The sequence below is a fragment of the Coregonus clupeaformis genome, unplaced genomic scaffold, assembly GCF_020615455.1.
Source record: "Coregonus clupeaformis isolate EN_2021a unplaced genomic scaffold, ASM2061545v1 scaf0069, whole genome shotgun sequence".
Classification (NCBI taxonomy): Eukaryota; Metazoa; Chordata; class Actinopteri; order Salmoniformes; family Salmonidae; genus Coregonus; species Coregonus clupeaformis.
In genome coordinates, this window is record NW_025533524.1 from 259683 (window position 1) to 331771 (window position 72089).

Genomic DNA, 72089 nt, shown 5'->3' on the forward strand with positions numbered 1-72089 from the left:
TGTGATAATGAATACTCAGCACCGCAGCAAACACAAACAGGCAGAGATCTGGCCACGGTGGCGTCCCAAATACAACCTATTCCCTATTTAGTGCATTTATTTTGACCAGGGCTCATAGGTATCAGAATCAGAAGTAGTGCACTATATAGGGAATATGGTGCCATTTGGGATTAACCCTAAGTGTTGAGCCCAACAGAAGCCACGATGACACATCACCACATGGTCCATCAGCACTTTGTCAATCTCATCTCATACAGACCAACACAGACCAACACAGATCAACACAGACCAACACAGATCAACACAGACCAACACAGATCAACACAGACCCACACAGATCAACACAGACCAACACAGACCAACACAGATCAACACCAACTAACACAGATCAACACAGATCAACACCAACTAACACAGATCAACACAGATCAACACCAACCAACACAGATAAAACACAGATCAACACCAACTAACACAGATCAACACCAACCAACACAGATCAACACAGATCAACACCAACCAACACAGATCAACACCAACCAACACAGATCAACACCAACCAACACAGATCAACACAGATCAACACCAATCAACACAGACCAACACAGATTTCAACAACACAGTTTCTTCTTTATAACCTTATCATAGTGGTTCACTGGGTAAATGGTCCCTGCGATTTGAAGGACTTGAAAATAAAGCTCCGCTGTGTTCCCCCGGCCTAGTAAATCAATAATCAATGATCCGTCTGGCTGTCTGATTACTACATAACCAGTCTGATCCGTCTGGCTGTCTGATTACTACATAACCAGTCTGATCCGTCTGGCTGTCTGATTACTACATAACCAGTCTGATCCGTCTGGCTGTCTGATTACTACACAACCAGTCTGATCCGTCTGGCTGTCCGATTACTACATAACCAGTCTGATCCGTCTGGCTGTCTGATTACTACATAACCAGTCTGATCCGTCTGGCTGTCTGATTACTACATAACCAGTCTGATCCGTCTGGCTGTCTGATTACTACATAACCAGTCTGATCCGTCTGGCTGTCTGATTACTACATAACCAGTCTGATCCGTCTGGCTGTCTGATTACTACATAACCAGTCTGATCCGTCTGGCTGTCTGATTACTACATAACCAGTCTGATCCGTCTGGCTGTCTGATTACTACATAACCAGTCTGATCCGTCTGGCTGTCTGATTACTACATAACCAGTCTGATCCGTCTGGCTGTCTGATTACTACATAACCAGTCTGATCCGTCTGGCTGTCTGATTACTACATAACCAGTCTGTTACTGACTTGTTGTAGCCTGAGTGCCAGTCTGTTTGTGCTATCATGCCCACTCCTTGTTTGGCTCGACAATGACAGCAATGGAGTTGGCAAGAGCACAAACAGATCTGGGACCAGGCTATAGAAGGAGACAACAGATCTGGGACCAGGCTATAGAAGAAGACAACAGATCTGGGACCAGGCTATAGAAGGAGACAACAGATCTGGGACCAGGCTATAGAAGGAGACAACAGATCTGGGACCAGGCTATAGAAGGAGACAACAAATCTGGGACCAGGCTATAGAAGGAGATAACAGACCTGGGACCAGGCTTAGAAGGAGACAACAGATCTGGGACCAGGCTATAGAAGGAGACAACAGATCTTGGACCAGGCTTAGAAGGAGACAACAGATCTGGGACCAGGCTATAGAAGGAGATAACAGACCTGGGACCAGGCTTAGAAGGAGACAACAGATCTGGGACCAGGCTATAGAAGGAGACAACAGATCTTGGACCAGGCTTAGAAGGAGACAACAGATCTGGGACCAGGCTATAGAAGGAGACAACGGGCGGCAGGTAGCTTAGTGGGTAAGAGCGTTGTGCCAGTAACCGTTGTGCCAGTAACCGAAAGGTCGCTGGTTCTAATCCCTGAGCCGACTAGGTGAAAAATCTGTCGATGTGCCCTTAAGCAAGGCACTTAACCCTAATTGCTCATGTAAGTCGCTCTGGATAAGAGCGTCTGCTAAATGACTAAAATGTAAAATGTAAACAGATCTGGGACCAGGCTATAGAAGGAGACAACAGATCTGGGACCAGGCTTTTAGAGGTTATAAATCGGCTTTTGGGGTGACCTGCCAAAGTTTGCAGGTTTTGGGAACACTGCATGGGTAGACTGTGTATTTATTTTATTCAGGCCACAATTGACTCACTGCTAGATTGCCAATGCCAAGCCCAGTCGTACTTGGATATGGTGCCATACATAGGGCCTGGTGGATAGTCATCCTAACTCATAGCCAGACATGGTGCACGCATCGGTGTGTTGCATTGTGGGTAGTCCTCCTAACTCATAGCCAGACATGGCGCACGCATCAGTGTGTTGCATTGTGGGTAGTCCTCCTAACTCATAGCCAGACATGCATCAGTGTGTTGCATTGTGGGTAGTCCTCCTAACTCATAGCCAGACATGCATCGGTGTGTTGCATTGTGGGTAGTCCTCCTAACTCATAGCCAGACATGCATCGGTGTGTTGCATTGTGGGTAGTCCTCCTCACCAGGTGTAGACTGTCTGCCTTCTGGGTCTGTCTCATCCTGCTCTTCTGGGCAGCGATACGGTTCTTCTCCCTTCTCATCACTTTCTTTATGTTGTCTGAGGAGCCCTGGGGAGAGACACGGGGAAGAGTCATCTTCCTGACAGGACGGTAACTGTTGCCCACCCCAACTAACTTACACTAACGGGTGGAGTATTAGGGTTCATTCCAATATACAGTAGATATTATAGATTGAAAATGTATAATCATGCATAACAATATTGACAGTTCTAGGATGAGACATCTCTCTGGTGCATGACTTGACTGACGCATCATTTCTACAAAGCTGAGTTATTCTGATACCATGAGAACTGAAGTATTCAGGACATGAAACAAGGCGTGATCTGAGACCCACCCCAAACCAACCCTTCCCTGCAGGTGCAATATTGCAATGTTAAGTCTATCAGCTCATCCCTTCATCAAACGGCCTTGATTCCCAGACCACACCTACAGTGGGGAAAAAAAGTATTTAGTCAGCCACCAATTGTGCAAGTTCTCCCACTTAAAAAGATGAGAGAGGCCTGTAATTTTCATCATAGGTACACGTCAACTATGACAGACAAAATGAGGAAAAAAAATCCAGAAAATCACATTGTAGGATTTTAAATGAATTTATTTGCAAATTATGGTGGGAAATAAGTATTTGGTCAATAACAAAAGTTTCTCAATACGTTGTTATATACCCTTTGTTGGCAATGACACAGGTCAAACGTTTTCTGTAAGTCTTCACAAGGTTTTCACACACTGTTGCTGGTATTTTGGCCCATTCCTCCATGCAGATCTCCTCTAGAGCAGTGATGTTTTGGGGCTGTCGCTGGGCAACACGGACTTTCAACTCCCTCCAAAGATTTTCTATGAGGTTGAGATCTGGAGACTGGCTAGGCCACTCCAGGACCTTGAAATGCTTCTTACGAAGCCACTCCTTCGTTGCCCGGGCGGTGTGTTTGGGATCATTGTCATGCTGAAAGACCCAGCCACGTTTCATCTTCAATGCCCTTGCTGATGGAAGGAGGTTTTCACTCAAAATCTCACGATACATGGCCCCATTCATTCTTTCCTTTACACGGATCAGTCGTCCTGGTCCCTTTGCAGAAAAACAGCCCCAAAGCATGATGTTTCCACCCCCATGCTTCACAGTAGGTATGATGTTCTTTGGATGCAACTCAGCATTCTTTGTCCTCCAAACATGACGAGTTGAGTTTTTACCAAAAAGTTCTATTTTGGTTTCATCTGACCATATGACATTCTCCCAATCCTCTTCTGGATCATCCAAATGCACTCTAGCAGACTTCAGACGGGCCTGGACATGTACTGGCTTAAGCAGGGGGACACGTCTGCAGGATTTGAGTCCCTGGTGGCGTAGTGTGTTACTGATGGTAGGCTTTGTTACTTTGGTCCCAGCTCTCTGCAGGTCATTCACTAGGTCCCCCCGTGTGGTTCTGGGATTTTTGCTCACCGTTCTTGTGATCATTTTGACCCCACGGGGTGAGATCTTGCGTGGAGCCCCAGATCGAGGGAGATTATCAGTGGTCTTGTATGTCTTCCATTTCCTAATAATTGCTCCCACAGTTGATTTCTTCAAACCAAGCTGCTTACCTATTGCAGATTCAGTCTTCCCAGCCTGGTGCAGGTCTACAATTTTGTTTCTGGAGTCCTTTGACAGCTCTTTGGTCTTGGCCATAGTGGAGTTTGGAGTGTGACTGTTTGAGGTTGTGGACAGGTGTCTTTTATACTGATAACAAGTTCAAACAGGTGCCATTAATACAGGTAACGAGTGGAGGACAGAGGAGCCTCTTAAAGAATAAGTTACAGGTCTGTGAGAGCCAGAAATCTTGCTTGTTTGTAGGTGACCAAATACTTATTTTCCACCATAATTTGCAAATAAATTCATTAAAAATCCTACAATGTGATTTTCTGGATTTTTTTTTCTCAATTTGTCTGTCATAGTTGACGTGTACCTATGATGAAAATTACAGGCCTCTCTCATCTTTTTAAGTGGGAAAACTTGCACAATTGGTGGCTGACTAAATACTTTTTTTCCCCACTGTACATTTACAAATAACTGTTGTCAAGGAAACTCCTCATTGTTGTTCTACATGATTCTACATTTCTGCACGATTCAAAATTTTTACATGATTCTACATTTCTGCATGATACTACATTTCAATCTAAAGCAAAATACTATGGAAGAAGACACGTCCTAGATGCCCAATCGTAAAAACCAACCAGACCCGCCAAAACATGTCATTTAACAAGCCAATGTGTGCATGAGAGAGAGAGAGAGAGACAGAGAGAGCGAGAGAGAGTTGAAAATGACCACAGTAAAGACAAAAATGAGTGTCAACCCCAATACAGAGCACATGATAAGAGTATGATTGTGATGATTACTCCTCGACAATATGTTATTGAAAACACGTGACTGTAAATGCCCCATCTGTCTGTAAATTGAAATGATGTACCAAGCAATAAATCTACCATGTCTAAACATCCCAATGATAACACGTCATAACTGAATAAATGCTATAAAGAGAGAAGGTAATAAATAGTGAAAGGTTGTCCATACCCTCCTGCTGCCCGCCGGCGAAGGGGATTTAGTGTAACTGGAATCATTGCTGTCAGAGCTGTGAGCCATAGCCAACCACGTTGCCCCAAACCCTGTTCCTCTCACCACTTCTGCTTTTTATTTGTGTCTGTATCGCTGTGTGTGTGTGCAGCAGAGAGAGTGTGCTACGCTGAACTTGGTTGGTCGCTTAATGAGTAAGAACTAGTTCTCTCCTCTTTCTCTTTCTCTCTCTCACTCCTCTATTCACTCACTCTCTCTCTATACCTATCTCTCTCCTGCCCTCCCTCTCTCTCTCTCTCTCTCTCTCTCTCTCTCTCTCTCTCTCTCTCTCTCTCTCTCTCTCTCTCTCTCTCTCTCACACACACACACACATTATGTCTGCCTAATTAGCAGCCAGCGTCTGATGTGGTTTCTGGTAAAAAAAAAAGAAGAAAAACAGGGTTAGTGACACCAGACTGGAAGTCACATGACCCTTGGAAATTTTGCATAGCGGTATGAACCTATAGGGGGCATGTCTACTATCAAGTAAACCCCACAGGAACCCCGTTCTTCTATCTACAGCGGGGAATATATCATATTCTCAGTACACGGACTGATCATGCAATTAGCCTGACTGGAATATTAGGAGGTAGAATGGTAGAATGAGACACTGTTACCAGAGGAGGCTGCTGAGGGGAGGACGGCTCATAATAATGGCTGGAACGGAGCAAATGGAACGGCATCAGACCATGTGTTTGATGTATTTGATACCATTCCGCTGATTCCACTCCAGCCATTACCACGAGCCCCGTCCTCCCCAATTAAGGTGGCACTAACCTCCTGTGACTTTTATACACAGTTTCATAGAGAGAGAGAGACGGTGATTATCAAATTAGATATATTTTCATATGAATACAGCAATAAAATGGGCCAGGAATGAAGAAATCTAATTGTTCCATATTAGATACAAATATTTATCCTGGTCCCAGATCTGTTTTGTGCTCTTGCCAACTCCTTTGCTGTCATTGTCAAGTCAAACAAGCACAGATCTGACAGCAGCCTAACACATACTGGCTACAAAAAGAAGGATGGGCATTCCTTCACCTGCTAACAGAGCATCTACCGTACTGAAGTTTAGATAGACACTCCCCCCATGGATGACTGGGTCAGAGTATCTACCGTACTGAAGTTTAGATAGACACTCCCCCCATGGATGACTGGGTCAGAGTATCTACCGTACTGAAGTTTAGATAGACACTCCCCCCATGGATGACTGGGTCAGAGTATCTACCGTACTGAAGTTTAGATAGACACTCCCCCCATGGATGACTGGGTCAGAGTATCTACCGTACTGAAGTTTAGATACTCCCCATGGATGACTGGGTCAGAGTATCTACCATACTGAAGTTTAGATAGACACTCCCCCCATGGATGACTGGGTCAGAGTATCTACCGTACTGAAGTTTAGATAGACACTCCCCCCATGGATGACTGGGTCAGAGTATCTACCATACTGAAGTTTAGATAGACACTCCCCCCATGGATGACTGGGTCAGAGTATCTACCGTACTGAAGTTTAGATAGACACTCCCCCCATGGATGACTGGGTCAGAGCATCTACCGTACTGAAGTTTAGATAGACTCCCCCATGGATGACTGGGTCAGAGTATCTACCGTACTGAAGTTTAGATAGACACTCCCCCATGGATGACTGGGTCAGAGTATCTACCGTACTGAAGTTTAGATAGACACTCCCCCCATGGATGACTGGGTCAGAGTATCTACCGTACTGAAGTTTAGATAGACACTCCCCCATGGATGACTGGGTCAGAGTATCTACCGTACTGAAGTTTAGATAGACACTCCCCCATGGATGACTGGGTCAGAGTATCTACCGTACTGAAGTTTAGATAGACTCCCCCCATGGATGACTGGGTCAGAGTATCTACCGTACTGAAGTTTAGATAGACTCCCCATGGATGACTGGGTCAGAGTATCTACCGTACTGAAGTTTAGATAGACACTCCCCCATGGATGACTGGGTCAGAGTATCTACCATACTGAAGTTTAGATAGACACTCCCCCCATGGATGACTGGGTCAGAGTATCTACCATACTGAAGTTTAGATACTCCCCATGGATGACTGGGTCAGAGTATCTACCGTACTGAAGTTTAGATACTCCCCATGGATGACTGGGTCTCTCACACATTTGCACATAGCTTTGGGGTTTCCACCAGCCTACTCTACTCCCATCTCAGCGGCACCTCACCAGCTGCAGGGGGATAGTCACAGGGGGGGTGAGACCTAGCATGCATACCAAATGGCACCCTATGGACCCTGGTCAAAAGTAGTGCACTATAAAGGGAAAAGGGTGCCATTTGAGGTGAGACCCAGTCAACCATCCAGGTATGTATGGGGAGAACTAGTGGGGCTCCCCTCCTCCCTGCCCTGTGAAACTCCTCTCTGCTTTTACTGTAATGGACTGTTTACAAGGTGACTGGAACCCATCGATAAGAAACTCCTCTCTGCTTTTACTGTAAAGGGCTAAGTGTAATATAACTGGAAGTTATATCGATATGAAAGTCAGGATTATTTTTTGGCACATTTGGGATCTTAAAAAATAAAATAAAAAAAATTAAAAAGTATCACTTTTACTATCAGAGTACGGACTACATTGGTAAATACTGGAATAGCCTGTGTGTGTGTCTGTGTGTGTGTGTGTGTGTCTGTGTGTGTGTGTCTGTGTGTGTGTCTGTCTGTCTGTCTGTCTGTCTGTCTGTCTGTGTGTGTGTGTGTGTGTGTGTGTGTGTGTGTGTGTGTGTGTGTGTGTGTGTGTGTGTGTGTGTGTGTGTGTGTCTGTGTGTCTCATCATCTTCTTGCTGTTCCTGTGTATTTCATCAGAAACCTACAACATGAAATACTGTATTTTATATGTCCTCTAGTCTACTACATAGGCAACATGTAACCTTACATGGAAGGTTTCACTTCATAATGTTTCCACCATTTTGAAGTTATTGTTGTTGTTGTTGTTTTGGGTTGTTGTTGTTGTTGTTGTTTCACACGGTAGCATGAAAAGAAAACCCTCAGACCCAAACAGCGTCTGCTAGAAGAATCCACCACAGAGAAACATGTTCTGCCTTCGCAGGAATTCAGAAGAGCTTAACGGACAAGACCAGAATCCAAACCAATATGTACCCTATTCTCTTTTTAATGCACTACTTTAGACCAGGGCCCATGGTGAAAGTAGTTGCTGCACTATATGGAATAGGGTCAGGCCCTGGTCGGTGTTGATCTGTATCGGATCTGAAACCCCCCACTTTTAGAGAAAAGTCCCTGTGCTGTGGTCACTCCATTCCTGGGAAAATCACCGTAGGAGGCGTACGGACGTTTCAACTAACCACAACCAGAAGAATCACTGTGGAGAATTTAACCTTTGATCAGTAGATCTTTATTCAGATAGCTGTGGTTTTAACATAGCAAAGCATCTGAGAACATCGTTGAATTAATGTAGGCCTAATAATTGACCCTTCACTAAGCCCCACCCCAGAATGTTGGGTAACCAATCAAAGCATTCCAATGGATGGCAACTGCCGTGAAGTCCAATACCTCTGACATGGTCACGTTTAAAGGGGGAACGGAAACACCGTCAGTGCTATCTGGGATCCTTGGGACGTCCACACCCTAAACCCTAACCCCTACCCTTACCCTAACCATAACCTAACCCAAAACTTAACCCTTACCTTAACCATTTTCTAATTAAACTTCAATGGGATAGGGACGTCCCAAGGATACCGGATAGCATGGACCATGGAAACACTAGGCTTTAGAACACCAGCTAACTGTAAAAAGCCATATTGGCATTGTTGCATCTCTGGCAGGATTTCCCCAAAAACTGGCTGAAAGACTATGAACTCTGCATGCATTAATGAGCTACATTTGCTGGTGTCAAACCATATATGAAAACCTGATGTATATTTTGAAAGCTGAGAAACAGCCCTTTCAAATGATATGACATACAATAGCACCACAACAATCTAATGGTAATCAGTCAAGAAGAAAAAAACACCTGTGAAAATGTGTATATTATATGAAAATCTACGCTTTTTTCCCCAAACAACTGACTGGGTCAGAGTATCTACCGTACTGAAGTTTAGATAGACACTCCCCCCATGGATGACTGGGTCAGAGTATCTACCGTACTGAAGTTTAGATAGACACTCCCCCCATGGATGACTGGGTCAGAGCATCTACCATACTGAAGTTTAGATAGACACTCCCCCCATGGATGACTGGGTCAGAGTATCTACCATACTGAAGTTTAGATAGACACTCCCCCCATGGATGACTGGGTCAGAGTATCTACCATACTGAAGTTTAGATAGACACTCCCCCATGGATGACTGGGTCAGAGTATCTACCATACTGAAGTTTAGATAGACACTCCCCCCATGGATGACTGGGTCAGAGTATCTACCATACTGAAGTTTAGATAGACACTCCCCCCATGGATGACTGGGTCAGAGTATCTACCGTACTGAAGTTTAGATACTCCCCATGGATGACTGGGTCAGAGTATCTACCATACTGAAGTTTAGATACTCCCCATGGATGACTGGGTCAGAGTATCTACCATACTGAAGTTTAGATACTCCCCATGGATGACTGGGTCTCACACACATTTGCACATAGCTTTGGGGTTTCCACCAGCCTACTCTACTCCCATCTCAGCTCCACCTCACCAGCTGCAGGGGGATAGTCACAGGGGGGGTGAGACCTAGCATGCATACCAAATGGCACCCTATGGACCCTGGTCAAAAGTAGTGCACTATAAAGGGAAAAGGGTGCCATTTGAGGTGAGACCCAGTCAACCATCCAGGTATGTATGAGGAGAACTAGTGGGGCTCCCCTCCTCCCTGCCCTATGAAACTCCTCTCTGCTTTTACTGTAATGGACTGTTTACAAGGTGACTGGAACCCATCGATAAGAAACTCCTCTCTGCTTTTACTGTAAAGGGCTAAGTGTAATATAACTGGAAGTTATATCGATATGAAAGTCAGGATTATTTTTTGGCACATTTGGGATCTTAAAAAAAAAAAAAAAGAAAAGAAAAAAGTATCACTTTTACTATCAGAGTACGGACTACATTGGTAAATACTGGAATAGCCTGTGTGTGTGTCTGTGTGTGTGTGTGTGTCTGTCTGTCTGTCTGTCTGTCTGTCTGTCTGTCTGTCTGTCTGTCTGTGTCTGTCTGTCTGTCTGTCTGTCTGTCTGTGTGTGTGTGTCTGTGTGTGTGTGTGTGTGTGTGTGTGTGTGTCTGTGTGTCTCATCATCTTCTTGCTGTTCCTGTGTATTTCATCAGAAACCTACACCATGAAATACTGTATTTTATATGTCCTCTAGTCTACTACATAGGCAACATGTAACCTTACGTGGAAGGTTTCACTTCATAATGTTTCCACCATTTTGAAGTTATTGTTGTTGTTGTTGTTTTGGGTTGTTGTTGTTGTTGTTGTTTCACACGGTAGCATGAAAAGAAAACCCTCAGACCCAAACAGCGTCTGCTAGAAGAATCCACCACAGAGAAACATGTTCTGCCTTCACAGGCATTCAGAAGAGCTTAACGGACAAGACCAGAATCCAACCCAATATGTACCCTATTCTCTTTTTAATGCACTACTTTAGACCAGGGCCCATGGTGAAAGTAGTTGCTGCACTATATGGAATAGGGTCAGGCCCTGGTCGGTGTTGATCTGTATCGGATCTGAAACCCCCCACTTTTAGAGAAAAGTCCCTGTGCTGTGGTCACTCCATTCCTGGGAAAATCACCGTAGGAGGCGTACGGACGTTTCAACTAACCACAACCAGATGAATCACTGTGGAGAATTTAACCTTTGATCAGTAGATCTTTATTCAGATAGCTGTGGTTTTAACATAGCAAAGCATCTGAGAACATCGTTGAATTAATGTAGGCCTAATAATTGACCCTTCACTAAGCCCCACCCCAGAATGTTGGGTAACCAATCAAAGCATTCCAATGGATGGCAACTGCCGTGAAGTCCAATACCTCTGACATGGTCACGTTTAAAGGGGGAACGGAAACACTGTCAGTGCTATCTGGGATCCTTGGGATGTCCATACCCTAAACCCTAACCCCTACCCTTACCCTAACCATAACCTAACCCAAAACTTAACCCTTACCTTAACCATTTTCTATTTAAACTTCAATGGGATAGGGACGTCCCAAGGATACCGGATAGCATGGACCATGGAAACACTAGGCTTTAGAACACCAGCTAACTGTAAAAAGCCATATTGGCATTGTTGCATCTCTGGCAGGATTTCCCCAAAAACTGGCTGAAAGACTATGAACTCTGCATGCATTAATGAGCTACATTTGCTGGTGTCAAACCATATATGAAAACCTGATGTATATTTTGAAAGCTGAGAAACAGCCCTTTCAAATGATATGACATACAATAGCACCACAACAATCTAATGGTAATCAGTCAAGAAGAAAAAAACACCTGTGAAAATGTGTATATTATATGAAAATCTACGCTTTTTTCCCAAACAACTGACTGGGTCAGAGTATCTACCGTACTGAAGTTTAGATAGACACTCCCCCCATGGATGACTGGGTCAGAGTATCTACCGTACTGTAGTTTAGATAGACACTCCCCCCATGGATGACTGGGTCAGAGCATCTACCATACTGAAGTTTAGATAGACACTCCCCCCATGGATGACTGGGTCAGAGCATCTACCATACTGAAGTTTAGATAGACACGCCCCCCATGGATGACTGGGTCAGAGTATCTACCATACTGAAGTTTAGATAGACACTCCCCCCATGGATGACTGGGTCAGAGTATCTACCATACTGAAGTTTAGATAGACACGCCCCCCATGGATGACTGGGTCAGAGTATCTACCATACTGAAGTTTAGATACTCCCCATGGATGACTGGGTCAGAGTATCTACCATACTGAAGTTTAGATAGACACTCCCCCCATGGATGACTGGGTCAGAGTATCTACCATACTGAAGTTTAGATAGATACTCCCCATGGATGACTGGGTCTCACACACATTTGCACATAGCTTTGGGGTTTCCACCAGCCTACTCTACTCCCATCTCAGCTCCACCTCACCAGCTGCAGGGGGATAGTCACAGGGGGGGGTGAGACCTAGCATGCATACCAAATGGCACCCTATGGACCCTGGTCAAAAGTAGTGCACTATAAAGGGAAAAGGGTGCCATTTGAGGTGAGACCCAGTCAACCATCCAGGTATGTATGAGGAGAACTAGTGGGGCTCCCCTCCTCCCTGCCCTTAGAAACTGTAATGGACTGTTTACAAGGTGACTGGAACCCATCGATAAGAAACTCCTCTCAGCTTTACTGCCATTTAAACAACTTCCTAATGAAGATAGTTTTACTCTATGTTTTATTTTGTAAAGATTTAAAATCTGAAATCAGAATAGTAATACTTTTTTACTGTGAATGAGTTACAGCCATTTTAGTGAACGGTGGTATTTTTCTAGAATTCTATGGAATGTTCCGTTATCAGACACTTCCTTGTCTGGATTGTATATTAAACACATTCACACTGAGTGTCCAAAACATTAGGCGCACCTTCCTAATGGGGAGTGGCTCCCCCCTTTTGCCCTCAGAACAGCCTCAATTCGTCGGGGCGTGGACTCTACAAGGTGTTCCAAAGCGTTCCACCCGGATTCCGGCCCACGTTGACGTCAATGTTTCCCCATTTGTGTCAAGCTGACTGGATGTCCTTTGGGTGGTGGACCATTCTTGATACACACAGGAAACTGTTGAGCGTGAAAAACCCAGCTGCGTTGCAGTTCTTGACACACTCAAACCGGTGCGCCTGGCACCTACTACCGTACCCCGTTCAAAGGCACTTAAATATTTTGTCTTGCCCGTTCACCCTGTGAAAAGCACACATAGACAATCCATGTCTCAGTTGTCTTAAGGCCTAAAAATCCTTCTTTAACCTGTCTCCTCCCCTTCATCTACACTGATTTGAAGTGGATTAAACAGGTGACATCAATAAGGGATCTTATCTTTCAACTGGATTCACCTGGTCAGTCGTGTGTCATGGAACGATCCGGTGTTCCTAATGTTTTGTACACTCAGTGTATCTGTATCAAAACATTACAAATGGCATTTGGCAACATCTGATAAGGAAATACATACACAAATAATATAATGTTAATAAATCAAGAACTTTGAGGGGAATACGTCGTCTCATTCAACATTGGAATTACTAAATGGAATAAGAATAAGACCTGTAATAACAATAATTGTTTTTTACAACTTAAATGTCTTTCATTCAATAGGCCTGTAGGCTAATACAGGAATAGTCAGAATGGGAACAAATTAAAAGCATGCGGGGGGAAGGGCTAAATGACCAATGACAATCTGAGATACTGGGTGAAGACCAGGAGTCCCTTCACTGTGACCAGTGACAATCTGAGATACTGGGTGAAGACCAGGAGTCCCTTCACTGTGACCAGTGACAATCTGAGCAACTGGGTGAAGACCAGGAGTCCCTTCACTATGACCAGTGACAATCTGAGATACTGGGTGAAGACCAGGAGTCCCTTCACTATGACCAGTGACAATCTGAGATACTGGGTGAAGACCAGGAGTCCCTTCACTATGACCAGTGACAATCTGAGATACTGGGTAAAGACTAGGAGTCCCTTCACTATGACCAGTGACAATCTGAGATACTGGGTAAAGACCAGGAGTCCCTTCACTATGACCAGTGACAATCTGAGATACTGGGTGAAGACCAGGAGTCCCTTCACTATGACCAGTGACAATCTGAGATACTGGGTGAAGACTAGGAGTCCCTTCACTGTGACCAGTGACAATCTGAGCAACTGGGTGAAGACCAGGAGTCCCTTCACTATGACCAGTGACAATCTGAGATACTGGGTGAAGACCAGGAGTCCCTTCACTATGACCAGTGACAATCTGAGATACTGGGTGAAGACCAGGAGTCCCTTCACTATGACCAGTGACAATCTGAGATACTGGGTGAAGACCAGGAGTCCCTTCACTATGACCAGTGACAATCTGAGATACTGGGTGAAGACCAGGAGTCCCTTCACTATGACCAGTGACAATCTGAGATACTGGGTGAAGACTAGGAGTCCCTTCACTATGACCAGTGACAATCTGAGATACTGGGTGAAGACCAGGAGTCCCTTCACTATGACCAGTGACAATCTGAGATACTGGGTGAAGACTAGGAGTCCCTTCACTATGACCAGTGACAATCTGAGCAACTGGGTGAAGACCAGGAGTCCCTTCACTGTGACCAGTGACAATCTGAGCAACTGGGTGAAGACCAGGAGTCCCTTTACTAATGCCTGTGTCTGCAATGAGTCACACTAACACAACTTCAGTCCCCTACGATGCATAACTGCTTTCCCTTGCATTCTGGTGCAACACAAACAAACCACATTGACTCTGTACCGGTACCCCACTGTATATAGCCTCCCTACTGTTATTTAATTTTACTGCTGCTCTTTAGTTATTTGCTTTAATTTTTGTTTATTTAACACTTTTTTTCTTTTACTTTTTTCTTTTAAAAAACTGCATTGTTGGTTAAGGGCTTGTAAGTAAGCATTTCACTGTAATGTCTACACCTGTTGTATTCGGCGCATGTGGCAAATAACAATTTGATTTGATTTGATTTGAGAGCTTTTGTGCCGAACTCACTAAGGTGTTTCAGATCCCGACCTTATGGTCATGTTGCAGCAGTATGTAGGAGGGAGATTCCAAGACGTGAGAAGTGTGCAGGAGGGACTGGGACAAAGGAATGTGTTGTATCAGTGGAAAAAAACTGTGTGTGTCAATTGTGGGGGTGCCCATATTGCTGAGGATCAGAAGTGCCCGGTGCGAGAGAGACAGGTTGAGGTTGCCAGGGTCAGAGCAGAACGGAAGGTGTCGTATGCTGAGGCAGTGAAGAGAGTAGAGGATGATGGGTCAAGGGTGAGTAGTAGGTCGAGGCTAATACAGAGTGATAGGAATTAGTGCTTCAGTAAGGTTGGCTTCTTAGTGTTCATAGCAGTGGTTATCAACTGTACATCAGAGATGGAACGTAGATCACAGGAAATAGATGCTGTGGTGGGCCGCTGCAGAGAAGTACTAGGGGTGTACGAGGTTTTACTGCAGAAGAGTTACAAGGTGTGTTGATCCAAAGAGTCCCGTCCTCCCAGGCTGTCGGCCTGGTGTAGGATCAGTTAGGGTCAAAGTAGTGGAATGGGGTGGTGATTTGTATTTTTATGAAATATTATGAATACTTATTTTTTTAAAAATTATTTTAGTATCACAAAATGTAACGTGATTGACCACACACTCCCGCACAGTAGGTGGCGCCATGCACAAACAAAATGTGTGAACGCCCTGATACCAAAAAAGAAGTCTGGTAGCAGCAGTTGTGATGTGTGAAAAGGTGCAGAGAATCAGAGCATCGATTCACGTTTAGAGGGAGTATTTGGCTGTTTTAGCTTCCAGAACCAATTCGCCTTTAAACAGAACATGTAAGGTCCTTGGACTATAAGGAGTAACGTTAGACTCCTTTAGTCCAATATTGGGCTACATTTCAGGTATCACAGTAACAAGTACTCCTGGTGCACTGTTACATTTTTTGCCATTTAAACATATATTTTTTGAAGAATACTCTCAAATATTGCCATAACACTCATTGGCTTTCGTGCGATTTAAACGTGAGCTTGTCCCGGGTGTCGAACTCGATGACAGTTGCAATCCAATGGAGCGCTGCGATTGGTTGCCCAAAATTCTGGGGTGGGGCTTAGCGAAGGCTCCATTGTTGACCATATACAGAGGGCTAGCTCTGGTCCATGGGGAGAGGCTATACGGACAAATTATGTAAACTCAGCAAAAAAAGAAACGTCCCTTTTTCAAGACCGTGTCTTTCAAAGATAATTCGTAAAAATCCAAATAACTTCACAGATCTTCATTGTAAAGGGTTTACACACTGTTTCCCATGCTTGTTCAATGAACCTTAAACAATTAATGAACATGCACCTGTGGAACGGTCATTAAGACACTAACAGCTTACATAATAATAATAATAATATAATATGCCATTTAGCAGACGCTTTTATCCAAAGCGACTTACAGTCATGCGTGCATACATTTTTGTGTATGGGTGGTCCCGGGGATCGAACCCACTACCTTGGCGTTACAAGCGCCGTGCTCTACCAGCTGAGCTACAGAGGACCACAGCTTACAGACGGTAGGCAATTAAGGTCACAGTTATGAACACTTAGGACATTAAAGAGGCCTTTCTACAGACTCTGAAAAACACCAAAAGAAAGATGCCCAGGGTCCCTGCTCATCTGCGTGAACATGCCTTAGGCATGCAGGTTTTGTCTCACCAGGGTTGATGGTCGGATTCGTGTTTATCGTCGAAGGAATGAGCGTTACGCCGAGGCCTGTACTCTGGAGCGGGATCGATCATCGGACTGAGCTTGTTGTCATTGCAGGCAATCTCAATGCTGTGCGTTACAGAGAAGACATCCTCCTCCCTGATGTGGTACCCTTCCTGCGTGTTCATCCTGACATGACAATGCCACCAGCCATACTGCTCGTTCTGTGTGTGATTTCCTGCAAGACAGGAATGTCAGTGTTCTGCCGTGGCCAGCGAAGAGCCCGGATCTCAATCCCATTGAGCACGTCTGGGACCTGTTGGATCGGAGGGTGAGGGCTAGGGCAATTCCCCTCAGAAATGTCTGGGAACTTGCAGGTGCCTTGGTGGAAGAGTGGGGTAACATCTCACAGCCAGAACTGGCAAATCTGGTGCAGTCCATGAGGAGGAGATGCACTGCAGTACTTAATGCAGCTGGTGGCCACACCAGATACTGACTGTTACTTTTGATTCAACAACAACAACAACAACAAAACATTTTTGTTTGTTTTTAGCACTTTGGGAAGAATTTATATCTTCAACATGATGATGTTGAATGTATTTGTATCTAGTACACAAATGTGGAAAGATTAATCAAAGAGATAATAAACGTTTAAAACTATGTGGATTAATCGTGGGACATACTCTTTAAAAATGGAGGGAGGAACTTCTTGTTTTATAAACCTTTATTTACTTGGCATTTTGGTAGAAATATTTCATAACAGGCTAAACAAAGCCGACGCGTTCCGGTTTGGTCCTGGCTTTCATCCGGGCATCGGAATGTCCACATGGGGGAGGGGCTATAAATCACCTTTGGGTGGTTCAAGAACCAATCAAAAAACATGTTGTGATATTCAACTCCCTACGAGGTTTGGAGCCTGATGGTTCTCTTCTACCTGATACTTAATTGCACCCACCTGGTGTCCCAGGTCTAAATCAGTCCCTGATTAGAGGGGTAAATGAGAAAAAAATCTGCGAAACTGACTTCGAGGTCCAGAGTTGAGTTTGAGGGTGATAGACCATCATCCACCAAACCCACAACTAGAAGTCTTTCCCAGTCAACGGTCAAATAGCGGACTCTTTAGGACATTTTAAGTAATTCTAAGTAATACTGATTATTACACATTTATTCCAGTACGAGGCGCTATAGATACTGTAGAAAAAGTCAGTGTGAGCGCTGTCTTTCCATAAAGAAACATTTATTTTAGTAGTTTAAAAACATTTATTTCAGTAGTTTAATGAGCTGAAACAAACAGAAAACAATGACAGTTATATTAGTATACTAGAGACATTGGTAAGTAACACCACCAACGTTTCACACACGTTTTATGGACAGTTCCATTTCCTTTACACACGTTCAAGCTAGAATAAAACAATTATCGAACGTTACAAAACGGATATAAATATTTTACCCCTCCAAAATAACAGCTCAAAAAGACTGGGTCCCGATGTATTGCTCAGGCTGCACAACAGCGTCTATTCACAGGCGCGATCCCACTACTGAGCGGCACGGGGGCTTTGGCCTGCTCCGTTTCCGACCTGGGCCGGTGCACCCCTCCTTAGACGACCTGGTGGTCCCGGGCTCCCCCAGGAGCACCATATCGATACCGAACTTAGTGCGGACACCCGATCGGCATAGTCCACTGCAGCTCAGAACTCCTGAACTCAAACGATCCGCCAGCCTAAGCCTCCCAGCAACTTGGATTACAGGCGCACGCCACTGCACCCGGCTAGAAACGAGAGGGTTTTTAAGGTATTTGAAGTTAAATTCGTGACGTCACACAACGCATCACACGCCTTCTAGTGTGGTCTGCAGCGCCGTCCTGTGATTATAAAATAGATTGCAATAATTTCGAATACAGCACATATGCCTTATTTCATGGTTATTTGAATTGTATTCCTTCTTGAAAAGTCAATAAATATGTCCTGGTTATTTAATGAACTGTAAATTAATAAAGAAATATGCTACAGAGATCTATAACCCAGACAGACAGCCTTTTAATAGCTACCATGTTGGATTTCTGACCAAATCTGGTTGTTATAGACTTACTCTCATGCCCACAGGCTCACACTAAATCCATCCGTTTAGATTACTTTTCAGTATAAATGTTTTTATTTATAAATTTAACTGACCTGTAGTGTCCTTGCTCAGCTCATGTTATGTTTGCACTTCAGGCAATATTCAGAGAAGTCGGAAAAAATTACCCAGCAGAGAATCATCCATCTGGGATCAAGCTCACAAGGACAGGACATAATAATAATAATAATAATAATAATAATAATAATAATAATATGACATTTAGCAGACGCTAAAGCGCCGTGCTCTACCAGCTGAGCTACAGAGGACATACACTCAACTGAGCCAAGTTTGTACATATTATCTTACTACAGAATGCTACTAGCTGAGAATCTAATTGCAGAACGTTCAATTTTTTAAAAAATTCCTTTTCCTGTAAGCATTACGTAACGTTCCACATACGGGTTGCAAAATTACGTTAACTTCGCCAAAATTCCCAGGTTTCAAGAAATCCTGGTTTGGAAGCGTCTATAAAGGGATGAAGTGGCACTAGGAACTCCACAATCATATGAAACAAAGCCATTCTTCAGTAAAAAAAAGGCCCTCTAACATCTGCCTGAACAGCCCCAGATGTACCAAGTCAACCAACTTGAAGGACTTTATCATTCTGTTTTAAGACATCATAATATTGTAGCACCATTGTACATTTTGACATGACAAAGTGGACAGTCTGTATTTAAGTAGAGCTTTTCATTATGTCTCAAAATGCTTTACATCCTACAGGGTGACTCACCCCTTCAGCACCGTAGAGGGAGAGACCGTAGAAGTGTCCCGAATGCCACCCTATTCCCTATATATGGGTCATTCTACAGATTCGGTGCCTTTTGTGATTGAGGAGGATGAAACAATGAACATTAAAATCTTAAGCTTTTTTTTATTTGATGTGACAAAGTAATGTGTGTACTTGATAGAAAATACCTTTTCCCATCTCAATGTAGAGTATTAAGTTATTATTCTGTATTATTTTCTCAAACAAGTCCCAATTTAATTCAACCCCCGTCACAGTCATTTTGTTATTCAACTATTCATTTTTCCAATAAGCTTGAGATCAGCTTCTGGCATAATATCACAGTTTAGATGTCCCTTGTAAATAATGGCATATTGTAATTAAAGAGAAAATCAAGAAAAAACTGACCAGCACCATCCTTTCCAGTTTACGATGAAGACATTTCTAATCTAACTCCACATTTTCGCAAGAAATGTGCAAGAATGCTGCGTAATTCCTGACAAAATTGAAATAGCCTTATTTACCCTGATTTAATACACACAATAAAAACACTATTGATGTTACATTTTGTGTAATACAAAAATGTAAAAAAATAATCTCGTAACAGGGATGAATGCACCGCAACAGGGTTGAAAATCATGTAACAGGGTTGAGTGAAAAGCATCACGTGTCATATGTTTTATCTTTGAGATCACTAACATGTTGCCATTTTTAACATTTTAAACATTTTAAACCTACTGTCAACATAGCTTTTAAAATCTAAAGAATCTAGATGAAAGCTAGACAGAGTAAAACACATTAATGAACTAATAACAGTAACAACATTTAATTGATTTCATAAAAATATCCATCTGATAATGGCAGGAGTCTGTTTGAACATTGAGCAAACATCTTAACATTGATAACCCTATATAGGTCACATGTTGCCATTTTTTTACATTTTAAACTACTGTCAACATAGCTTTTAAAGTTTAAACAATCAAGATGAAATCTAGACAGATTAAAACACATTAATAAACTAACAACAGTTGCAAACATTTCATTGATTTCATAGAAATATCCAGAGTAATGGCAGGAATGTCTGTGTTGTTTGAATGTTTGAACATTAAACAAACATCTTAACATTAATAACCTATAGGTAAGCCTACAGTTTGTTCACCATTTTTACTGAGAGAGCCTAGCCCACACTTCCTTCTGTATTTCCATGTGCCTAGAAGTCACCGGTTTAGGGGGATCAATGTGTTCCAAGATGTCCTCAAATGGATACCACAGGATATCATCAAGAAGTGGCCAGAAGTACCTATTTGGTCCAGCACAGCACATGCATTTGACCTGCACATGGGATTCATCTGTGGCTAGAATTATTCCGGGATAGAAATCGTCATCATATTTGGCCACGCACCATTTCCCGCATATGTCTGGATTTGCCCAATCAACCTCCCTCTGTGACACGACTGATGTAACTTTAGGGGTAAATGTGAAATGTTGTGTATTGAAACACTGGCATTCCAGTTTCTTGTTGTGGACTGTGCACATACAGCTTACATCACGGTAGGCAATTTGCCTTGCAGCCACACAAACAAGTTGGTGGATCCGCATTGTGGATGGAACTACTGGCAAATTGGCTGGCATACCTTGGACGGCTTTCTCGATGGCCTCGTCTTCAATGAAGTAAAGCTTGATGGCAGTGTTGTTCTCCTCTAAGACCCTGTACAGAGTATGAGCATTTGGGATGTCACATCCTTGACTTATCAGCCTGTCTGCGGTTCTTTTTAGGGTTGCACCAACACCATCTGGTGCTCCCTTCCCATGCCCTGCTTCAAAGAAATTCCAAGACCCTGCCCCTCAAGCCCCCTCTTGGCCAGTTCTGTGCTGAACAGAAAGAAATTGCCTTTTGCCTGTACTGGGTACAAGGGCCATCGCTGAAGAAGTGTACTGTTGATATGTTGGGGTGGGTATGTTGCAGGTCATCAAGCACAGGACTGAGGTGTGCCCAGATAGCAGGAGGAGCCTTATTCCTTGATGGAGAAATGGTGGTGAAGCAAGTTGGTTGCTGATTCTGTCCAACGTAGAGGACACCTGTGTGGAGGACGGCCTGTTCATGAGATGAACCAAAGTGAACAGACTGTATCTCTGTCCCATATCTGCAGGTGAAGTTTTCTGAAAAATCAATATGGATAAGGCACTCATCTGCAGACATGTTTTTCTTGAGTTCGCGACAGTAAGCATACTGCTGTTTAATGTTGAAAAGATGTTTCCGAAACCTGAAGAGGAGCGTATGAAACAACTGTACTAGTTGTTCCTGCGTCATGTTTACCTCATCCTTCACAGTGACTTTTACTGTTTGACCTTCCTCATTTTTCTTTGCTTTTCTTTGACCGCCAAGGCAGTATACTGTATGTCTTTTTAGACTAGTCTTCATTTACATTCTCTAGTCTTTTTATGCATTACCAAATTATGCTTTAAAGCAACAAAACTTTATTTTCTGTTGATTGTGTGTCCATGACCACCACCACCTCGTGTCTTAAAGATCTTACATTTCCAGGAGAATTACCTGACCACCGGCGCGCGGATGTCCCTCACCTTCCTCTCTATGTGTGTTTCCTTTCTGCTGCTGTTTTTTTCCATTGTTGAATCTGAAATTGTAGGTCAAGGTCAAGTCAATGACCTGCTTACTCTTCAAGACTAAATATTGTATCCTTTTAATCACTATGTAGTAAAATGAACGTGAACTTGCAGATAATACTCCTAAATATGTCAATGTATATAGGAGAGAGAACAAATTAATTGTCACTTTTTTTTAAGTTATTATTTTCAAAAATTCCTCGTACTTTTAGTTGATACTGTAAAACCGTAAACAACAAACATTCAACAAGAAAATATGATTGGTATTAAGCAATATACATTAAATATTGCTAAGATTTAACAACTATTCAACCCTGAGCAGCCATTCAACCCGTAACATTGAAAAATGTGATGGGGTTGAATGTGACAGGGTTGAAGATTTTGTGCTAATCTGTTGCTAATTCGGGATGCTAGCAGCTAGCAGTGTGCCACATGGCCTTATTCAACAAAAGACATTGTTATACTTCATAGCTATAAAAACAATTCTTGGTAAAATGTTAACTATGAATTCCCCCTCCCAACAGAGTTGAATACCTGAGATTGACAAAGCCCATATGTGCTTAAAAAACATGAAATATTTATAAAAAGTGAGAGAGCAGCTTACCACTTGTCACACCAGGCTTCTCTGAAGACTTGTATGATGTCACTTCCTCATAAATGATGTCCACAGGATCAAACCATTATTTAATTGTGAGTGGGGGTATTGTTGCGTTACGGGGTTGAAAGAAATACAAGGACAGGGGTAAAAGCCTGAATTTCTCAGAAAATAAAATGTCTTATGCTGAGAAAATGGATTATGCATAATAAGGGGGCGTATAAAATTAATTTAACAAAAAAAAACATTATTATTTAACACTGTGTACTCAAAATGAGTCACGCCATTTGCATGATGGTCAATAGGGACAGGCGAAATTCTTAATACTCCTAAGAAAAGCAAACATATAAGTATTGAAATTCATCTCTGTTTAAAATCATATTCTCTACTCCATATTAAAAAACATGTAAAACTTTGGAAATGTTGTAATTTAAGTGTAGTTTGATAAATGTTCTGACAAGTTATAACACTAGTACATCTTGGGACACTGACAATACTGAAATGTCACCGAATCTGTAGAATGACCCATATAGTGCACTACTTTTGACCAGTGCCCTATGGGTCCCGCTGTATTGCTCAGGCTGCACTAAAGCGTCTATTCACAGGCGCGATCCCACTACTGAGCGGCACGGGCGCTTTGGCCTGCTCCGTTTTCCGACCTGGGCCGGTGCACCCCAGGTCAGACACCACCAAGTGAATAGGGTACCGGTTGGGACACAACCCTGGGACACAACCCTGCGCCACTTACGATTATAACTATGTAATGTTATCTCACATGGGAAACTTTAGGCTTTAGCTCAGCCACATCAGTCACTGGCTTCATCAATAAGTGCATCGATGATGTCGTCCCCACAGTGACCGTACGTACATACCCCAACCAGAAGCCATGGATTACAGGAAACATCCGCACTGAGCTAAAGGGTAGAGCTGCCGCTTTCAAGGAACGGGACTCTAACCCGGACGCTTATAAGAAATCCCGCTATGACCTCCGACGAACCATCAAACAGGCAAAGAGTCAATACAGGTCTAAGATTGAATCATACTACACTGGCTCTGACGCTCGTCGGATGTGGCAGGGCTTGAAAAACTATTACAGACTACAAAGGGAAGCACAGCCGCGAGCTGCCCAGTGACACAAGCCTACCAGACGAGCTAAACCACTTCTATGCTCGCTTCGAGGCAAGCAACACTGAAGCATGCATGAGAGCACCAGCTGTTCGGACGACTATGTGATCACGCTCTCCGTAGCCGATGTGAGTAAGACTTTTAAGCAGGTCAACATTCACAAGGCCGCAGGGCCAGACGGATTACCAGGACGTGTACTCCGAGCATGTGCTGACCAACTGGCAAGTGTCTTCACTGACATTTTCAACATGTCCCTGACTGAGTCTGTAATACCAACATGTTTCAAGCAGACCACCATAGTCCCCGTGCCCAAGAACTCTAAGATAACCTGCCTAAATGACTACCGACCCGTGGCACTGACGTCTGTAGCCATGAAGTGCTTTGAAAGACTGGTCATGGCTCACATCAACAGCATAATCCCAGAAACCCTAGACCCACTCCAATTTGCATACCGCCCCAACAGATCCACAGATGATGCAATCTCTATCGCACTCCACACTGCCCTTTCCCACCTGGACAAGAGGAACACCTACGTGAGAATGCTATTCATTGACTACAGCTCAGCATTCAACACCATAGTGCCCTCAAAGCTCATCACTAAGCTAAGGATCCTGGGACTAAACACCTCCCCCTGCAACTGGATCCTGGACTTCCTGACGGGCCGCCCCCAGGTGGTAAGGGTAGGTAACAACACATCTGCCACACTGATCCTCAACACGGGGGCCCCTCAGGGGTGCGTGCTCAGTCCCCTCCTGTACTCTCTGTTCACCCATGACTGCATGGCCAGGCACGACTCCAACACCATCATTAAGTTTGCCGACGACACAACAGTGGTAGGCCTGATCACCGACAACGATGAGACAGCCTATAGGGAGGGAGGTCAGAGATCTGGCCGTGTGGTGCCAGGACAACAACCTCTCCCTCAACGTGACCAAGACAAAGGAGATGATTGTGGACTACAGGAAAAAAAAAGAGGACCGAGCACGCCCCCATTCTCATCGACGGGGCTGTAGTGGAACAGGTTGAGAGCTTCAAGTTCCTTGGTGTCCACATCACCAACGAACTATCATGGTCCAAACACACCAAGACAGTCGTGAAGAGGGCACGACAAAGCCTATTCCCCCTCAGGAGACTAAAAAGATTTGGCATGGGTCCTCAGATCCTCAAAAATTCTACAGCTGCACCATCGAGAGCATCCTGACTGGTTGCATCACCGCCTGGTATGGCAACTGCTTGGCCTCTGACCGCAAGGCACTACAGAGGGTAGTGCGTGACGGCCCAGTACATCACAGGGGCAAAGCTCCCTGCCATCCAGGACCTCTATACCAGGCGGTGTCAGAGGAAGGCCCTCAAAATTGTCAAAGACTCCAGTCACCCTAGTCATAGACTGTTCTCTCTGCTACCGCACGGCAAGCGGTACCGGAGTGCCAAGTCTAGGTCCAAAAGACTTCTCAACAGCTTCTACCCCCAAGCCATAAGACTCCTGAACAGCTAATCATGGCTACCCGGACTATTTGCACTGCCCCCCACCCCATACTTTTTACGCTGCTGCTACTCTGTTAAGTATTTATGCATAGTCACTTTAACTCTACCCACATGTACATATTACCTCAACTACCTCAACTAGCCGGTGCCCCCGCACATTGACTATGCAACGGTACCCCCCTGTATATATAGCCTCCCTACTGTCACTTTATTCTATTGTATATATAGCCTCCCTACTGTCACTTTATTTTTACTTCTGCTCTTTTTTTCTCAACACTTTTTTGTTGTTGTTTTATTCTTACTTTTTTTGTTTAAAATAAATGCACTGTTGGTTAAGGGCTGTAAGTAAGCATTTCACTGTAATGTCTGCACCTGTTGTATTCGGCGCATGTGACCAATAAAATTTGATTTGATTGGAGGTGGTTGCTCTGGGAGGCAGGCTGAGTGCCAGTGAGGCCCAGGAGGAAGAGCTGAGAGCCAGGCTGATGACTAAGGCAGAGAGCCAGGTGGACAAACGTTACACAGGTAATGGGCCAAGTTCTGGATGTATGTATGAGGTCACGTGCTGAAACCATACAGGTTGTCAGTGTGTGTTTCTTGTCATTGTCATAACTGTAAGTGGCTCTGGATAAGAGCGTCTGCTAAATGACTAAAATGTTAAATGTAAAATGTGGGGCTCTTAAATTAACGACAGACTCATAGGGCCAGTTTCCCGGACACAGATTATGCCTAGACCCGGACTAAAAAGCCTTCTCAATGGAGAATCTCCATTGAAATAGTTTCTTAGTCCAGGATTAGACTTAATCTATGTCCGGGAAACTGGCCCATAGACATTCACGGATGCTAGTTGGTGCATTGCATAATGTAATGAAATTAAATATTGATACACAGATCATTATCTATCGACATCACTCTCATCAGTCTTCCAGCAGACTGACACACAACTGCTGTCATTGGTCAGTGGTGCTTCCAGCAGACTGACACAACTGTCATTGGTCAGTGGTGCTTCCAGCAGACTGACACACAACTGTCATTGGTCAGTGGTGCTTCCAGCAGACTGACACACAACTGTCATTGGTCAGTGGTGCTTCCAGCAGACTGACACACATACTGTTCCGATGAAGACTGCGTGGTGTGGTGTTGTGTCCATCAGACTGACCAAAGGTGGCCTTCTCAGCGTCACTAGGACTCGATTACACACACACATTACACACACACACACATTACACACACACACACAGGACACACACACACACAGGACACACACACACACACAGGACACACACACACACATTACACACACACACACAGGACACACACACACACACAGGGGACACACACACACATTACACACACACACACATTACACACACACACACACAGGGGACACACACACACATTACACACACACACACAGGACACTTCAAGACCGAAATCACCCTGGTCTACAGTAAAGTTTTCACCAACATCGGTAGCGCCTACAACCCAACTAAAGGTCCTGCCTTATACTGTAAACAAATTAGAAAATCATTTCAAGTTAGTCAGCAAGATGACATCATTATGAATATTATACATTAATCAACATCAATAGTAACCAAATCGGCCAAAGAGCCTTATGTAGATGTGTTTCAAGGGAGGGCGCAAACTGGGGTGAGCCAAAATACCAATAATGGTAGCAATAGTATCCCAATAGTATCCCAATAGTATGCCAATAGTATGCCAATAATGGTAGTATTGGTAGATTTGGTTACTGTTGATATTATCGTTGATATTGATATTGCCGTTATATATATGTCGTTATTCATGTTGATGTCATTGTAAATAATTGTCTGTTGCTCTTCTCTAATGATGCATGTTTTTTTTTTTTATCCTGTTTCATTATCACTTAACCATCTACTACCAGGAGTCTATCACTTAACCCTCTACTACCAGGAGTCTATCACTTAACCATCTACTACCAGGAGTCTATCACTTAACTATCTACTACCAGGAGTCTATCACTTAACCCTCTACTACCAGGAGTCTATCACTTAACCATCTACTACCAGGAGTCTATCACTTAACCATCTACTACCAGGAGTCTATCACTTAACCTATCTACTACCAGGAGTCTATCACTTAACCATCTACTACCAGGAGTCACATAAACTTGATTGATGGCATCAAATAAAGAATACATTGATCATTGTCAAACTTCTCTGTTCTTCATCTTTCATTGAATATTTGTGTTTACTGACACAGTCTATTGAGAAGCATGAGCTGGCGTACCCTCAAAACAGTTAGTAGAGGTGCTGACTAACTAACAGTGAGTAAACTGTAGGCTAGAACAATAGAGTTGCTCCCAGTCAGTTATTGGGAAACCACCACCGGTTTGGGCATCACTGTGTCATCTTCAGGGTGATGTCATGAACGCTTGAACCAGGCTATGTAGACGAACTGTGCAATTAGTTCAACCAATGACAATAGAGAGGGGTGTGTCATCGTAAAAGGGGCGGACACAACCACGCTGCAAACACTGCGACAGTAGCACCCTCATGCAAATAGATCAAGAATGAAAGTCGTAACGTAGTTTGACAAATATAATGTATTTGGGGGGGTACAAAAGTCATACATAAGTCATTGAGAGATATTGCTCAGCTGTAAATAATGATTGTTTAGTTTTCACAGCTGCTAAACGAACAGCGCAATATTCATATAGAAAAATAGAACTGGACAGACTGACTGAGATGTAAAAATGCAAAATCACATCGAGTGATTAGAACAACACAGAGCATTTCATAATAATATATGTCGTTTATATATAAAACGGTATAAAATAAGCACATTGAAAGACAGACATTGAAGCAACAAGGCCTTTTTATAACAACAGGAGTGTAAACATTATTTCATATAGTTTATATGTGCTTTTATTTATGACGCCAGCGTCACCACAAGTCGGATCAACCGGATACTGCCATCGTCAAGGCAGAGGATATAAAAATAAAAAAATCACAAAAAAAAAATCGCCATTGTATTAGAAAATACAAAACAACTCTATGTTCCAACTTAGTATACACTGAATGCATGTAATGGACATATCAATAATACTATTACACCTGTATATTTAAACATGGTTTACAGTACACTGGCAAACTGCAGAACGCTGGCTGGCTACACCTGTGTGCCTCTACCGTTATACATGTTTAGAATATCACAACAACAACAACAACAACAACCCTTTTGTTTGTCTCAGTGCTGATAAGTGCCGGCAACAAAGCATTAGAATGATTGATCTTAGTGTTTCCTCTTCAACATTATAGTTTCCACTTTCTACCTTCTTCCATCTGTCCTTTATTGTGATGATGGTTGGTTGCAGTAAGTAAACTGTGAGGCACTGACTGGGTTTCAAAAACAAACAACACTTATTATTGATGCTGAGATAACTGGGTTGGGCGCTAGGCTCCTCCCTCTTCCCTCAGAGCCCGCTCAGGTAACATTACCAAGGTGTTACCGAGGCAACGGAACCCTAACAACCCCAGGTCCTTGGGGCAAAGACAGACAAGAGTCTCAACAAGTCTCCAGCTTTGAGCTCAAGACAGTATATATGTGCTTCAACAACAAAAGCGGCAGTTGATTTTAGAATTGTTCAAAATGGCCACCATTCATGATGATGATGACAGTTGTTTTTTGGCGGATTCTATCCTTCCCGCACTTCGGTTTCTGTTTCCCCCTTGTGGTTTCACTTGGAGGCGGTCAGCTTTTCAGCGGCCAGGTGTTCTAGCAAGGGGTTGGCCTCGCTCTCGGGGGTCTTGACGCTGTCAGTGCGGACGATGCAGGTGGGGCGGTGGAGGTTGAGCATGACCATTAGCTGCTGTCTCTCCATCCTCAGCTCCTCGATCTGGGCCTTCAGGTCAGAGTTCACCACTTCCAGACGCTCCGACTCCTACAGGGAGGACAGAGAGGGGAGGCGCTATACTGTTAACTCATTTATTTAGCCTTTATTTAAGAACACTTTATCTTATTTGTATTTTATTTTTGTATAAAAAAAATAAAAAAATCTCCCCAATTGGAAGTTACAGTCTTGTCCCATCGCTGCAACTCCCGTTCGGACACGGGAGAGGCGAAGGTCGAGAGCCGTGCGTCCCCCGAAACATAAGCCGCGCTGCCTGCTTAACCCGGAAGCCAGCCGCACCAACGTGTCGGAGGAAACACGCCTGGCGACCGTGTCAGCGTGCACTGCGCCCGGCCCGCCACAGGAGTCTCTAGTGCGCGATGGGACAAGAACATCCCTGCCGGCCAACTCCGCCCCTAACCTTGACGACGCTGGGCCAATTGTGCGCCGCCCCATGGGTCTCCCGGTCGCGGCCGGCTGCGACAGAGCCCAGACTCGAACCAGGATCTCTAGTGGCACATTTGTCCACTGACAAAGACATGATCAGTCTATAATTTTAATGGTAGGTTTATTTGAACAGTGAGAGACAGAATAACAACAACAAAATTCAGAAAAATGCATGTAAGAAATGTTATAAATTGATTTGTATTTGACCCCTCTGCAAAATATGACTTAGTACTTGGTGGCAAAACCCTTGTTGGCAATCACAGAGCTCAGACGTTTCTTGTAGTTGGCCACCAGGTATGCACACATCTCAGGAGGGATTTTGTCCCACTCCTCTTTGCAGATCTTCTCCAAGTCATTAAGGTTTCGAGGCTGACGTTTGGCAACTCGAACCTTCAGCTCCCTCCACAGATTTTCTATGGGATTAAGGTCTGGAGACTGGCTAGGCCACTCCAGGACCTTAATGTGCTTTTTCTTGAGCCACTCCTTTGTTGCCTTGGCCGTGTGTTTTGGGTCATTGTCATGCTGGAATACCCATCCACGACCCATTTTCAATGCCCTGGCTGAGGGAAGGAGGTTCTCATCCAAGATTTGACGGTACTTGGCCCCGTCCATCGTCCCTTTGATGCGGTGAAGTTGTAGACCATTAAAATTATAGACTGATCATTTCTTTGTCAGTGGGCAAACATACAAAATCAGCAGGGGATCAAATACTTTTTTCCCCTCACTGTAGATGCTTCACTAATCATTCATAAGTAATCATACTATCTATTCCATCTTCTACAGCCAATTCGCAAAGAACACCCCAGGTATAAATAAAGAACTCTGCCGCCACTGTGAAAAAGAAAAAGCGACTGACCCTTTGGAGGAAGTCTGTTCTCTCCTTCTTCTTGTTCCGACATCGTGCTGCTGCCACTTTGTTTTTATCCCTCCTCCGTTTCCTCCTCTCATCGTCCTCGTCCATCTGCAGGGAGAAGAGGTGCTGTGATCAGCTAACGGTGACCTTTTCCAAGGCCCGTATGTTATTAAACATAGTCATGACAATCCTGGCTTTCTGTCTTTCCTGTCCGTTTTTACTCCTGTTTTTTTTTCATACTTTCTGTTTTATATGTGACTTTCAGATAACTGTGCCTCTGTTTGATACCTGTGCTTGCCATCTTGGAGGCAAAAGTGAATAGTTGAAGAGAACCCCAGATTGAAATGGTTAAGTTGTGTAACATCTAAACTACTTCTGAAATTGCCCACTTGGTGGAGCTAAAAGTTAGTAGGCTGGTCCAGTTTTCAACAGTCCACCATACATAACAAACAGAACATGGCCTCCAAATGATCAACATCCTCCTCTCCCCCTCTCCCCCTCAGCCCCCCTCTCCCCCCCTCCCCCTCCTCCTCCCCCTCCTCCTCACCCTCCCCCCATCCTCCACCCCTCCCCCTCTTCCCACTCCCCCTCCTCACCTCTCCCTTGATAGCAGTGAGGGGCCTCTTCCCCAGCCGTCCCAGGAAATGCAGCGGTGACAACATGGCGCCCAGGTTCCTGAAGTCCTGTGCCAGTTTTAGCTGATCGGTGAGCATGGTGGCAGAGATGTCCTGTGCCAGTTTGAGCTGATCGGTGAGTGTAGTGGCAGAGATGCCCGCCAGTGGGCCCAGGCTGGGCAAGGAGCCGGCCGTCAGGGAGGGGTCAAGGATCTGGCCGGGCATCATGTCACACCCAGCCACCATACACCACAGCTATGAAGGGAGCGAGACAGGGAGAGAGGAAGAGAGGGAGAGAGGAGGAGATGGAGAGGGGAGGAGAGGGAGAGGGGAGGAGATGGAGAGGGGAGGAGAGGGAGAGGGGAGGAGATGGAGAGGGGAGGAGATGGAGAGGGGAGGAGAGGGAGAGGGGAGGAGATGGAGAGGGGAGGAGATGGAGAGGGGAGGAGATGGAGAGGGAGGAGAGGGAGAGGGGAGGAGAGGGAGAGGGGAGGAGATGGAGAGGGAGGAGATGGAGAGGGGAGGAGAGGGAGAGGGAGGAGGGAGAGGGGAGGAGAGGAGAGGAGAGGGAGAGAGGAGGAGATGGAGAGGGAGGAGATGGAGAGGGGAGGAGATGGAGAGGGGAGGAGATGGAGAGGGGAGGAGATGGAGAGAGGAGGAGAGGGAGAGGGAGGGAGGAGAGGGAGAGGGAGGGAGAGGGAGAGGGAGGAGAGGAGAGGAGAGGGAGGAGAGGGAGAGGGGAGGAGATGGAGAGGGAGGAGAGGGAGAGGGGAGGAGAGGGAGAGGGGAGGAGATGGAGAGGGGAGGAGAGGGAGAGGGGAGGAGAGGGAGAGGGGAGGAGAGGGAGAGGGGAGGAGAGGGAGAGGGGAGGAGATGGAGAGGGGAGGAGAGGAGAGGGGAGGAGAGGGAGAGGGAGGAGAGGGAGAGGGAGGAGAGGGAGAGGGAGGGAGAGGGAGGGAGGAGGGAGAGGAGAGAGGGAGGAGAGGGAGAGGAGGAGAGGAGGAGAGGGGAGGAGAGGGAGAGGGGAGGAGATGGAGAGGGGAGGAGAGGGAGAGGGGAGGAGATGGAGAGGGGAGGAGAGGGAGAGGGGAGGAGAGGGAGAGGGGAGGAGAGGGAGAGGGGAGGAGGGAGAGGGGAGGAGAGGGGAGAGGGAGGAGAGGAGAGGGAGGAGAGGGAGAGGGGAGGAGATGGAGAGGGAGGAGAGGGAGAGGGAGGAGAGGGAGAGGGAGAGGAGAGGGAGGAGAGGGAGGGGAGGAGAGGGAGAGGGGAGGGAGATGGAGAGGGGAGGAGAGGGAGAGGGGAGGAGGGAGGAGATGGAGAGGGAGGAGAGGGAGAGGAGAGGAGAGGGAGAGGGAGGAGATGGAGAGGGGAGGAGAGGAGAGGGAGAGGGAGGAGAGGGGAGGGGAGAGGGAGAGGGAGGAGAGGGAGAGGGAGGAGAGGGAGAGGGGAGGAGATGGAGAGGGAGGAGAGGGAGAGGGGAGGAGATGGAGAGGGAGGAGAGGGAGAGGGAGGAGAGGGAGAGGGGAGGAGATGGAGAGGGGAGGAGAGGGAGAGGGGAGGAGATGGAGAGGGGAGGAGAGGGAGAGGGGAGGAGAGGGAGAGGGGAGGAGATGGAGAGGGGAGGAGAGGGAGAGGGGAGGAGATGGAGAGGGGAGGAGAGGGAGAGGGGAGGAGAGGGAGAGGGGAGGAGAGGGAGAAGGGAGGAGAGGGGAGGAGAGGAGAAGGAGAGGGGAGGAGAGGGAGAGGAGAGGGAGGAGAGGGAGAGAGGGAGGATATGGAGAGGGGAGAAGAGGGAGAGGGGAGGAGAGGGAGAGGGGAGGAGATGGAGAGGGGAGGAGAGGGAGAGGGGAGGAGAGGGAGAGGGGAGGAGATGGAGAGGGGAGGAGAGGGAGAGGAGAGGGGAGGAGAGGGAGAGGGGAGGAGATGGAGAGGGGAGGAGAGGGAGAGGGGAGGAGATGGAGAGGGGAGGAGATGGAGAGGGGAGAAGAGGGAGAGGGGAGGAGAGGGAGAGGGGAGGAGATGGAGAGGGGAGGAGAGGGAGAGGGAGGAGAGGGAGAGGGAGGAGATGGAGAGGGGAGGAGAGGGAGAGGAGAGGGAGGAGAGGGAGAGGGAGGGATGGAGAGGGAGGAGATGGAGAGGGGAGAAGAGGGAGAGGAGAGGGGAGGAGAGGGAGAAGGGAGGAGATGGAGAGGGGAGGGGAGGAGAGGGAGAGGGGAGGAGAGGGAGAGGGGAAGAGAGGGAGAAGGGAGGAGATGGAGAGGGGAGGGGAGGAGAGGGAGAGGAGAGGAGAGGGAGAGGGGAGGAGAGGGAGAGGGGAGGAGAGGGAGAGGGGAGGAGATGGAGAGGGGAGAAGATTGTTAGATCCAGCTAATTTATTGTCCAATGCTATAGGGTCTTCTTACGAGCCTTATTCATGTCCCTGTGTCTGTCTCCTTTCCTCACAGTTTTAAAGCTATTCCTCATTTCCTCGACAGACAGCCTTTTAACAGAATTGACAGACTGGATTTAGCTGAATTCTACCCTGGAATGTTCACCTTCATTTGTATCTTGGCTCCATGTTCAGGCTTTGACTATGATCCATCATGCATTGCATACCATCCCTTTATTTTTTTCTTTCAACGATTGCGGGCAATTTTCAAGAGTTTGACCACAGGACTTCTCAACGCAATCAAGGAAAAACGAAGGGAAGAGAAAGAGAGAGAAACAGAGCCTGTACAGACCAGGCCTAGAGGTAGTGGCAGCAGAATGAATACATTTCTCTAATGAACCAGGACTGTGCTGTGGAAAATTCCTGATGGCCAAATAGAAAACAAATGTTGCTCAAGGAACAGTGCAATCTGAGCCCTGCTCTCTGTCCATCCCTGCATTCTCAGAGGAACAGATCTGATTTGGGTTTAGGAGGAGAGGGAAAGTACAGGACACCAACTTTATCTGGTGATGAAGTGCGTTCTTTCAGCAAAGACCTGTGTTGTGAGCAGAGTATGTGAGCAGAGCGCAGCGTTCCCAATTTGCTCAGCATGCATTTGTAGTCTGCTTGTGTGCTGCTATAGCCCTTTGCTTTAGCTGCTGTCATGGAGTTCACTAAATATGTTCATAAAGAAACTGATAAAACACACAGGCGCTAAATCAAGGTGACTTACAAAGATGAGGACCAAGAGCAAGAGATGGAGTGAGGTGATGTAGTGTCCACAACTAAACAATCACTGTGGAACCTGAAAATACATAAATTAATAAATAAATAAATGTATTTAACCTTTATTTAACCAGGTAAGCCAGTTGAGAACAAGTTCTCATTTACAACTGCGACCTGGCCAAGATAAAGCAAAGCAGTGCGATAAAAACAACAACACAGAGTTACATATGGGGTAAATCCTGAAAGCATGTTGGTGTACTTACTACGTGCACATGCTAACAGTAAGGAACGAGGTGGCTGGCTAGCTATGTGTGTCACGGTAGCAAAATATTTATAAAAACTAAAAATCAGATCTCTTTAAAAGTTTTGTTCATTTTCGTTCTATTACCTAGGCAATAGGCCATCATTGATTTTGACCCAATAAGCCTGGTATATTACCTCTTTCATGGAGCTTCCCGTTTTGATTGGGTTATTTTACCTAAAATAATTTAGGCCTACCTACAAAAAAATAAAATAAAAAAATATGCATCCCTGCCCATCCTGGCAAGAGTGACCCGAAGGGTGTTTAACATCCCCAGTGCCTCTGCATGCTCTGAGAGGGTTTTCTCCGCTGCTGGCCGGCTCTCCAGGCACCATCGCATGAGCCTGTATCCACAGACTGGACAAACTCATGTTTCTAAAAAAATGATTTCAAAAGGCACTGTATGGATGGAGCCTAATAAGGCATTTTTCAGTTTAATTTGTATTTAATTATAATTAAGTCACAGCCTATATGTGCAATTTATAGACTATAATGATTTAATACAACTAAATGTTTTTTTAAATGCTGAGCCCTTTATGTCCATACCAGCCTATTGTGTTGCACTCGAAAATGCTTCACAATGTATTTCTTTATAGGCTATAGCCTTGAAATAATTGAAATAATATAGCCTAATAAATACATTTTCGTTCCTTCTTAGGCTTCCTGTATGGCTCCTGCCCTATTTAGAGTGTTTATATGCTGTTTAATATGACATGTAGCCTATTTGAAATGATGAGTGCCCCTTACAGTCACCTTTTTCTGTTGTTTATTAAAACCATTTTCATTAAAATCATATGGTTTGGTTTCAATACTTGGAGCAGCAGTTTTTATTTCCTGTGAGCGCTGAGCAGTTTTTTTTTTATAGCGGAGCGGTTGGAAAGGACGTGGAGCTCCATGAGTGGGATATTCCCGACCTCTCAACTCAACTCCGCTCACATGCTCTGACCGTGAGGTGAGCAGGACAGGACAGCTGACTGTGTGCTGCCGGTGGGGCTGACCAGCTGACTGCCTGCATGTGTCCCAAATGGCACCCTATTCCATATATAGGGCGCTACTTTTGACCAGGGACAGTAGTCGAAAGTAGTGCACTATATAGAGAATAAGGTGGCATTTGGGACACACACCCTGTTCCTGACTGACTACACTGCAAGACTGGGGTCCTTTCTTAGCAAAATATCGCCAGGACTCAAAGGCACCGTTTATTACAAAAGCCAGAAAGAGAGAGAAAGAGAGAGGGAGAGAGAGAGAGAGAGAGAGAGAGAGAGAGAGAGAGAGAGAGAGAGAGAGGGAGAGAGAGAGAGAGAGAGAGAGAGAGAGGGGGGGAGAGAGAGAGAGACAGAGACAGAGAGAGAGAGAGAGAGAGAGAGAGAGAGAGAGAGAGAGAGAGAGAGAGAGAGAGAGAGAGAGAGAGAGAGAGAGAGAGAGAGAGAGGAGAGAGAGAGAGAGAGAGAGGGAGAGAGAGAGCCCTATTCTAAGGGACTCCACCCAGGCACGAGCTGGTCTCACAGCATTCTGTGTTTGGAGTGAGTGAGGGAGGGAGAGACGGAGTTACTGTGTGACAAATGGTCTGAGACCAAGTTAGCAAAGTTTACCGATTACCGATGACCCGTTCTCTGCTTCATCCTCTCAGGAGATTATGATGAATAAAGTTTTAATAAATGTATAGATGTTAGTTTCCTTTCCTTATCTCATACCATTCATTTTCACTGATTGAAGTAGGCCTAAACACCTAGCCAGGTCTAAATAACTAGCCAGGCCTAAATAACTAGCCAGGCCTAAATAACTAGCCAGGCCTAAACACCTAGCCAGGCCTAAATAACTAGCCAGGCCTAAATAACTAGCCAGGCCTAAATAACTAGCCAGGTCTAAACACCTAGCCAGGCCTAAATAACTAGCCAGGCCTAAACACCTAGCCAGGCCTAAATAACTAGCCAGGCCTAAATAACTAGCCAGGCCTAAACACCTAGCCAGGCCTAAATAACTAGCCAGGTCTAAACACCTAGCCAGGCCTAAATAACTAGCCAGGCCTAAACACCTAGCCAGGCCTAAATAACTAGCCAGGTCTAAACACCTAGCCAGGCCTAAATAACTAGCCAGGCCTAAACACCTAGCCAGGCCTAAACACCTAGCCAGGCCTAAACACCTAGCCAGGCCTAAATAACTAGCCAGGCCTAAATAACTAGCCAGGCCTAAACACCTAGCCAGGCCTAAATAACTAGCCAGGTCTAAACACCTAGCCAGGCCTAAATAACTAGCCAGGCCTAAATAACTAGCCAGGCCTAAACACCTAGCCAGGCCTAAATAACTAGCCAGGTCTAAACACCTAGCCAGGCCTAAATAACTAGCCAGGCCTAAATAACTAGCCAGGCCTAAACACCTAGCCAGGCCTAAATAACTAGCCAGGCCTACCTAGCCAGGCCTAAACACCTAGCCAGGCCTAAATAACCTGCCATGCCTAAATAACTAGCCATGCCTAAATGCCTAGCCAGGCCTACTGTATTCTGTCTGCCTCCTGCCTGCCTCCTGCCTGCCTCCTGCCTGCCTAACTCCTGCCTGTCAGCCTCCTGCCTGCCTGCCTCCTGCCTGTCTGCCTCCTGCTTGCCTGCCTCCTGCCTGTCTGCTCCCTGCCCGCCTGCCTGCCTTGTTGACCCCCTTTACTGTGCTCTTGGCAGGGGACACTGGAGAAGAAAAGGAACAGGACAGAATCTGTCAGACACAACATCTCCCTCCCTCAAGACAGCCCTAGCTGCCTGCTGAAAATCTGTCAGACACAAAATCTCTCTCCCTCCCTCCCTCCCTCCCTCCCTCCCTCCCTCCCTGCAGAGGGGGTTAGGGATGAGGGGAGGACTGCCAAGATACACTCCTTCCAGGTTGTCTGTTTTTAGCCGTTGGTCATATATTAGCATTGCTAGAAGTATTATATATATATATATATATATATATTTAAGTGCATTTTTGTATATAATAGTAGTATAAGTAGTATAGCATAATTAGCGTTGTGTGTTTCGTTAGTTGGCTAGCTAGCTAGTTAGTTTGTTTCTTCAAATTTAGCATTTTCAAATTCAACTGTTAATGTTAGCCAACGACGGCAACGGGTGCTGACGCTAACGGTAAAGTTTGCTAACGTCGTTAGCTGTCGGAAAATAACCACGAAGAGGATCAAAACGTGCACCATGAAGAAAGACGTAACGGGTAACGTTTCAGAGAAGAGAGGTTAGCTCCTCAGAACATTGCTGTGTGCAGCTCCTCTGCCAAATTCTCCAGTCTGTCATTCCACTCTTTCCCTGCCAATGATGAGCTACGAAAGAAGTGGGTGATCAACATCCGACGAGACAACTTCACCACGGGCAAAAGCTCCAATGTCTGTGGCGGCCATTTTCTTCCTGAAGACGCTGAGGAGCCTATTCCGGGAGGGCTACGTCGTCTGAGGAAGGGAGCTGTGCCACTGCTGTTCCAAAGGAAACAAATATGCTAGATAAACAACATTTCCAATAACGAACACACAGGGAAATAAGTATTTGACCCCTCTGCAAAACATGACTTAGTACTTGGTGGCAAAACCCTTGTTGGCAATCGAAGAGGTCAGACGTTTCTTGTAGTTGGCCACCTGGTTTGCACATATCTCAGGAGGGATTTTGTCCCACTCCTCTTTGCAGAGCTTCTCCAAGTCATTAAGGTTTTGAGGCTGACGTTTGGTAACTCGAACCTTCAGCTCCCTCCACAGATTTTCTATGGGATTAAGGTCTGGAGACTGGCTAGGCCACTCCAGGACCTTAATGTGCTTCTTCTTGAGCCACTCCTTTGTTGCCTTGGCCGTGTGTTTTGGGTCATTGTCATGCTGGAATACCCATCCACGACCCATTTTCAATGCCCTGGCTGAGGGAAGGAGGTTCTCACCCAAGATTTGACGGTACATGGCCCCGTCCATCGTCCCTTTGATGCGGTGAAGTTCTCCTGTCCCCTTAGCAGAAAAACACCCCCAAAGCATAATGTTTCCACCTCCATGTTTGACGGTGGGGATGGTGTTCTTGGGGTCATAGGCAGCATTCCTCCTCCTCCAAACACAGCGAGTTGAGTTGATGCCAAAGAGCTCCATTTTGGTCTCATCTGACCACAACACTTTCACCCAGTTCTCCTCTGAATCATTCAGATGTTCATTGGCAAACTTCAGACGGGCATGTATATGTGCTTTCTTGAGCAGGGGGACCTTGCGGGTGCTGCAGGATTTCAGTCTTTCACGGCGTAGTGTGTTACCAATTGTTTTCTTGGTGACTATGGTCCCAGCTGCCTTGAGATCATTGACAAGATCCTCCCGTGTAGTTCTGGGCTGATTCCTCACCGTTCTCATGATCATTGCAACTCCACGAGGTGAGATCTTGCATGGAGCCCCAGGCCGAGAGAGATTGACAGTTCTTTTGTGTTTCTTCCATTTGCGAATAATCGCACCAACTGTTGTCACCTTCTCACCAAGCTGCTTGGCGATTGTCTTGTAGCCCATTCCAGCCTCGTTACCTGTATAAAAGACACCTGGGAGCCAGAAATCTTTCTGATTGAGAGGGGGTCAAATACTTATTTCCCTCATTAAAATGCAAATCAATTTATAACATTTTTGACATGCGTTTTTCTGGATTTTTTTGTTGTTATTCTGTCTCTCACAGTTCAAATAAACCTAGCATTAAAATTATAGACTGATAATTTCTTTGTCAGTGGGCAAACGTACAAAATCAGCAGGGGATCAAATACTTTTTTCCCTCACTGTACCTTCTTTCTTCCCTCAATACCTTCTTTCTTCTCTCAATTGTTTTACTCAAGAAAGCTAAATGGGGCATTTTCTGCAGCGAAGTAATGGTTCCTAAAAGCCAGAGGGTCAGAAGGGGCTTTACAGAAGGGGCTTTACCATTCCCCTTTCAAAAGGAGGGGGGTTCTCGGAAGGGGCTTTACCATTCCCCTTTCAAAAGGAGGGGGGGTTCTCGTATTTTCTCAGTTTGTGTCGCCAGGCGGGCGGGCGGCATACTGCCAGGATTAGTGGTCAGTGTTTGATGATGCAACACCTTCTCTGTATTCTCGCAGTCAAGCAGAAAAACCATGGCGCACACACACACACACACACACACACACACACACACACACACACACACACAGCCGAACATACTGTACCCCCAGACAGACAAAGACAGCCACACAGAGCAGGGCAAAGCAGGGCAGGGCAGACATTTCTGCTTTCCAGAACTGCCTAGTCGACTGAGGGGCCTCAGGAGAAGCCAAACACACAGCACGGTCAGGGTGGGAGAGGAAATGTCACGTATTAGTCAGGAAATAGAACTGCACTCAAGGCAGGTCCTGACTAGCTGGCCTACACCCAAGACCAGTCGCGTATGAGCCGTGGCTGTGTGTAGGTCTAAAGGTTGTAGTGTGTGTGCATGCTACGTGTGTGTGTGTGTGTGTGTGTGTGTGTGTGTGTGTGTGTGTTTGCCTTCGTGTGCCTGTGTGTGTGTTTGTAAGTGTGTGTGCACTCAGACATGTGCCAGTGTGTGTGTGTGTGTGTGTGTGTGTGTGTGTGTGTGTGTTTGCCTTCGTGTGCCTGTGTGTGTGTTTGTAAGTGTGTGTGCACTCAGACATGTGCCAGTGTGTGTGTGTGTGTGTGTGTGTGTGTGTGTGTGTGTGTGTGTATATATATTTATATGTCTGGAAGCTCTGGTTTTCTCCACTAACATATCTTCAGGTCGACAAAAATGGGTCCATTTCCTGCACCATTCCTGTGGCCAATTAGCTGCTCCAATCCAAGGCTGAGGAATTCAGCTGTCTGTGTCTCAAGTGGCACCCTATTCCCTACATAGTACCCATAGGGCTCTGGTCAAAAGTAGTGCACTATATAGGGAATAGGGTGCCATTTGGGACACATTCCCAGAGTCTTCTAACATCAATACCCTAGCCTGGCAGCCCCAGAGTCTTCTACCATCAATACCCTAGCATGGGCCATCGTTAGCGCATGGCTATATTTGCAACTAAAAGGCTTGCAGTAAAGCCCAAAGCTTTCTGCCTGCAGACAGGTTAAGTCACGGTCTGAAAGAGTCATTCACCATGACAGGGGGTCTGAAAGAGTCATTCACCATGACAGGGGTCTAAAAGAGTCATTCACCATGACAGGGGGTCTGAAAGAGTCATTCACCATGACAGGGGTCTGAAAGAGTCATTCACCATGACAGGGGGTCTGAAAGAGTCATTCACCATGACAGGGGTCTAAAAGAGTCATTCACCATGACAGGGGGTCTGAAAGAGTCATTCACCATGACAGGGGTCTAAAAGAGTCATTCACCATGACAGGGGTCTGAAAGAGTCATTCACCATGACAGGGGGTCTGAAAGAGTCATTCACCATGACAGGGGTCTAAAAGAGTCATTCACCATGACAGGGGGTCTGAAAGAGTCATTCACCATGACAGGGGTCTAAAAGAGTCATTCACCATGACAGGGGGTCTGAAAGAGTCATTCACCATGACAGGGGTCTAAAAGAGTCATTCACCATGACAGGGGGTCTGAAAGAGTCATTCACCATGACAGGGGTCTGAAAGAGTCATTCACCATGACAGGGGGTCTGAAAGAGTCATTCACCATGACAGGGGGTCTAAAAGAGTCATTCACCATGACAGGGGGTCTGAAAGAGTCATTCACCATGACAGGGGTCTAAAAGAGTCATTCACCATGACAGGGGTCTGAAAGAGTCATTCACCATGACAGGGGTCTGAAAGAGTCATTCACCATGACAGGGGTCTGAAAGAGTCATTCACCATGACAGGGGTCTAAAAGAGGTCTGAAAGAGTCATTCACCATGACAGGGGTCTGAAAGAGTCATTCACCATGACAGGGGTCTGAAAGAGTTATTCACCATGACAGGGGTCTGAAAGAGTCATTCACCATGACAGGGGTCTGAAAGAGAGAGAGAGAGAGAGAGAGAGAGAGAGAGAGAGAGAGAGAAGTGGCACCCTATTCCTTCTATAGTGCACTTCTTAAAAACATAAAGCTCTGTTCAAAAGTAGTGCACTATAAAGTGTATAGGGTGCCATTTGGGACGCTGCTTCTGCACTCAGTCAGTCAATCTATGCTACAGTATGTGCTGTTGAGTTTCTGACCCAGGCTTTCTTTCCTAACCCTCTGGGGAGAAGAAGAATTTGGCTTCAGTGCAATTCCATGGTAACGGAATTACGCTGAGAAGCCGATTTTTCACTTTAAAATGTATGCCAAACAAAAAAACTTTGATTTAAAAGTTTAACAAACCATACAACTCTATGCACAACGACTACTTTGAACAATTTACACAGTAAAAAAAACTGTACAACTTGTAATAGAAATACTGGAAAACTGTGCAGATGCAAAGTTTGGTAACAGAATTACAGTCAAATCTCCCTCAGTTTTATTCTGTTGCTAAACTTTGTATCTGCACAGTTCTTCCTGTAAATGTGTTTTTGTAAAATATTCAGTGGAAATTGTTAAATGCAGTCCTTGTGCATAGAGTCCTATGGTTTGTTAGACTTTGAAAACAATGGTTTTGTTTAGTGTACATTTTAAAGTGAAAAGTCGGAGTCTCAGCGTAATTCCGTTACCATGGAATTGCCCTTAATTCTACACAAGGACAGTTAGTCCAGCCTTACACATACCCTCATTATTTTGACTTTGGAGGGATTGGACAGTCAGGATAAGATGCAGACGGCACGAAAGTGGACACCTAAAGGCCAGGGCCCTGGGATGCTGTACTGTACTGTGTTGTGTGGTGTTGTACTGTGGTACAGTCAGTGGTATGGTATGGTGCGGCGTTGTGGTATGGTATGGTGCGGTGTTGTGGTATGGTATGGTCCGGTGTTGTGGTATGGTGTGGTGCGGTGTTGTGGTATGGTGTGGTGTTGTGGTATGGTGTGGTGTTGTGGTATGGTGTGGTGTTGTGGTATGGTATGGTGTGGTGTTGTGGTATGGTGTGGTGTTGTGGTATGGTGCGGTGTTGTGGTATGGTATGGTCCGGTGTTGTGGTATGGTATGGTGCGGTGTTGTGGTATGGTATGGTCCGGTGTTGTGGTATGGTATGGTGCGGTGTTGTGGTATGGTATGGTCTGGTGTTGTGGTATGGTGCGGTGTTGTGGTATGGTATGGTGCGGTGTTGTGGTATGGTGCGGTGTTGTGGTATGGTGCGGTGCTATCCAGGGCTGTGTTGTGGTATGGTGTGGTGCGGTGTTGTGGTATGGTCCGGTGTTGTGGTATGGTATGGTGTGGTGTTGTGGTATGGTGCGGTGTTGTGGTATGGTGCGGTGCTGTGGTATGGTGCGGTGCTGTCCAGGGCTGTGTTGTGGTATGGTGTGGTGCGGTATTGTGGTATGGTATGGTGCGGTGTTGTGGTATGGTGCGGTGTTGTGGTATGGTATGGTGCGGTGTTGTGGTATGGTATGGTGCGGTGTTGTGGTATGGTGCGGTGTTGTGGTATGGTGCGGTGCTATCCAGGGCTGTGTTGTGGTATGGTGTTGTGGTATGGTCCAGTGTTGTGGTATGGTATGGTGCGGTGTTGTGGTATGGTATGGTGCGGTGCTGTGGTATGGTGCGGTGCTGTCCAGGGCTGTGTTGTGGTATGGTGTGGTGCGGTATTGTGGTATGGTATGGTGCGGTGTTGTGGTATGGTGTGGTGTTGTGGTATGGTGCGGTGTTGTGGTATGGTGCGGTGTTGTGGTATGGTGCGGTGCGGTGCTGTCCAGGGCTGTGTTGTGGTATGGTATGGTCCGGTGTTGTGGTATGGTATGGTGCGGTGTTGTGGTATGGTCCGGTGTTGTGGTATGGTATGGTGCGGTGTTGTGGTATGGTATGGTGCGGTGTTGTGGTATGGTATGGTGCGGTGTTGTGGTATGGTATGGTGCGGTGTTGTGGTATGGTGCGGTGCTGTCCAGGGCTGTGTTGTGGTATGGTATGGTGAGGTGTTGTGGTATGGTGCGGTGTTGTGGTATGGTATGGTGCGGTGTTGTGGTATGGTGCGGTGCTGTCCAGGGCTGTGTTGTGATATGGTATGGTGCGGTGTTGTGGTATGGTATGGTATGGTGTGGTGTTGTGGTATGGTGCGGTGTTGTGGTATGGTGCCGGTGCTGTGTTGTGGTATGGTATGGTGCGGTGTTGTCCAGGGCTGTGATGTGCTCTGCTCTGTTGTGGTTCATCTTGAGTCATTCAACTCAGAAAAACGTGTGAGAAGAGTATACGTTCTGAACAGGAAACAGGAACTCGGCCCACAGCTTTCATTTCTCCTTCTTTTCTGACCACGGTTTGATCAGGCTTGATGAACAGGCTGCATTCACCCTGTCTTTGGCAGACCCAATGTTGGGAAACCAGCCTCTCAAAACCACATTTAAGATGTGGTGTCTGAACATTCCCAGCCCTCCACCATTCATTCATTATGGTAGCCTGTTCCCAGATCTGTTTGTGTTCTCTTTCCAACTCCCATGGTCATTGGCATGCATGAGTCGGCAGGACGGCACAAACAGATCTGGGACCAGGCTATATCGATGAAGAGGTACCCCAACAACATGGTCAGTGAGTGTGATTACATGCAAACAATAATGTGATTATTGTGGATTGTCGGATTAATATCATAGTTCGATTAAAAACGTTGACATGCTTTGCAAGAAGGAACGATTTCCCTAATAATCCTGTTTACACGGACACATCTGGAATCAGGCTACCTGATGGCACTCTGATGAACGCATAACGTTCTACCACAGCGAACATGTTATTTTTGGGGAAGTATATTTGATTCTGAGTTTCTATGTGAAAACGACTTCTACTACGCTACATTCAGTTGTTCCAAACTCACTTCACTGGCGCTAAAGAGGGAGGCTCTCGGCTGGTGCAAATACACCGCTGGAACACCGATTAAGGTGTTTACATGTCCTAACAATCTGAAAGATTGCTCAGAAAACCAGCTGTTGTAATTGGCGTATGCCTACTTGGATTATGACCGTACGCCGATTTAAAGATAAGCAGAGTAAGGTGTTTACATGGCTAATGCCACACTCAGCCTACTGCCTTAATCAGTTTTTAATATCGAATTATTACTGTGCATGTAAACGTATTCAATGGGTCCTTTAGGTTATGATCATGAGCTAGCTATCATTAGCCAAATGTTAGCCTGGCTCTGTGGTAGGGAGGTAGAGGGTTTGGTATTTATATATGTGAAAATGATGATGATCGCACGACGTAAGAGACTAACAGGATGTGGTTAATATCCAAGAGAGGAACTTCATCATCAAGTCTTCATCCCAAACGGCATTCTATTAACTATATAGTGCACTGCGTTCGACCAGGGTCCTATGGGTCCAAAGGGTCCAATGGTTCCTATGGGTCATATGGTTCCTATGGGTCATATGGGTTGCTATGGGTCATATGGTTCCTATGGGTCATATGGGTTGCTATGGGTCATATGGTTCCTATGGGTCATATGGGTTGCTATAGGTCCTATGGTTCCTATGGGTCATATGGTTCCTATGGTTGCTATGGGTTGCTATGGGTGCTATGGTTGCTATGGGTTGCTATGGGTGCTATGGTTGCTATGGGTTGCTATGGTTGCTATGGGTCCTATGGGTTGCTATGGGTCCTATGGTTGATATGGGTCCTGGTTAAAAGTAGTGCACTTTGTAGAGAATAATGTGACATTTGGAACGCAGCCCAAGCATCTTTGCAATTCATTTTCCAGTCAAATCCTGACTAATGCAAAGCACCTTGTAATGAGGTCAGAAGCATTTAGACCAGCTGACTACTGCCCCATGCACTGGGCTATGTGCTTATCAGTGGCTGAATCTCTCTCTACATACACTGGCATTAAACCTGTGAAACAATGCAAAAACCCCTGGATGAAACTAGGATGGTCTGGGGTGGAGAAGAATGACAGAAACCCCTGGATGAAACTAGGATGGTCTAGGGGTGGAGAAACCAGTGATTTGCACTCATCTCAATTTCTATTGGCTATAATCACTAGAGTGATGGTCAGATACACTCATAACCATATAGACAACTTGTGTGAATAGCTGCATTCAGGTATGGACTAATGTGACCGCAGCAGTACAAAATAAACAGCCATCTGGCCGTATGGAGTTCCCTATACGCCTATACAACATAACCTTGACAATTTGAGCAATGCTTGAAATTAACACATTGGCCAACAACCCCAGCCAGCCTGAGAAACAGATTTAATGCTGTCTTTCTCTGTTTAAGCAATCAGTCGATTATGTAACTCTGGCCAAGAAGGATTCCATGATGTTTCATACTTAGTCTCTAATATTTCCTCATCTAGACTGTCCTCCCCACATCAAGCACACACACTCTCACACACACACACACACACACACACACACATTTACTGTCCCCGCATCCAGCAGACGTTTACAGTGATCATTCAACTAAACCACAGAGGACAGACTGCATGTTCTCTCTCTCTCTCTCTCTCTCTCTCTCTCTCTCTCTCTCTCTCTCTCTCCTCTCTCTCTCTCTCTCTCTCTCTCTCTCTCTCTCTCTCTCTCTCTCTCTCTCTCTCTCTCTCTCTCTCTCTCTCTCTCTCTCTCTCTCTCTCTCTCTCTCTCTCTCTCTCTCTCTCTCTCTCTCTCTCTCTCTCTCTCTCTCTCTCTCTCTCTCTCTCTCTCTCTCTCTCTCTCTCTCTCTCTCTCTCTCTCTCTCTCTCTCTCGCTCTCTCTCTCTCTCTCTCTACAACCACAATGGTGTGGTCAGTTGCAGCAACCAGAACTAATTTTATTTTATTTATTTAACCTTTATTCAACTAGGCAAGTCAGTTAAGAACAAATTCTTATTTACAATGACGGCCTACACCGGCCAAACCCGGACGACGCTGGACCAATTGTGCGCCGCCTTCATAGGGTGTGTCCGAAATGGCATCGTATTCCCTATGGGCCCTGGTCAAAAGTAGTGCACTATGTAGGGATTAGGGTGCCATTTGGAACTTAGCGATAGTCATACACCAGGTTATATACCACTACACAACAGAAGCAGGTACTGTATCGTTGACACGAGAAAGGAATTCTGAAATCTGGAATCGCTATAGTTCTAGAAGTGTTGTTGCCGTCTCAGGGCGTTTAATGACCTCTCAACGGCTTTCTGTCTCTCTTTCTTTCTATTCATTTCTGTTTTCTATTAAAGATGTTGTTCCAGTGACTACATAATGTCTATTTTTTCAGTTTACACCCTCTCGCTTCTGAGTGTTCCCTTCCATACTGTCCGGCTTTCTCAGCCTCTTTACAGTGTTTATACATGCTGTGTAGATTGACTTAGAGACTAAGAAGGGAATAGGGTGTCATTAGGGAAACAGTCCTATACTCTACTCCTACAGTATTCATGTTAGCTAGGCCTAGTGTCAGGGAGGGAGCAGAGAGCAGGGAGGGCGCAGGCAGGCAGCTTGGCTATCCCATCTCTCCAGAGAGAAAGGCACTGGAAGGCATTTCTACTTAAAATAAACCCAGAGCGAGACAGAGAGAGAGAGAGAGAGAGAGAGAGAGAGAGAGAGAGAGAGAGAGAGAGAGAGAGAGAGAGAGAGAGAGAGAGAGAGAGAGAGAGAGAGAGAGAGAGAGAGAGAGAGAGAGAGAGAGAGAGAGAGAGAGAGAGAGAGAGAGAGAGAGAGAGAGAGAGAGAGAGGAGGGAGAGAAAAATAGAAAAAGAGAGAGAGAGAGACCAAATTCAGTCCGGCTTGCCAACCCTCCCCATTAATCCACAGCAGTGTTCCATTTATGCAGAAACCATCCCACGGATGGCAGGCAGGCAGGCAGGCAGGCAGGCAGGCAGGCAGGCAGGCAGGCAGGCAGGCAGGCAGACAGACAGACAGACAGACAGACAGACAGACAGACAGACAGGCAGGCAGGCAGGTAGGCAGGCAGACAGGCAGGTAGGCAGGCAGGCAGGTAGGCAGGCAGGCAGGCAGGCAGGCAGGCAGGCAGGTAGGCGCTGGGGCATTTAAACCCCTCAACACTCATAGACACTTACAGGAAGAAACAAACACACCCATGAATCACTCCCCATAGCTAACTTTAGCATGTCCTCAGCAGTATGTTCCCTATGCAGATGTCCTACTACTGCATCTACAGAGTTCAGACAACCAGTGACCTCTGGCCTACATAGACACAGTGACATGCTACATCTTACAGAGATCTGCAGATATTAGTTACTCAATAGACATGAGAGGGTTGTAGGAACATATTACAGAGGTACTACATACATTCAGTCAATTAAGTTACTTAAAAACTAAGTGGAGCATGGTCCTGTCTATTACTGTAATACAGAGAATGAACAACGTGTTCTTGAGCTTTCCGCTTGGTCCTCTGGGTCTTTTGGGGCCATGAGTGTGTACAATAAGCTTGGCTTTGCCCACATGCTGAACGTGTGCTAGTCCAAAGAGAATGTCCCTGTCCACTGCATTCAGACCAGGCCAAATATGCGTCAGGTCCACTAATATGAAATGTTATCATACATAATGACAAACCTAACCAGACTAAAGGCGGTTTGGTTTGCTCCCAGCAGAACTCGGCTAGGCGAAACGAACATCTGTGCTCGCATACTCACGCTTGAAAAACTAGAAAAAAAGCCGAAATGTTAGTGTTGTTTGTCCCTCTTGAGCCACCGTAGCAACAACATAGCCAGTACATTTCCTCAAAATAGCCCAAATTAATCTAAAATAAATCAAGAAATCTGTCATTCATTTCAAAGTTTTTGCAGAAGAAATCTTAGTCAAGCAAATTTACATCTAACTAAAATGTTTGTTGCAGTATTTTTCAAGAAAACTAGTAATCATACGTCATTGAAGAATCCCGTCCATAGTTCCCACCCCTACTAGGAGTAGTACTGTTGACCAATCACTGGCAAAGGGGCGTAGACTTCGGCTAACCGAACTTCGACTTGCCTCAAGAAAGAATGTTGTGTGCTCGAACAGCCCCCCAAAAAAACCTGCCATACATCAAAATGAACAAAAACATCACAACATTTCGTCATAATATAGCCGCAAACTTTGACTGGGAAACATGCAACAGGCTTAATGAGGTAGACTATCCTCATTTACACTCAGTGGCTGTGGCTGAAATGGCACCCTATATAGTTCACTACATTTGGCAAATCTGACCATAACTATCCTCCTGATTCCTGCTTACAAGCAAAAAAACTCAAACAGGAAGTCCAGTGAAGAGCTCAATATGGAAGTGGTCCGATGAAGAAGATGCTAAGCTACAGGACTGTTTCGCTAGCACAGACTGGAATATGTTCCGGGATTCATCCAATGGCATTGAGGAGTTTACCACATCAGTCCCCGGCTTCAATAATAAGCGCATCGACGTAGTCGTCCCCACAGTGACCGTACATTTCCCAACCAGAAGCCATGGATTACAGGCAACATCCGCACTGTAAAGGCTAGAGCTTCCGCTTTCATTCAAGGAGCAGAACACTAATCCGGACGCTTATAAGAAATCCTGCTACGCCCCCCGACGAACCATCAAACAGGCAAAGTGGACGACTGTGTGATCACGCTCTCCATAGCCGATGTGAGTATGACCTTTAAACAGGTTAACATTCACAAGGCCAGATGGATTACCAGGACACGTAGTCAAGGCATGCGCTGACCAGCTGGCAAGTGTCTTCACTGACATTTTCAAACCTGACCCAGTCTGTAATACCTACATGTTTCAAGCAGACCAACATAGTCCTTGTGCCCAATAACACCAAGTTAATCTGCCTAAATGACTACCGCCCTGTGGCACTCACATCTGTAGCCATGTAATGCTTTGAATGGCTGGTCATGGCTCACATCAACACCATCATCCCAGAAACCCTGGACCCACTCCAATTCGCATACCGCCCCAACAGATCCACAGATGACGCAATCTCTATTGCACTCCACACTGCCCTTTCCCAACTCGACAAAAGGAACACCTACGTGAGAATGCTGTTCACTGACTACAGCTCAGCGTTCAACACCATAGTGCCCTCCAAGGACCCTGGGACTGAACACCTCCCTCTGCAACTGGATCCTGGACTTCCTGACGGGCCGCCCCCAGGTGGTGAGGGTAGGCAACAACACATCCGCCACGCTGACCCTCAATGCGGGGGCCCCTCAGGGGTGCGTGCTTAGTCCCCTCCTGTACTTCCTGTTCGCCCACGACTGCGTCGCCACGCACGACTCCAACACCATCATTAAGTTTGTCGACAACACAACGGTGGTAGGCCTGATCACAGACGATATAGGCGGTATGTTGCCAGGACAAAAACTTTTCCCTCAACCTGATCAAGACAAATGAGCTGATCGTGGACTACAGGAAACGGAGGGCCGAGCACACCACCGTTCACATCGACGGGGCTGTAGTGGAGCAGGTCAAGAGCTTCAAGTTCCTTGGTGTCCACATCACTAAGATCCTATCATGGTCCAAACACACCAACACAGAAGTTTAGAGGGCACGACAAAGCCTATTCCCCCTCGGGAGGCTGAAAAGATTTGGCATTGGACCTCAGATCCTCAAAATGTTATACAGCTGCACCATTGAGAGCATCCTGACTGGTTTCATCACCACTTGGTATGGCAACTGCTCGGCATCCGACCGCAAGGCGCAACAGAGGGTAGTGCGTACGGCCCAGTACATCACTGGGGCCAAACTTCCTGCCATCTAGGACCTCTATCCCAGGCGGTGTCAGAGGAAGGCCCTAAAAATTGTCAAAGACTCCAGCCACCCAAGTCATACATACATCTGGCCCTTCATTGGACACTGTGTTAACAAACCTCCAAACGAGCTTCAACGCCATACAACACTCCTTCCGTAGCCTCCAACTGCTCTTAAACACTAGTAAAACTAAATGCATGCTCTTCAACCGAACGCTGCTTGCACCCGCCCACCCGACTAGAATCACTACTCTCGGCGGGTCTGACCTAGAGTATGTGGACAACTACAAATACCTAGGTGTCTGGTTAGACTGTAAACTCTCCTTCCAGACTCACATTAAGCATCTCCAATCAAAAGTTAGATCTAGAATCGGCTTCCTATTTCGCAACAAAGCCTCCTTCACTCATGCTGCCAAACATGCCCTCGTAAAACTGACTATCCTACCGATCCTTGTCTTCGGCGATGTCATTTACAAAATAGCCTCCAACACTCTACTCAGCAAATTGGAAGTAGTCTATCACAGTGCCATCCATTTTGTCACCAAAGCCCCATATACTACCCACCATTGTGACCTGTACGCTCTTGTTGGCTGGCCCTCACTACATATTCGTCGCCAAACCCACTGGCTCCAGGTCATCTATAAATCACTGCTAGGCAAATCCCTGTCTTACTTTAGCTCACTGGTCACCATAGCAACACCCACCCGTAGTCTGCGCTCCAGCAGGTATATCTCACTGGTCATCCCCAAAGCCAACACCTCCTTTGGCCGCCATTCCTTCCAGTTCTCTGCTGCCAATGACTGGAACGAACTGCAAAAATCTCTAAAGCTGGAGACTCTTATCTCCCTCACTAACTTTAAGCGTCAGTTGTCAGAGCAGCATACCGATCACTGCACCTGTACACAGCCCATCTGAAATTAGCCCACCCAACTACCTCATCCCCATATTGTTATTTATTTTGCTAATTTGCATCCTAGTATCTCTATTTGCACATCATCTTTTGCACATCTATCATTCCAGTGTTAATACTAATTGAAACTATTTTGCACTATGGCCTATTTATTGCCTTACCTCCATAACTTACTACATTTGCACACACTGTATATAGATTTTCTGTTTGTATCTTTGACTTTATGTTTTGTTTTACCCCATATGTAACTCTGTGTTGTTGTTTTTAATCGCACTGCTTTGCTTTAACTTGGCCAGGTCGCAGTTGTAAATGAGAACTTGTTCTCAACCGGCTTACCTGGTTAAATAAAGGTGAAATAAAAATAAATAAAATAGACTGTTCTCTCTGCTACCGCACGACAAGCGGAACCTGAGCACCAAGTCTGGGACCAAAAGGCTCCTAAACAGCTTCTACCCCCCCAAGCCATAAGACAGCTGAACAGCTGAACAGTTGACATTGACCCCCTTATTTTTATTTTTATTTACTCGTATTTTTTGCACTGACTCTCTTGCACAGACTCGATGTACTCACTGGACTCAAACCACGCACTCACACATACTACACTGACACTCTCCAACACACACACACACAGATGCATATTGATGTCACACACACACACACAAACACACACACTCACATTCACACTCTTCACATACACTGCTGCTACTCGCTGTTTATTATCTATGCATAGTCACTTTACCCCTACCTACATGTACATAGGGCGGCAGGTAGCGTAGTGGGTAAGAGCGTTGTGCCAGTAACCGAAAGGTCGCTGGTTTTAATCCCCGAGCCGCCTAGGTGAAAAATCTGTCGATGTGCCCTTGAGCAAGGCACTTAACCCTAATTGCTCCTGTAAGTCGCTCTGGATAAGAGTGTCTGCTAAATGACTAAAATGTAAATGTACATTTACCTCGACTAACCCGTACCCCCGCACATTGGGCGGCAGGTAGCTTAGTGGTTAAGAGTGTTGTGCCAGTAACCGAAAGGTTGCTGGTTCTAATCCCTGAGCCGCCTAGGTGTAAAATCTGTCGATGTGCCCTTGAGCAAGGCACTTAACCCTAATTGCTCCTGTAAGTTGCTCTGGATAAGAGCTTCTGCTAAATGACTAAAATGTACATTTACCTTGATTACCTCGACTAACCTGTACCCCTGCACACTGACTATTAACTTATTGTGTTACTATTTTCTCCTTTCGTTTATTTAGCAAATTTTACTTACTTACTTACATTTTTTTTTAAACTCTGCATTGTTGGTTTAAGGGCTCGTAAGTAAGCATTTCACAGTAAGGATGTATTCGGCGCATGTGACAAATAAAATGTTATTTGATTCAATTTTCTTTAGCTCTGTGTCCCTCTGTGTCACCATATGGGACACCTTATGGGCCCTGGTCAAAAGTAGTGAACTATATAGGGTATAGGGTACCATTTCAGACACATCCAGTGACTGAGACCATTTCCAGTACAATATTAACTACTGCACCAGGCAGTTTGTTTTCCTGATGGAACCTCGACAGCCTTGTAAAACACTGTATAACCAGACCATGTAAAACACTGTATAACCAGACCATGTAAAACACTGTATAACCAGACCATGTAAAACACTGTATAACCAGACCATGTAAAACACTGTATAACCAGACCATGTAAAACACTGTATAACCAGACCATGTAAAACACTGTGAGAAACACAGAGAGAAAGAGAGAGAGAGAGAAAGAGAGAGAGAGAGAGAGAGAGAGAGAGAGAGAGAGAGAGAGAGAGAGAGAGAGAGAGAGAGAGAGAGAGAGAGAGGGAGAGAGAAGAGCGAAAGAGAGAGAGAGGGAGAGAGAGAGAGAGAGCAGACACAGCTTGGAAATGTCTGCAGCCTTTTTATAAGGTCATTTTGATAAAGATGATGAGGCTTGAATCGGCTACTTACTCACAAGTTGGACTGCAATCCTCTTCTACCAATGGTGGAGCAGTGTTTTGGACACTGCAAAAACATATGAATAATAGTTATTTTAACTCATATACCCTCTGTTTCAAAATAGGATAAACATGCTTCATATATATATATATATAATATGAACTTTCTAAATGATGCAGATGATGGTGAGAAGGGATGATGAGGCTGATAATGATTTATCATCATCATCATAATAATAATAATATGCCATTTAGCAGACGCTTTTATCCAAAGCGACTTACAGTCATGCGTGCATACATTTTAGTGTATGGGTGGTCCCGGGGATCGAACCCACTACCTTGGCGTTACAAGCGCCGTGCTCTACCAGCTGAGCTACAGAGGACCATCATAAACATAGCATAAGCATAATCTAATGAATTGCCATGAACATGGCAATGAGTTTACAAAATTAGCCCTTGTAACTTCAAGTCAAACAGAAATATCAGCCTGTCTGTGTGAAACATGTCAACTTGTGTGCCTCTACTCAGCTACAGTAGCCTACAAAGCAAAGTAAAACAACTGCGAATGCAATTTCGCAGATTTTTCCCACACAAATAAACTCATCAAGAAAACTCATGCAAAACGTTTCTCCCCATTCTACGAAAGAATGTCTTTCGGTCTATTCTAGACTTTCTGTTCTAAATAGGTTACCGCCGATAGCCCACAGTAATGTCTGGTGTATAACAGACTTACATAACGTTTAACTTGGCAGCGAGGACAATATTAACACTTCCACCGCCTCGTTAATGTAACAGCGAAAAATGCATTTTCGCACATTCTACCATCTATTCTACAGTAGTGTTCGAAACTGCACGGGATATTCATTTGCTACTTTGTATCGGTTTGATGGAGAATAAAAGGTCAGTTGTAACGATGTACCTAACAACAAAGAGTTATTGTGCACATGAAATCAAATAAAAATCCACGAGAAAAAGTTACAATAGTAGAAGTGCTGTAAATCTCACGGTTGCAAGCTGAAACTAGTAAAATATCCTCGTTGTAAACTAATAAAATTATGAAACCGATTAAGAAACCGATAAAAACAAAACTTATCAGAATATTTTTTTACATGTGTAAAAAAAAAATATATATATGTTAATCGAGTTAGTGGAAGTTTCATAACCAAGCCAGAAATAATAAAGTAATAGGTTAATTTACCTGTATTAGGTCCAAAATCCGAGGTGATATAATGTGTGTCTGTGTAATTTTTGAATCGGATGTAACTAGGTTTTGAGACTAAAAGTCGTTGCGTCAGCCCGTTTAAATCCTGATCAGTATCTGGGAGGGCACGGGAATGCGGAAGCTGCCGTCCCAGACGTAAGCGTGGATAGAAATACACCGCAGGGCTGAATAAGAAACAAACATTGTTCGCTCCACCCATAGCAACCAAAAAACACACATTGTTAGCTCCACCCATAGCAACCAAAAAACACACAACGTTCTGATGTGAAGAAACTTTCAGCTGGTGGTCATTAGTTACCACAGCCACAACGTCCTAAACCCCGCACATTTCTACAATTTCTCTTCTAATTAATATGTGATTTTAAACATAACTTTAACCTTAACCCTAACCTTAACCACACTGCTAACCTTATGCCTAACATGAACCTTACATTAAGACCGAAAGCGCATTTTTGTTTTCGTGTTTTTATTACGCCAAATTGTGTCTATAAACATAAATGTATTACTTATTTATACATTTGACATATATATATATATATATATATATATATATATATATATATATATATATATGCATTAGCAAAGAAAATGGCATATTATTATATTATAGACCTGATATAGTGTCATCTATTCTCATCTAAGACCCTAAGGCAGGGTTCTTCAATTCCGGTCCTGGAGGGCCGAAACACTTCTGTTTTTTATTTCTACCTGGTAGTTAATATCACTCACCTGGTGTCCCAGGTCTGAATTAGCCCCTGATTAGAAGGAGAGGATGAAAAACAAGAGGTGTTTCGGCCCTCCAGGACCGGAATTGAAGAACCCTGCCCTAAAGGCTGGGCATCTGCAAGGGAAGGGTGCAAGGCAATTTAATAAGCAAATCAATCAATCAATTAAATAATCAATAAGTTATTCCACACCTGTACGTGTGTGTGTTGTGATGCTTGGTTGGTTGTGACCACTGGTTGTTTATTTGGAGAGCCACTCACTAACATTCCTTGCAGTGTTAGCGCCCCATAGTGGGATAATATATTTCTGATTGTGACATTAGGCTACATTTACATTTTACATTTTAGTCATTTAGCAGACGCTCTTATCCAGAGCGACTTACAGGAGAATTACCCAAAATACCAACTCTGATCAATGATATAATACCTTAAGTGGATGCTAAACACCTACAATGTAAATGCAATGTGATGTATACAAAATCAACAGATGAACTAAAAAAATATAAAATATGTTTGTTGGCATCGGTTACTGAAGTATTTATCCTTAATCACCTCTATGAAGAGCGGTGTACTTTGTATATAAGACAGGAATCCTACACAAACCGTCTCTGTCTGGGACTTGATTTAGATATTAGATATTAGTCAGGTGCTTGAAGTCAAAGACAGTCCTACACGATCATGATGCCCTCAGCTGTGGACCAATCGGAACAAGCAGCTATACTTCTATCTGAACCTCCACCACAAATGTCCCCTCCTCTGTTTATTTTTATAGATTCTAATTTGGTTTCACCATCCGTGATTTATGTCCAGTTCCTGAGAGAGAGAGAGAGAGAGAGAGAGAGAGAGAGAAGACAGAGGTTGAGGAAGAGGTGGTGGTCGATACATTTAATTAAATATATTGACCGAAGATTCCACAAAACAACAGCAGTAGTGTTGTACCTGTCTACATGATAATATGTACTATTGTTATTACTACTGAAATGAACGGGATTCCATTATCCTCATTGCATTGTACTGTATTTACTGAAATGCTGTACCACTATACTGCTTTGGCAATATCTTCAAATTGTATTTCATGCCAATAAAACAATCTGAATTTGAATTTGAGAGAGAGCGAGAGAGAGAGAGTGAAAGCACAGGTCTACTCACTCCCTATCTGGCTGGCTCTAGTCTACTCCCTATCTGGCTGGCTCTAGTCTACTCCCTATCTGGCTGGCTCTAGTCTACTCCCTATCTGGCTGGCTCTAGTCTACTCCCTATCTGGCTGGCTCTAGTCTACTCCCTATATGGCTGGCTCTAGTCTACTCCCTATATGGCTGGCTCTAGTCTACTCCCTATCTGACTGGCTCTAGTCTACTCCCTATCTGGCTGGCTCTAGTCTACTCCCTATCTGGCTGGCTCTAGTCTACTCCCTATCTGGCTGGCTCTAGTCTACTCCCTATCTGGCTGGCTCTAGTCTACTCCCTATCTGGCTGGCTCTAGTTTACTCCCCTATCTGGCTGGCTCTAGTCTACTCCCTATCTGGCTGGCTCTAGTCTACTCCCTATCTGGCTGGCTCTAGTCTACTCCCTATCTGGCTGGCTCTAGTCTACTCCCTATCTGGCTGGCTCTAGTCTACTCCCTATCTGGCTGGCTCTAGTCTACTCCCTATATGGCTGGCTCTAGTCTACTCCCTATCTGGCTGGCTCTAGTCTACTCCCTATCTGGCTGGCTCTAGTCTACTCCCTATCTGGCTGGCTCTAGTCTACTCCCTATCTGGCTGGCTCTAGTCTACTCCCTAGCTGCATCCCAAATGGAACCCTAATCCCTACATAGTGCCCTGGGCTGTGATCAAAATTAATGCATTCTATAGGGGATAGGTTGCCATTTTGGACGCAACCAGCTCTGTGTTTTCTCCCTCCCTCCCTCCCTCCCTCCCTCCCTCCCTCCCTCCCTCCCTCCCTCCCTCCCTGCCTGCCTGCCTGCCTGCCTGCCTGCCTGCCTGCCTGCCTGCCTGCCTGCCTGCCTGCCTGCCTGCCTGCCTGCCCCTGCTCAATGTGAAGGTGAAGAGGGAGCCAGTCCAGCCAGAGATATCAATCAGTAGAGGAACACACATGGTCTGTGTGCCGAGTTAGCACTGTGGGGTCTCACTGGAGAGAAGGCCCACAGTATAACACCATGCCGCCAAAAACAATACGCTTTCATAATGACATTTCTGTGAAAATATACCACTCTCTCTGGGCATGATATGCTACCAGTTAATATACATTTGTTGAATCTAAATAGAGACGAATCAAAGTAATATGAACCTGTGTTAATTTATCAGACTTTCATTGGTTATATTACAGTGTAGAGAGATTCTCTCATCTGTTGCAAAGGCCAGAAAAATGAATAGAACCATTTTCATTCAATTAGAAAAACCAGCTGAGGAATCAGAACGTTCGCCTGAAAAATTGACAAAGATGGAAAAATGACTGTTTAAAGATTGCGTTTCCTTTGCCCACTTTAAAAGCATCTGGGCTTGACGTCTTTCTGCGCTACGATCAAGGCTGGGGGTGTGAGATTGCATTTGGTATCATTCCTCAGGTTGCGTCCCAAATGCCAACCTATCCACTAAATAGTGCACTACTTTTTGACCAAAGCCCTGGTCAAAAGTAGTGCACTATATAGGGAATAGGGTGGCATTCGGGACGTACACTCGGGTTGAAAATATCTCTATACATGAGGTTGGCTGCTCTCGCCAGCATCTGCCCAAAAGATGGATGATGGATGGGGATCTGAACCTGTGATTCTATAGCAAGGCGTAAAGCCAAATTCATAAGCTTTTCATTCTGTGTAGGTTGGAGAAGATAAAATGTAAGCAAAATGGTGTTTAACTTCGGGAAATGTACCGTTATTATTTAGTGTGTTTTAATTGAATTTATCAAGCATTCATTCACAAATGCTATTAAAACTAAAGTTATTGCTCATAAATGTAATAGTTCCACGTTTATGTTCAAGTTATGTGCCTACTGCCCAGCACACTCAATAAACCCATGAGTCATGATGAGATGGTATTGTACTTCTGCATTAATTCAGCTGTATTTGTGTATGTCTCTGGGGGGTACCCCATATAACACATAGCTCAAGTCGAGACACTTCTCTGACTCACTCTCTGACTACCGTATCATCACACCATCAGAAGTCACAACAGACAGACGGACCTCTTTATTTATGTCACTCTTCCATAATTCACTCCTTCCTTCCTTTTTCCTCCATTTAAATAATCCCAGACATCTATCTATCTGTCAGTCACGTCTACACATATGTCTGTCTGTCAGTCACGTCAACACATCTGTCTGTCTGTCAGTCACGTCAACACATCTGTCTGTATGTCAGTCTCGTCAACACATCTGTCTGTCTGTCTGTCAGTCACGTCAACACCTCAGTCTGTCTGTCAGTCACATCAACACATCTGTCTGTCTGTCAATTATGTCAACACATCTGTCTGTCAGTCACGTCAACACATCTGTCTGTCTGTCAATCACGTTAACACATCTGTATTGTTGTCAATCATGTCAACACATCTGTCTGTCTGTCAGTCACGTCAACACATCTGTCTGTCTGTCAGTCACGTCAACACATCTGTCTGTCTGTCAGTCACGTCAACACATCTGTCTGTCTGTCAATCACGTCAACACATCTGTCTGTCTGTCAATTATGTCAACACATCTGTCTGTCAGTCACGTCTACACATCTGTCTGTCTGTCAGTCACGTCAACACATCTGTCTGTCTGTCAGTCACGTCAACATATCTGTCTGTTTTTCAGTCACGTCAACACATCTGTCTGTCTGTCAATTATGTCAACACATCTGTCTGTCAGTCACGTCTACACATCTGTCTGTCTGTCAGTCACGTCTACACATCTGTCTGTCTGTCAGTCACGTCAACACATCTGTCTGTCTGTCAGTCACGTCAACATATCTGTCTTTCTGTCAATCACGTCAACACATCTGTCTGTCAGTCACGTCAACACATCTGTCTGTCTGTCAGTCACGTCAACACATCTGTCTGTCTGTCAGTCACGTCAACACATCTGTCTGTCTGTCAGTCACGTCAACACATCTGTCTGTCTGTCAGTCACGTCAACACATCTGTCTGTCTGTCAGTCACGTCAACACATCTGTCTGTCTGTCAGTCACGTCAACACATCTGTCTGTCTGTCAGTCACGTCAACACATCTGTCTGTCTGTCAGTCACGTCTACACATCTGTCTTTCTGTCAGTCACGTCAACACATCTGTCTGTCTGTCAGTCACGTCAACACATCTGTCTGTCTGTCAGTCACGTCTACACATCTGTCTTTCTGTCAGTCACGTCAACACATCTGTCTGTCTGTCAGTCACGTCTACACATCTGTCTGTCTGTCAGTCACGTCAACACATCTGTCTGTCTGTCAGTCACGTCAACACATCTGTCTTTCTGTCAGTCACGTCTACACATCTGTCTGTTTTTCAGTCACGTCTACACATCTGTCTGTCTGTCAGTCACGTCAACATATCTGTCTGTCTGTCAGTCACGTCAACACATCTGTCTTTCTGTCAGTCACGTCAACACATCTGTCTGTCTGTCAGTCACGTCAACACATCTGTCTTTCTGTCAATCACGTCAACACATCTGTCTGTCTGTCAGTCACGTCAACACATCTGTCTGTCAGTCACGTCAACACATCTGTCTGTCTGTCAGTCACGTCAACACATCTGTCTGTCTGTCAGTCACGTCAACACATCTGTCTGTCTGTCAGTCACGTCAACACATCTGTCTGTCTGTCAGTCACGTCAACACATCTGTCTTTCTGTCAGTCACGTCAACACATCTGTCTGTCTGTCAGTCACGTCAACACATCTGTCTGTCTGTCAGTCACGTCAACACATCTGTCTGTCTGTCAGTCACGTCAACACATCTGTCTGTCTGTCAGTCATGTCAACACATCTGTCTTTCTGTCAATCACATCTGTCTTTCTGTCAGTCACGTCAACACATCTGTCTGTCTACACATGTAAGGATGAGTCTTCTCAGACATTTTTATTTCAGTCTCTGGCTGCACTATTAACAGCAGTTCTATATTTGACCATTCTTAGCTGGGCATGATGACAAATGTCAAAATCTAATATGATATTAAGGAACTGAGACTAAGTATTGGATAACAGTAGGCCTAAAGTTTATAAGATGTTCAAACCTGTCAAAGATTCAAGGGCACGTGCCCCTTCAATTTCACCCATTTTAAAGAAATATACAAGATGCAGTATGCACAGAATAAATGCAAAGATATTGGAATTTTTCCATCTGTCCTCTCTCAAACATGTTTGGCGCATGACGCCCCAGCTCAGCATATTTTCTTCAGGTTAGAGACCTCCATGACGCCATGAGGCCTTCCACTCCTTGCTCTAGCATGTTCTATCTAGCTTCAGTTACCAAGCAAATGGCTTAAGCAGTGGGAAAAACAGATGGTAAACGTATTTCCAATCCACCTGTGTCTATTAATCTCAATATACGGTTGTCATACTGATGTTGCTTTAATGGTGACCATAAATATGTCATCCGAGGTTAAATTGGGGTCCGGAACAGTTTTACATGTAGCTTACGACAACAAAGATGTTCTAGTATATTGCTTTGCCTGTCCCTCTCGGCTTACTGTCATCTGATTCCATATACCAACTAGGATATAGAATACTGAATGTGATAGAGAACACTGAATAGGGATGTAGCTCAGTTGGTAGAGCATGGCGTTTGCAACGCCAAGGTTGTGGGTTCGATTCCCACGGGGGGCCAGTATGAAAAATAAAAAAATAATGTATGCACTCACTAACTGTAAGTCGCTCTGGATAAGAGCGTCTGCTAAATGACTAAAATGTAAGAAAATTCCACGCACAAGGTTGTTCCTTCTCCATGTTCTCAGAGCTGTGGCGTCACCCACGTCACGTGACGATGCCTTTCAAACTCATATGACACTGATTTATCCCTGTAAATATAGCACATCCTTAGGAATATCACAGTGAAGAGATGGGAGACGGAATGGGAGGGTGAGATCATACACTATTCCAGTAAGATAGGACTGTATGTAATGGGAACACTATTCCAGTAAGATAGGACCGTATGTAATGGGAACACTATTCCAGTAAGATAGGACCGTATGTAATGGGAACACTATTCCAGTAAGATAGGACCGTATGTAATGGGAACACTATTCCAGTAAGATAGGACCGTATGTAATGGGAACACTATTCCAGTAAGATAGGACCGTATGTAATGGGAACACTATTCCAGTAAGATAGGACCGTATGTAATGGGAACACTATTCCAGTAAGATAGGACCGTATGTAATGGGAACACTATTCCAGTAAGATAGGACCGTATGTAATGGGAACACTATTCCAGTAAGATAGGACCGTATGTAATGGGAACACTATTCCAGTAAGATAGGACCGTATGTAATGGGAACACTATTCCAGTAAGATAGGACCGAATGTAATGGGAACACTATTCCAGTAAGATAGGACCGTATGTAATGGGAACACTATTCCAGTAAGATAGGACCGTATGTAATGGGAACACTATTCCAGTAAGATAGGACCGTATGTAATGGGAACACTATTCCAGTAAGATAGGACCGTATGTAATGGGAACACTATTCCAGTAAGATAGGACCGTATGTAATGGGAACACTATTCCAGTAAGATAGGACCGTATGTAATGGGAACACTATTCCAGTAAGATAGGACCGAATGTAATGGGAACACTATTCCAGTAAGATAGGACCGTATGTAATGGGAACACTATTCCAGTAAGATAGGACCGTATGTAATGGGAACACTATTCCAGTAAGATAGGACCGTATGTAATGGGAATACTATTCCAGTAAGATAGGACCGTATGTAACAAGAGTATGACACTATTGAGAGACCTGTATAGAATTAAAGGTGGAATTTAAGAGGGTGGCAGGTAGCCTAGCGGTTTGAGCGCTGGGCCAGTAACCGAAAAGTTGTTAGTTCGAATCGCCGAGCCGACAAGGTGGAAAAGCTATCGTTCTGCCCTTAAGAAAGGCAGTTAAACCTCCACAATAACAGCGATATGGCAGCCCCCCCATCTCTCCAATTCAGAGGGTTGGGTTGAAAGCGGATGTCAAGTTTTGGTTGGACCTTGTGTGCACTTGACGATAAAAAGTAATTTGTGTTTTTGTTTTTTAATTTGGTAATATTTCCACCTGTCCCCTAATGTCTATGATACACAGTATCTGAACATGTAGAAAACTGAATAGTACATACAGTAGAATACTGAATATTATATAGAATACTGAATAGGATATAGAATACTGAATATTATATAGAATACTGAATAGGATATAGAATACTGAATAGGGTATAGAATACTGAATAGGATATAGAATACTGAATAGGATATAGAATACTGAATGTTATATAGAATACTGAATAGGGTATAGAATACTGAATAGTATATAGAATACTGAATAGGATATAGAATACTGAATAGGATATAGAATAATGAATAGGGTATAGAATACTGAATAGGATATAGAATACTGAATAGGATATAGAATACTGAATATTATATAGAATACTGAATAGTATATAGAATACTGAATAGTATATAGAATACTGAATAGGATATAGAATACTGAATAGCATATAGAATACTGAATAGGATATAGAATACTAAATATTATATAGAATACTGAATATTATATAGAATACTGAATAGGATATAGAATACTGAATAGTATATAGAATACTGAATAGGATATAGAATACTGAATAGGATATAGAATACTGAATAGGATATAGAATACTGAATAGGATATAGAATACTGAATATTATATAGAATACTGAATAGGATATAGAATACTGAATAGGATATAGAATACCTAATATTATATAGAATACTGAATAGTATATAGAATACTGAATAGTATATAGAATACTGAATAGGAAATAGAATACTGAATAGCATATAGAATACTGAATAGGATATAGAATACTGAATAGTATATAGAATACTGAATAGTATATAGAATACTGAATAGTATATAGAACACTGAATAGGATATAGAATACTGAATAGGATATAGAATACTGAATAGGATATAGAATACTGAATAGGATATAGAATACTGAATATTATATAGAATACTGAATATTATATAGAATACTGAATAGGATATAGAATACTGAATATTATATAGAATACTGAATAGGATATAGAATACTGAATAGTATATAGAATACTGAATAGCATATAGAATACTGAATAGGATATAGAATACTGAATAGGATATAGAATACTGAATATTATATAGAATACTGAATAGGATATAGAATACTGAATAGGATATAGATTAATGAATAGGGTATAGAATACTGAATAGTATATATAATACTGAATAGGGTATAGAATACTGAATAGTATCTAGATTACTGAATAGGATATAGAATAATGAATAGGGTATAGAATACTGAATAGTATATAGAATACTGAATAGTATATAGAATACTGAATAGTATATAGAATACTGAATAGGATATAGAATACTGAATATTATATAGAATACTGAATAGTATATAGAATACTGAATAGGATATAGAATACTGAATAGTATATAGAATACTGAATAGGATATAGAATACTGAATATTATATAGAATATTGAATATGATATAGAATAATGAATAGGGTATAGAATACTGAATAGTATATAGAATTATGAATAGGATATAGAATATTGAATAGGATATAGAATAATGAATAGGATATAGAATACTGAATATATTATTGAATACTTAATAGTATATAGATTATTGAATAGGATATAGAATACTGATTAGGGTATAGAATACTGAATAGTATATATAATACTGAATAGGATATAGAATACTGAATAGGATATAGAATACTGAATAGGGTATAGAATACTGAATAGTATATAGAATACTGAATAGTATATAGAATACTGAATAGGGTATAGAATACTGAATAGTATATAGAATACTGAATAGTATATAGAATACTGAATAGGATATAGAATACTGAATAGGGTATAGAATAATGAATAGGATATAGAATACTGAATATGATATAGAATACTGAATAGGATATAGAATACTGAATAGGATATAGAATACTGAATATTATATAGAATACTGAATAGTATATAGAATATTGAATAGGATATAGAATAATGAATAGGATATAGAATACTGAATAGGATATAGAATAATGAATAGGGTATAGAATACTGAATAGTATATAGAATACTGAATAGGATATAGAATACTGAATATTATATAGAATATTGAATAGGATATAAAATAATGAATAGGGTATAGAATACTGAATAGTATAAGGAATACTGAATTGGATATAGAATACTGAATATTATATAGAATATTGAATAGGATATAGAATACTGAATAGGGTATAGAATACTGAATAGTATATAGAATACTGAATAGGATATAGAATACTGAATATTATATAGAATACTGAATAGGATATAGAATACTGAATATTATATAGAATACTGAATAGGATATAGAATAATGAATAGGATATAGAATACTGAATAGTACACTACCATTCAAAAGGTTGGGGTCACTTCGAAATGTCCTTATTTTCGAAAGAAAAGCATTATTTTTGTCTATTAAAATAACATCAAATTGATCAGAAATACAGTGTAGACATTGTTAATGTTGGAAATGGCTATTGTAGCTGGAAACGGATTATGTTTAATGGAATATCTACATAGGCGTACAGATGCCCATTAACAGCAACCATCAGTCCTGTGTTCCAATGGCACGCTGTGTTTGCTAATCCAAGTTTATCATTTTAAAAGGCTAATTGATCATTAGAAAACCCTTTGCAATTATGTTAGCACAGCTGAAAACTGTTGTGCTGATTAAAGAAGCAATAAAACTGGCCTTCTTGAGACTAGTTGAGTATCTGGAGCATCAGCAATTGTGGGTTCGATTACAGGCTCAAAATGGCCAGAAACAAATAACTTTCTTCTGAAGCTTGTGAGTCTATTCTTGTTCTTAGAAATGAAGGCTATTCCATGCGAGAAATTGCCAAGAAACTGAAGATCTCGTACAACGCTGTGTACTACTCCCTTCACAGAACAGCGCAAACTGGCTCTAACCAGAATAGAAAGAGGAGTGGGAGGCCCTGGTGCACAACTGAGCTAGTTTGAGAAACAGACGCCTCACAGGTCCTCAACTGGCAGCTTCATTAAATAGTACCCGCAAAACATCAGTCTCAACGTCAACAGTGAAGAGGCGACTCCGAGATGTTGACCTTCTAGGCAGAGTTGCAAAGAAAAAGCCATATATCAGACTGGCCAATAAAAAGAAAAGATGGGCAAAAGAACACAGACACTGGACAGAGGAAGATTGGAAAAAGGTATTATGGACAGACGAATCGAAATTTGAGGTGTTCGGATCACAAAGAGGAACATTTGTGAGACGCAGACCAAATGAAAAGATGCTGGAGGAGTGCTTGATGGCATCTGCCAAGCAGGGTGGAGACAATGTGATGGTCTGGGGGTGCTTTGGTGGTGGTAAAGTGGGAGATTTGTAAAGGGTAAAAGGGATCTTGAAGAAGGAAGTCTATCACTCCATTTTGCAACGCCATGCCATACCCTGTGGACGGCGCTTGATTGGAGCCAATTTCCTCCTACAACAGGACAATGACCCAAAGCACAGCTCCAAATTATGCAATAACTATTTAGGGAAGAAGCAGTCAGCTGGTATTCTGTCTATAATGGAGTGGCCAGCACAGTCACTGGATCTCAACCCCATTGAGCTGTTGTGGGAGCAGCTTGGCCGTATGGTACGTAAGAAGTGCCCATCAAGCCAATCCAACTTGTGGGAGGTGCTTCAGGAAGCATGGGGTGAAATCTCTTCAGATTACCTCAACAAATTGACAACAAGAATGCCAACAGTCTGCAAGGCTGTAATTGCTGCAAATGGAGGATTATTTGACGAAAGCAGAGTTTGAAGGACACAATTATTATTTCAATTAAAAATCATTATTTCTAACCTTGTCAATGACTACATTTCCTATGCATTTTGCTACATTTCCTATTCGAATTCATTTCATGGATGTTTTCATGGAAAACAAGGAAAATTCTAAGTGACCCCAAACTTTTGAACGGTAGTGTATATTATGTAGAATACTGAACAGTATATGGAATACTGAATAGAATATGGAATACTGAATAGAATATGGAATACTGAATAGAATATGGAATACTGAATAGAATATGGAATACTGAATAGAATGGCTTCTTCTGACTGACTGTTCATCATTTTTTTACCTGTCCTAAAATACACCGACATTACATCCATCCAGCTATCCAAGTGCAACTGTATTATGACCCGCCAAATATAAACACATTTGGCTGGCTGTGGTGGTTGTAAAAAGCCACGTGCAAACCTTCCTACCAAGGGTTCCATGTAATACCGATTTAATATTGGGGCGGCAGGTAGCTTAGTGGTTAAGACCGTTGTGCCAGTAACCGAAAGGTTGCTGGTTCTAATCCCCGAGCAGACTAGGTGAAAAATCTGTCGATGTGCCCTTGAGCAAGGCACTTAAACCTAATTGCTCATGTAAGTCGCTCTGGATAAGAGCGTCTGCTAAATGACTAAAAATGAAAAAAAACATATTGACATTTATGCCCAGCAAAATAGAAGTCACTGCATCATGACAGTTTAACGTGGGTTAAATCCAGGGCTGTGTCCAGGGGCGGACTTAGTGATTTGGAGGCCCGAGGTAGAGGCCAGTCTGAGGCCCCATCCCAAACCTGTCAGTGGCCCAACCTCCTCACTCCACTCTTATAAAGGAAGGCTGTGGGTTTAGTGTGGCGTTTGCCCCAGAAACTGTCTGTGGGATATTTGTACAGTGGAGGTAGGTTGACCATGCAGGCAGGCTACTAACTAGAGTATAATTCTCCTATAGTAGCCCAGTAGTAGGACTACTTAAGAAGAACATCTTAAATGGAGAAAATCTTAATGGTAGAACAGAATCCCCCTTCACAGCTCCCTCTGCTGCTCTCATTTGAGGCTAACTGAATCGGAAAGTACTCAGACACACACAATGTGACGGCATATAGCCAACCTCATGCACATCATTTTACTGTAGCAAAGAACATAAGTGTCCAAGCATAGGCTATAGGGAGATGTTAGGGACTGGAATGGGCATCGGAGACCGTGAATAAAGATGAAGTCTACAGGGAGATGTTAGGGACTGGAATGGGCATCAGAGACTGTGAATAAAGATGAAGTCTACAGGGAGATATTAGGGACTGGAATGGGCATCAGAGACCGTGAATAAAGATGAAGTCTTGTCACTCTATTGCATAATTGTTCAGCTCAGCAGGATTTTATGCCCAGATGACAGTCTTCTGGCACGAATACCATTTAGCTCCAGGCTATGAATAAGGATACTTTTCTAACTATGTCACATAGGCCCCTACACATGAAGACACTTTCTTCAATGTTTTCACTATCCTCTGGGCCTTGACATTGTCAGTCAGTCAATGAAGATGAGTTTACAGATATGCAGAACTAAACATGATGTATAACATGCAATGTAATTTATTACGGAAGAAGAAGAAGAAGAAGAAGAAGAAGAAGAAGAAGAAGAAGAAGAAGAAGAAGAAGAAGAAGAAGAAGAAGAAGAAGAAGAAGAAGAAGAAGAAGAAGAAGAAGAAGAAGAAGAAGAAGAAGAAGAAGAAGAAGAAGAAGGTGTATAGATGAATAATGAAAACTGATATATATATTAGACAGAAATGTGCATTCATTTTATTTAGGAAAGAATACATGTTTAGTGTCTGACACTGTCTGTATTAGGTTGCACGGCAAGAAGATGCAATTCTAGAACATAATAGAACAGAACAGAACAGAACAGAACAGAACAGAACAGAACAGAATAGAATAGAATAGAATAGAATAGAATAGAATAGAACAGAATAGAATAGAATAGAACAGAATAGAACAGAATAGAACAGAATAGAACAGAATAGAATAGAATAGAACAGAATAGAATAGAAAAGGCAATTCTATTATTGTATGGGTAGGAGCAGGCAGACAAGCTAATAATACAACTAAAATCAGCATAAACGCGCCCAGCTACTGGCAATGTAACATTCATTCCATAGCACTCTATTCACTCTGCCTGCCCTGCTTTGTCTTTTTTTCCGGGAAAATCTTCCAGAGAGAAACCCGACACTGCCATAACATCTCCATGGAGACAAAACATCTGAACTCTCCAAATATGGACATGGAAGTGCAACGCAATCGCGTGCAGCGTAATCACGTTGTGACGTCAAAGAAACGGTACGCACCGTGTGTTTATCTGAAATTGCCTTAACCGTGAGAATATTGGCAAGAGATTAACGATAACAAATAATTAACATGATCTTGTAGTTTAAAAATACATGATATCCTTGATGAATTTATATAGTTCAAGATTACAACTATTTATGGAAAGAGTATTTCATATAATATAAGAATTAGCCTATATGGTCTATTCTGATACAAATATCATTATAGGTCTATACAGACCTGAAAAATAGCCTATATATGAGAATTAAATGTATTCCATTAAAACAGTCAACAACTAAGATTCGTCAATGATATATTTGTATTTGTCTGTGTTCTGTTATTTTTTTTGCATCTGACCAACAATTAGTCAAAAACTTTGAAGGTAAAAAAATAAGCTATGTCATAAAATACATGGCACTGTGTTTTCAGCGGAAACCTGAAAGAAATATCACCTTACAGTAAAACAATGTCCACATTACTTAAACTGTAATTTTACCTGTTAAGACACAATCTGATAACGGTATCCACACAAACTACAGTCTAGTTTCACATTTATATTTAAGGATGAAACACAAACATATAGCACCTTTTTGAATCAAATGGTACGATTTTTTCATGCATTTAATTTTGATACAAGGCCATCAATATATACATATATCTCAAGAGCAGTGGTGTAAAGTACTTAAGTAAAAATACTTTAAAGTACTACTTAAGTAGTTTTTTTGGGGGGGTATCTGTACTTTACTTTACTATTTATATTTTTGACTACTTTTACTTTTACTTCACTACATTCCTAAAGACACTTTAATACTTTTTACTCCATACATTTTCCCTGACACCCTAAAGTACTAGTTACATTTTGAATGCTTAAGCAGGCCAGGAAAATGGTCCAATTCAGGCACTTATCAAGAGAACATCCCTGGCCATCTCTACTGCCTCTGATCTGATGGACTCAATAAACACAAATGCTTCCTTTTTAAATGATGCCTGAGTGTTCGGAGTGTGCCCCTTGCTGTCCGTAAATAAATAAAAAAACAAGAAAACGGTGCCACCATGGTTTGCTTAACATAAGACATTTGAAATGATTTATACTTTTACTTTTGATACTTAAGTATATTTTAGCAATTACATTAACTTTTGATACTTAAGTATATTTTAAACTAAATACTTTTAGACTTTTACTCAAGTAGTATTTTACTGGGTGACTTTCACTTTTACTTGAGTCATTTTCTGTTAAGGTATCTTTACTTTTACTCAAGTAGGACAGTTGGATACTTTTTCCACCGCTGCTCAAGAGAGCGATCTGCCCTCACAGGTGCACCAATATATCTGGAAAGAAGTTAACCTTTCATTTGGTGCTAAAGGTTAAAGGTTAACAAAACATCACAACAAGCACAACAAAACATCAGGGGATAGATAGATAAATAGACCATAGCTTATTGGTTCAATATCAACCTCATGGACCAGTTTCCCGGACACAGATCTAGCCCTAGCCCTGGACTAAGACGCACCTTTCAATGGAGAATCGTTATTGAACATGCTATTACTTTTTAATAAGACTAAGCTTAATCTGTGTGTGGTGGGGAACTAGCCCTATTTCTCCAACCAGTTCATAACAACTTCACAAGGCCAACAGAGTGGGAGAGTTGAGATTACCGTTAATCAAATCAGAACTACCACCAACAACTCCTTTGAGGCCCTCGGAGCTCTCACAACACCCCTCATCCTCAGCCATATGGTCTACCTCTGAGTAATTGAAGGAAAACACAGAGCGGTAACTGCTACACGTAGGAGTGTCACTGGAAGACATCATTGTGGGGTTGCAGAGGGGCTCCAGATCGTTGGCCACAGACTTGTACAGGGTCTCCCAGTCTGACAGGCAGAAGGGGCCCCCGAGGAGGTCGATGTCAGGAACGGATGGGGCGGTCTCAGGGGCCACAGCCAGCTCCAGGCTGGGGACCAGGTCCTGTAGGTCACGTTGGTCGAAGTCTAGGTCCTCCATGGGTTCTTCCTCAGCACTGGAGCACAGTAGGATGTTGGAGTTACCCAAGATGGCCGAGGCAGAGATGGAGATGCTTGGCACGGGGACGGAGTCCATTTCATGGCGTAAGGGGCCCTTGGACACAGTCACTGCTGTCGCACTGCCTTCTGGGAGTTGGAGTTTGTCTGAGTTCTCCAAGATGGAGAGCAGCTGGGCAGAATCTGCGGTGTCTTGTAGCATGCCTTCAATGTCATCGTTGATCTCATTTTCGACATCGTCCTCAGCGGCGGCTAGTTTGCAGGCTGGTTGGTGGGTGGATAGGATCTGTTCCAGTCTCTCTTTCTCTTTCAGGAGGTGGCCTATCTCTGTCTGCAAGGCCTCTTTGTCCCCCTCCAGCTGATCAGTTTCCTATAAGGGGAGAACCACACATCAATCAATTAACGTTTATGAAATGACAATTAAAAAGAAGATACATGGTCTAGTAAGAAGTATGGAGAGCCTCAATCACTTTGGGTGAAATCCATTCTGCTAAGCATCTCCACAAGGACATGACAGTCGTTTTTCACATGAGAACAAGGTGCACTTACGGCTTGCAGGGTGTCGGTGAGCTCCCGCCGTCTGTTGCGACACTTGGCTGCGGCGACTTTATTCCTCTCTCTCCTGATCTTCCTCCTCTCATCCTCTTCTGATAAAGGCTAGATCAGTCACAACAAATGAGAACCCTCTAAATGCACATCCAGACCTGCATGAGGAATCTTGCCATCTCGTCACTTGGCTTGGAAGGCTAATTCAACATTTGGCAAAGGGTAGCCCTAAAAAAAAGACTACACATCTTTCAATGCAGTGTCAGAAAATATGCCATTGTTGCAGAATGAAGACTCTCCTTGGCTAGGCTACAAATAATAATTTGCCATTTAGCAGACGCTTTTATCCAAAGCGACTTACAGTCACGCGTGCATACGTTTTTTTGTGTATGGGTGGTCCCGGGGATCGAACCCACTACCTTGGCGTTACAAGCGCCGTGCTCTACCAGCTGAGCTACAGAGGACCACAAATTCAATGCGTAGTAACAGGCTCTACACTAGACCCAATCAAACACTCAGACGTGCGTAAAATGATACAACATTGGCACAGTCTATCTGGCCAGTCACGTGCACGCACGCACATCAGACATTCAAGACGATTTTTTAAAAGATGTATCAAAAATCTCCTTGATATTTAACAAGGCTTACCTGTTTTTTCCCTTTCTTGCAGGTGGATTGTTCCTTGCTGCCTTCCACTCTGGAAGACGATTGGGTTGCGCCATGCGCTCTGCTAAGCTTTGCACGTCCACTGGAGGGGGAGGAGGAGAAGGAGGAGGAGGAGGAGGAGGAGGACGGGGGGGAGGAGGAGGAGGAAGAGGATGGGGGGGGAGGAGGAGGAGGAGGAGGGGGAGGGGGAGGAGGGGGAGGAGGAGGAGGAGGAGGGGGAGGGGGAGGAGCAGGAGAAGGGCGAGACTGATGCTGATGTGATGTCAGTGGTCGGTTGGACCATCCAGTGCAGATCCATGGAGGTTGAGATTGCAGTGACCGTTGGAACAAATGGAGACTGCCATGGAGAGTCTATTTCACCACAGACATCCTGCAAAAACAACACAAGGAATGTTGAATTTATTGAATCTAATCAATTGAATCCGATGACATGCATGGTTGACCTTTCCAAAAGGGGTGTGATGTGCATCAATGATTTTGTTATTGGCATGAAATTTATAGCACAATTTATGGTGTATCTACAAAGATAATTCTGTATTAATTTACAACGTCTATAATTAGGGTTGTAATTTTTTATTTATTAGGGTTTTAAATGATTTCTGACATCAC

The 72089-nt window shown here is 44.0% G+C and overlaps 3 protein-coding genes across 4 annotated transcripts in view; all 3 read right to left on the reverse strand.

The window, feature by feature from the left end:
• Positions 1-5312, reverse strand: part of LOC121556170 (basic leucine zipper transcriptional factor ATF-like) — a 10739-nt gene extending 5427 nt beyond the window's left edge. The window contains exons 1-2 of the mRNA XM_041870063.1: positions 5144-5312; positions 2545-2649 (exon numbers count right to left, since the gene is read on the reverse strand). Of these exons, the coding sequence (XP_041725997.1) occupies positions 2545-2649; positions 5144-5212 (174 nt within the window). The 5' untranslated portion in view covers positions 5213-5312. The remainder of the gene's footprint in view (positions 1-2544; positions 2650-5143) is intronic.
• A 22475-nt stretch (positions 5313-27787) lies between these two features.
• LOC121556168 (jun dimerization protein 2) lies at positions 27788-54309 on the reverse strand. 2 transcript variants are annotated; one of them, XM_041870060.2, is made up of 5 exons: positions 54150-54309; positions 52969-53018; positions 30989-31261; positions 30396-30500; positions 27788-29143 (listed from the first exon to the last, which is right to left on the reverse strand). In XM_041870060.2, exons 3-5 carry the CDS (start codon positions 31250-31252, stop codon positions 28940-28942), a joined length of 573 nt encoding a protein of 190 aa, XP_041725994.1. In that variant the 5' UTR covers positions 31253-31261; positions 52969-53018; positions 54150-54309; the 3' UTR covers positions 27788-28939. The 2 variants fall into 2 exon arrangements, with proteins under 2 accessions (XP_041725994.1, XP_041725993.1); XM_041870059.2 differs by having other exon boundaries at positions 52965-53018.
• A 15147-nt stretch (positions 54310-69456) lies between these two features.
• LOC121556172 (proto-oncogene c-Fos-like) overlaps positions 69457-72089 on the reverse strand; it is a 3445-nt gene continuing 812 nt past the window's right edge. Inside the window, exons 2-5 of the mRNA XM_041870066.2 lie at positions 71689-71850; positions 71463-71603; positions 70818-70925; positions 69457-70638 (exon numbers count right to left, since the gene is read on the reverse strand). Of these exons, the coding sequence (XP_041726000.1) occupies positions 69871-70638; positions 70818-70925; positions 71463-71603; positions 71689-71850 (1179 nt within the window). The 3' untranslated portion in view covers positions 69457-69870. The remainder of the gene's footprint in view (positions 70639-70817; positions 70926-71462; positions 71604-71688; positions 71851-72089) is intronic.

Bases quoted from the DNA above. Each gene is read 5' to 3' on its own strand.
- LOC121556168 (XM_041870060.2), bottom strand. From the start codon at position 31,252: ATGGTGGCTGGGTGTGACATGATGCCCGGCCAGATCCTTGACCCCTCC. The intron at 30,501-30,988 runs GTGAGGAGGGGG...TTCTCCCTGCAG, and splicing joins TCACTGCTATCAAGGGAGAG to ATGGACGAGGACGATGAGAG. The intron at 29,144-30,395 runs GTCAGTCGCTTT...TCCTCCCTGTAG, and splicing joins GAACAGACTTCCTCCAAAGG to GAGTCGGAGCGTCTGGAAGT.